This window comes from Hetaerina americana, unplaced genomic scaffold (genome assembly GCF_022747635.1).
Source record: "Hetaerina americana unplaced genomic scaffold, ioHetAmer1.1.p SCAF_23, whole genome shotgun sequence".
Classification (NCBI taxonomy): domain Eukaryota; kingdom Metazoa; phylum Arthropoda; class Insecta; order Odonata; family Calopterygidae; genus Hetaerina; species Hetaerina americana.
This window is the reverse complement of record NW_027286797.1, coordinates 4,234,525-4,306,613: the sequence shown is the minus strand read 5'-3', so window position 1 is coordinate 4,306,613 and position 72,089 is coordinate 4,234,525. Positions and strand designations below refer to the sequence as shown.

At 35.9% G+C, this 72,089-nt stretch overlaps 1 protein-coding gene across 1 annotated transcript; it reads left to right on the top strand.

The window, feature by feature from the left end:
• The first annotated feature begins 21,913 nt into the window (after nucleotides 1–21,913).
• LOC139689436 (serine-protein kinase ATM-like) lies at nucleotides 21,914–60,629 on the top strand. Its single transcript, XM_071586559.1, has 12 exons — nucleotides 21,914–22,421; nucleotides 22,508–22,626; nucleotides 23,549–23,687; nucleotides 25,333–25,446; nucleotides 29,291–29,397; nucleotides 29,496–29,612; nucleotides 30,879–31,034; nucleotides 34,376–34,521; nucleotides 37,792–37,898; nucleotides 42,998–43,112; nucleotides 54,208–54,545; nucleotides 60,454–60,629. Exons 1-12 carry the CDS (start codon nucleotides 21,914–21,916, stop codon nucleotides 60,627–60,629), a joined length of 2,142 nt encoding a protein of 713 aa, XP_071442660.1.
• The last annotated feature ends 11,460 nt before the right edge of the window (nucleotides 60,630–72,089 follow it).

Here is a 72,089-nt window from a genome sequence, read left to right as displayed (position 1 = left end):
CTTTTTAAAACGGACGTTACATTTCATAACAACTACATTGTGGTCTGAGTCCGCATCCGCTCCCGGGAAGCTGTGCAAATTTATCACACAGTTCCTAAACCTGAGTCGAACCAGAATATAATCTAGCTGATACCTTTCTGTGTCACTTGGCATTTTCCATGTATACCTGCGTCTTTTGTGGTGTCTAAACCAAGTGTTGGTGATGACTAAGCCCTGTCTCCTGCAGAACTCAACTGCTTTCTCCCCGTGGTCATTCGTCATGCCTAAACCGTAGACCCGACCTTGTCACCATCTCTTCCTTCGCCTACCGTCGCATTCCAATTCCCCATCACTATCAAATGTTTCCCTGCAGGAACACATGCGATTATGTCCTCTAACTGGTCATATATCCTATCGTTGCTCGTTCATTGCTCGTTCATCCTATCATTATGGTTGCTCGGTGGCATGTATACCTGAATAAAAACTAAGTTCGTCGGTTCTGCTTTCATCTCTACTTGTAGTATTCTATCCGTTACCTGCTTTACGTTGACTACGCTTCTTCCTACCTCTTCATTTAATACTATAGCAACCCTTCGTTGGCTCTCGTCCCCGCCGCTGTATATCATTCTACAGTATATTTATCCCTCCAGTAATCCCCGCCATCTTTCCATCTCACCTCGCATAGACCTAAAATATCTATATTTCCCCTTTCCATCTCTCGCCTAACATTCTCCAATTTCCCTGTCCTCATCCTTGTCCTAACATTACACGTTCCTATATTAATATTTAATATATATCTATATATATAAATATATATATATATATATATATATATATATATATATATATAAAACACATTTTGAAAGTTTCACGGACGTGAATAATAATGTATAACACTAATGCTAAGTGTTATACATTATATATATATATACCCTGATATGTGAATTTCACATGCCATCAGGCTTATTGCTGGGTGAACTCTACTCTATGTTTTTTTATGAGTATGTGTATATATATATATATATATATATATATATATATATATATATACACACACACATAAAAAAACCATACACCATGTGATGAACCTGAAGGTTGGTTTAGTAGGTGATGGTAGAGTTCACCCAGCACTAAGCCTGATGGCATGTGAAATTCACGTATCAGGGTAGGGAGGCCAGTTCCTTTCCCTGTGCTGGTTATGGTTTCACAGGAAGCCCTGGTACCCAAAAAATCACATATCCTGGAAGGAGCTGCAGGTGCCCAGAGTGCCTCGCCTGGGAATCAAACCTGGGACCATCCGGTCAGCAGTCCAACGCTCTATCTCCTCGACTACCGCGACTCATATATATATTGGGAAAAAATTAATGACAGCTAACTTAAAGTGGAAGCAAGTAATGTTATGCACAGATATGCTGATCATATATATCAATGATTTATGTTGAATTAATTTGGCCCGGAGGCTTTCATTGGTCATTTTTTTTGAACCCGTAAATGATGCAAAGACATATAAATAAGACAGTAATGTAATATATTTTAAATAGCATACAGCAAAGGCATGCCTCATAAATAGAAGGTAACAATTGCTTAAGAATATATAAAGATATTGCGTAAAAAAAGATGACCTCAGGAAATCTTCAAGGCAAAATCCTTGCATATTAACTGTTACTTTTTCAAAATCTTTAATTGCTTATATCGTAAGATAGCTACATATGAGTATCCCTTCCTTCTATTTCCTCCTGTATATATGTTAATTCTGCAGGGATATGATCTATTCCTACTCCATTGTATACTTAAATCCCCTTTTTTACAACTCTCTATCTCACTGTAGAATAAGTCTCAGTCCTGACCATGTTCATCTACTTTTCATTTTCTTCCTTTTTCTAAAATTGCCAGCGAAATGGTTATAACACAAAATTCCTCTACTTGTTCTTAACACTAGTCCTAAATTTCTTCTATATTCATAATAACTTTCTTGTATTTTCTTTAATGACTGAATAATTTTGACTATTTATAACCTAAATAATATCTTATTATGCGCTCGCAACTAGTGCTCTGACTTTGCTTGAACTTATTCCTCAAATCATCATGCTGACCTTACTGCTAAATATCCGTGTCCTGTTAGTTTCATTTTATTTTCCTTACCTTCTCTTCCTTATTTCCATATCGAGGCCATAACAGTTTAATATTTCTTCTTTCCTCTTTAATCAGTCTCTCTTAAATTTCATGGAATCGAATTTCCTTATTGTCTACCAATTTGCTTCTTTTCATTTATGCTTTTTCTATCCCATTTGGTAAGTCCACTCTCCCTCCTCCAAGCATTTTCTAATGCCTGTAATCATTTTAATACTTATTAAGTTTCTCTTGCTATCCCTTCCATGCTTTTCTAATTAAAGTTTTAATACTCCACATTTTTAATCTAAATTACATGCTTTAATGGGATAATATTTGTGATAAATGTGTTTTAAAATGTCCAAAATATTATTACTCTGTAATTTAATGCAACAATTTCAGAGTCTAAAAATCATTTGCCTTGACCTGGGTCCAAACCCGGATCCCTCAAGTTGGTCGAGTGATTTTGCCAGTTAAGCTATCAAGGTGAACTCTGAAATTTTGAAATCTGAATCTCTGAAATCCTGTTCAAGGCAATTAATTTGAACACTGATATTGTTGCGATGGAATATACATTAGTTGATGACTCCATTAAAAGTCACTGTTGTGCCATGTCCTGCAGTTTCTTTGGGACTCTCCAATTTATATTAACTATTTCATTTTTATTACTAATTTAAGGAAAATATCTAACTATATACATCAACACTCTTTCCACCCATCAAATTTTTTTCAACATCATGTAGATGTATCGATAAGGTTTACTTTTTAAATAAATGAAAGGACTAACTTTGTAGTTCCACACGAACGATTTATTCACTCGACCCGGGTTTCGAAGTAAAACTTCATCATCAGGTGAGCTCTCTACATTTGCAGCCGTTCTTATATATACAGCCAGGGCGGGGGTAGGGTGGAGATAATCAGGAAGGTTTGGGAGGGGTAAAGTCAGGATGGGTTTGCGTGCCGGAGGGGAGGGCAGTTTGGCGTCACCTCCGCAAGGTTGAAGGAAAGTGGAGCGGGAGGGGGAAGTCTACATTGTAGAGCTCTCGTGAGTCAGGGGATTAGAGAGGGATAGATGAAGGGGAGGGGTGTGTAATCGGCCACCGTGAGGATTGGGACTTTAAGGAGGGGAGATTGGGAGGCATACAGAAATTCGTTAACAACATTTTCATTTAAACAAACACTATTTAAAATTTCTAAATGTTCTAAGGCGTCTAATCTATAGCCTTTGCTTTTAACATGTAAAATTTCGAAATCAAAATCACTTTTATGGTTATTATCAATCAAATGCTTTGCGAATTGAGAGTTCATCTTTTTATTTCTTGCACATGCTTGATGCTCCTTCACTCGTTCTTGGAATTTCCTCCATGTCTGTCCGATATATATTGCTCCGCAATCGCACTTTAGCTTATATACTCCACTCTTTTCCTTATATGGGATTCTGTCCTTTGTGTGGGTGAGCAGGCTCCTGAGGCTTGATTTGTTGTAATGGGCTATCTTTATTCTACATTTTGGAAGTTTCTTACATACTTTTTGTGAAAAATCGTCTAAATAAAGGATTCTGCGCCACTTGGCTGCGGGGTCCTGTGGTGGTTCGGTACTGTAAATATCTTTCAATGCCATTTTATTCAGTTTTTTGCGGTATAATTTCTCTACTAGCTCCTCATCGTAGCCGTTGTTTCTTGCAATCAATTTAATCGTGGTAAGTTCTTTTTGACGTTGTTTTGCGACATTGGGACGTTCACCAACTGGTGTATCATTGAATTGAAGGAGAGTTTTTCCGAGAAGCAATGTCTTGACTTGAAATGGATAACTTGATCTGTGTATGAGTTTTTCCGAAAGATAGAGAAATCAAGCCGGTTGTTTAATTTTGAAATTTTTAAATCAAGAAAATTCAGTGTATTATTTTCTTCTACTTCACAGGTGAATTTTACGTTTTCGTTCAAAGAATTTAAATGTGTAAGAAATAGCTGAAGTTCCCTTTTGGAGCCTCTCCACACACAAAACACATAGTCCACATATCGATACCAACACAACACATTATTTGTTAGTTCGTTACACGAGGAGAACAAGTTCTTTTCGAAATGGTTCATATAAATGCCGGCCAGAATCGGTGACAGAGGGCAACCCATAGCTAGGCCATTGGGCTGTTTGAAATACTTTCCGTTAAATTTAAAATAATTTTGCGAAGCACATACCTGTAGCAGTTGGATTAGTTCACAGATAACTGGGTAAAGCACAGAATTTTGTAATGAATCGGTTCCATAAAGTTATGCCAGAAACCATCAAATGTTTACTTTTGTTTTAAGATGGTACCATAGCTTTTAGTTTTTGTACTTGATATAACTCAAGATACTTTTTAATTAATGATTTAACAGAAATGATATGCAAAGTAGTTGAAATAACAATCTCTATTTTTCACAATTGACAATGTCAATATCTGATTATTTCCTTATTATTGCAAGACTGTTTAAATTAGATATAAAATTATGACCTCTTCTAAATCATATGTTTTAGTCTAAGAAAATCTAAGGTTTTGAAGACTTTAATATGTGTATTGATGACTGAATAATATGATCCTAAATAAAATCTTTTGTATAATACTGACCAGCAAGTATCCAATAGTTGAAATTTATTGGAATGCTTCAATGGACGATGTAAAAATTGTAATATTATATTTTACAAGAGATTATCTGAAAAGCATTGAAACATAATACTTATCTCTAGTGATGTACATACCTGACATTTTTACACAATTGCTTTTGCAGTGGACAAAAACTTAATAGTTAATAAATAAGCAATTGTGATTTGATTTAAGATTAATAAATTACTTAGCAATGTGAATGATGACTCAGTGTAATTGATAAAAATGGCTTTAAGTATAAGGGACTAAAATAGCCAGAATTGTCACATCAAAATATATTCTGCAAATACTTTTTATGAAAAACTGCAGCAATGAAATGCCCTTTAAACAATTGGACTACAAGTAGCCTTGAAAGTTATTTTGGGGAATTAGAGACGAAAAAGAGTAAAAAATATAGCTACACAAAATTTACTGGCCACATCCTTGGAAGAAAATCAATCTAATATTTCATTGAAAAATCAAATATTAGATTGATTCAAATCCAAATATTTGTGCAAAACAATCCTTTCATTTAAATAAATGAATTTAAAATTCTTAGTTTTGATTTGAACTAACATTTTGTATAACTGTTCACATAACTTTATTAAGATTAACTGAGTATATTTTTATTCTTGTCTAATATTCATGGGGGGTAAAGATTGTGCAGTGGCTATTGTACTGGCTTTCCATCCAGATGGCCCAGGTTCAAATCCTGGCAACATTGAATATTTTTCAGGGTATCTTGATCCCTACTTCAGGTTCTTTGTGGAGGACACTTTCAGTGAGTTCCTTGGGTGGGAAATTAAGCTGCAAATGCCTTGATGTTTTCATAAAGTTTCTAATGCCAATGCCTGTTTCCCTTTCAACTTCATCCTTTCTTGTCCATCCCTAATGGCACAAATGGCCTCAACTGTCCATCCCCTCCCCTAAATACTACTACTACTACTCTAATATTCTTAAGAGACATAAAGGCATAGTTCAGTTGACTGCATGATATCATTATGTACTATTTTAATCATTTTATAAAGTTTTCTACTGCTTATTATATTTTTTATGTACTGAGGAAATATTGAGTAACATCTAGCAAAACATTCATGGCTACTAGCCTGTGTTTTATTGATGGTAACCAAATTTCTGAAGTTTTGGCTAACACATAACATTGCCGGGAACTAAATATGCAGCCTTTCACTTAATTACATGAAGAACACAATGCATTTTTCCTCTATTTTAATTTTGTTACATGAAATTTACAGTGTTCTTCATTTAATTAACATGTATTTATAAAAGGTTGATCCAGAAATCATCAGTCTTTCACTTTACTAGAATAAGAATTACTCCTTTGAATATTTTGGCCACTTGGAATGCATATGTACTTACAGAGGAAAAAGAGTTACAGAAATGTAAGGTACATATGATCTATCTTTGGAATGTTATCAAGTCTAAATGATGGTTAATTTCAATGCTGGCAGGCTGTAAATGATTTACAAGATTCTGGAAATGGTTTTTTCAAAGGTTTTTGAAAGTATTTGTTATAGATGTATATTTTAAGAATTTTTCAGCTCCCAATACATATTTTTAATCTAATTTAAATGTGCATATATTTTTTCCCATACAGGAGTGAACATCATAAAAAATAAGGCAATTGTAATAAATATGATCAATGCTATAAATTTTTTGAATCTTCAACATCATGGCATACGGATTTGCAGGTAATTAATAAAAATTTTTTAAATTAGATATTGGAATTTATTTGGATAAACTATTTCATCAAGGCTCCCTGTAGTATGAAAACATTTTTATTCTTAGCCTTACCTTCTTATTCTTGTTTTGTGCCTCCTCTTCTCAATATCCTCTTTTTTGTTAAAAAAGAAATTTAGTGCTCTTCAGGGGCTTGGTCTCAATTTTTTCCTTTCCTGGAGATCTGAATGTGGAAGTGCATTAACCCTCAGAATTTTGTACACAGAAATCCATGTTAGCAGTTTCCTATTACTTTCCATCTAAATAGGGAAAGACCCAAGTTAATTCAGTCATCATATCTGGTCAGATGCTTTTTAAAGCCACTTAGCTCCTTACTGGCAGGGATGGCCCTGCTAGGAGCTTTTTCTCCCACCATCATTGCTATCAGAATAATTTCAGCTAATAATCTACCTATCATGACAAGGTGGTAACCAATGAGGGGGTTAAAGTCAAAACCTACATTTATTCATTGCACAATATCCAAACCAGTTCAGAGACTATTATGTAGGATTGAGTTAAACCTTCAATTGCTGTATATCCATATTAATGAATTCCAATGAAGAAGTTAAATCCACTTTTCAATGTCTTCACTAATCTGATTTCACATGTTTAAAAATAGAGCATAATATGCTTACAGTTAATTGTCATGTATTTAATAAAAAGGCTTAATAGGCATTATTAAACAAGCTGAAAACATTTCTCGAAATTTTCCTGCAAATGAAATTAAAGAAAATTTTCAAATTTATAATATAAGTTCATATTAAACAATCATAAAACACTTTTATCAATGAGGCATGGAGTATGAAATAGATATAAATCAGTGTTGAACAAAAAATTGACAAGATTTGGATTTTTGGTTAATTATCATTGTGTAAAAGAATCCCTGGAGAGCATGATTCTTTGGATCTAAAAAGAGATAAGGATGAAATTCCATGAGGTGTATTTGTTCCTAAGCAATATGGTCTTCCCAGGGACCCTCACTGATAAGGGAGTAAATAGGATAAAATTAAGAATACAAAGTATCTTTCCACTGTCCTTTATTAGCGTACAACCGGTTTCAATGCTCAAGCTCATCATCAGATACCTTACCTTACCAAGTACCTTACCATACCTGATGATGACGCTTGAGCATTGAAACCAGTTGTATGCAAATAAAGGACAGTGGACAGATACTTTGTATTCTTAATTTTATTGAAATGAATTTCCACCAGTTGAGCCGGGAACAATTGAATAGTAAATAGGATGTTAGATTTTGCTGGGAAGCATTCATGGGAGGATGCAAGAGAGAGATTACACTTTGTTGAGACCCTATAATCTCCAAAAATAATGAAGCGCTTTGTTGTTTGTTGTTCTTAAAATATATTTATATTCTATAAACAGATTTTAAATCTGAGATCATTCCAAATGATGCACCATTATTTTTAAAAAATTATTGTTTGCATTTAAGCAAATTATGAGGTCACATTCACAAATTATTTGCAAGTACTCAGCTTAATATATTTAGCATTTATCTCTTACGAATACATTATCATAGTAAAAAATTGAAGTTATCTTTTCAATTACTTTTTAGAAGTTCTGTTTTTGGATTTCAGCAAATTTTGAAGTCAAATTTTAGAATTACATATATACCTAGTACTTCATTTAGCCAATTTTATTGATAAAGGCATAATGGTCTTTTGAAATACGTAGTGATATTTTGCTTAATAAATGCTTAAGAACATAAAATATTTTTAGCAAGGAAAAAATAAATAAGAGTTTTTTAGTATAAATAAAATGTTTAGCTTTATTTTAAAAGTTTAGGTCATTGGTTCATCATCATACTATGTTCAGTAAGTCCTTAATCCATGGTATTTTATCATAATATCCCTACCTTGCACAATAATTCAAGATATATTAATCATAACAAAATGAAAATTCTGGAACTGAAGAGTTTTATCAGTAAAATTGAATTTGTATTATAAATAGGAGAGATGACTGGAAGTATAATAGATGAGTCCCTTGGTTTGCTTGCTATAAATTGTTGATTAAAATAAAATTTTATTTCTTTCCATGATTAATTGAATTTTGGACATTCCAAATTACAATGAAGAGTGGAGAAGTATAGTGAGGAAAAATGTTGCACTAAAAGGTAAGTAGCTAGTTATCTCTAATAAGATGTGCTCAAAATCTCATTTAAAATTTAATCCTCCAATGCAATAGGTTAGACAGATTTTTTTGTTTTAACTTTCCGTCAATAATTTGTTAAGGGACTAATTTCTTATGAATTTAAAAATTAAGTTAAAATAAAATGACTTTATTTCTTTAATGCTTGACTAAAAGAATAAGATTTTCAATGTGTGCAAGATGTCAATTGGTTGTATAAATTTCAAGGAAGTTTCCATAACTCTGCTCTGACAAGAAAATCACCAAAAACTATGGCTGGCATATTTTGCAAGCCAGAAGAGAAAATTGGGTGTAAAGGAACGCTTGAGATTAGAATTTGAAATGGCAATGGTCCCAGGGTTGAAAATAGATATGATTCAATCCATCGTCTTGAAATTCTTTTGATAACTCTTAAAATGTGCTTTCATGGGCAAAATTTATGTTTCAGGGGTCTAATGGTAAGGTATTAATACCTCCCATAGAATTTTTCTTGGGAAATGAAAACCGAATACCCTCTTAAAACATCAGTGCACACACCAACATGGACATATTCCAACATTTTCATGTACTTGTGATTGGCCACTTGCAGTTCCCATACGGCAGCATAGGTATTATTGATATGTCCAGAGCTCTCTTGTGGTTTCATCGGACTGTTTGCTATGATGGGTATTCAATTTTCATTTAACTGCCCCTAGTATACATACCTACCCCATTATAAAAATAATGCGCATCATCTTATGGTAACTCGACTATCTATGTGGTAACACCAGTCGGGATATGTGGTGGAGGGTCTGTTCCACCACCGATTAATATCGCGATAAAATATCCACCAATTATAATATCGCGATCATTGTGTTGGGATAAAAATCGTTTGATTTACTTATCTAATTCTAGTATTGATTTGTCTTAATCGACTGGCGGTCTATAAAATGCTTACTCATACATTATTTTGGATTGAGGATGAATCCGTTGAAATATACTGTTATGGCATCTCCCGCAGTTTCTTTGGATTTGGATTAGGAATTTTAATTGAGTACGAAAAGCTTTCCAAAGCATTACCTGGAGTTACCTCAGTCTTGCTGATGAAAGAATGTTTAACTGCAATAGTAACATTGCCCACGATTCTATTTGTTCTGTCGTTTCTGTAAATGGAAAAGGAGTAAGAGAAAATCTACCGTCGACAATATCAATGGTTAACCAAAATATAAGTATTAAATTAAATTTATATACAATTATTTATAAAACCATGATTAATAATTCCATTTTTCCCAGATAAGTAAATCATGCGCATTTACCTCATAATTGCCTATGCACACACACGCACGCACGCGCATGCACGCGCGCTCACACACACACACACACACACACACACACATGATATCATGACTGCATTTGCATTGCACGTGCCTATCTCCTTCCTAAACCCAAACTAATTATCCCCTGCATAATCAATGGCCCTGATCTCTATCCTCTTACTTATGATCGTAAGAACCAATTTAGCTGCATGCGACATCAAACTTTTTGATTTGAGATGTGACCTCCACTTTTTTCAGGATAGGGATTAGTCCCTTTTTTTAGTTTCAACAATAATTTTACTCGATTCATCCCAAACTGTTAACTCAGATCTTCCCTTCTTATTCCTGATTGTATTTTCAACTCCTTCTATAGCGCACCTATTTCACCATTCCTCTGACAAACTGTCCATATTCTCTCACTCCGTCTTCCTTTATGCTACATTAAATTTTTTATGCTCATTTAAATATATTTTTCAATTATTTGTACGTCCTATGGCCTAACTCAGTGTTTACCTATTTCAGTTTCCTTCTGAAATCTATCTTTCCGATCTTGTAATCCATGATCCATGGTTTTCTTGCTCTTTTCTCTTTAATAGTTCCTTTATTTTCTTTAAAAGCTTTTGACATTTTTTTGATGTATTTAAAAATTTCCCAGATAATAATCAATTCTTATTTCTCACTCTTGACTATCTCTAAACCCTACTGTTACTCCTTCCTTGTCAATCCTGTTTATCGTTTTACATTCCATTTCCAAAATCAGTGTCCGTGCATCATCTTTTTGAAATGGCTGTTCCGCTTCATAAAAACTATATCGTGGTTAGAGTCCGTATCTGCTCTCAAAACATATAAGTACTTAAAGTGCATTTGACATAGGTGTGTGTATGTATCTATTACTATTATTAGGTAATCTACTGGTAAAGGTAGGTTTTTGGGTGGTTTGGATGGATTTTGGAAGATGGACACATCTCTGAGTACACTCTTTCTCCCTTCATCCCTTCTAACATCCCTATCCTGTCCTTCCCTTACCTCATTTACCTAAGATTCTCCCTTCAAATTACAGCCTTCTACATCCCATTGCCGGTCAATACCCCCTTCATCCACATTTCCTGCCTCCATAGGATTTCTCCCAACAAACCCCTCTCTTCGCCCACCATACCAAGGAATTCCTCATTTGTTTTCTTCTCTGTCTATTTCACCTTCTCCATTCTCCTCCACACCCACATTTCAAAAGACTCGAGTTTACATCTAACCTCCTGCTTCAATGACCAAGTTTCCACGCCGCACATAGCTATGCTCCATATCAAAGTTTTTTGAGTCTCTTCTTAATATCTTTACTCAACGTCCCTCTCATCAACTCCCTCCCTCATTGTAAACGCCTCTTTGCCTAGCGCAATTACTCTCCTTACGTCTATACTACTTTGATGGTGTTGATCGAAACACATCCAAGATACATAAACTGTTCTACCTGCTCTAGCTTTTGCACTTCTATTTTAATATTTAGCTTAGCCTTTTTCTTTTTAGGATATCACATAACTTTTGTTTTATAAATATTGATTCTCATCCAATACTTAGGCACTAAATTTCCAATTCACTAAGCAATGCTTGAAACCACATGGCTAATTGACAAAATAAAGCTTTGCCATCAGCGAACCTAAATGATTTCACCAATTCCCCACCCACTTTCATTCCTACACCTAGTTCTTCCCATGCCCCTTTAATCATTCCCTCTACATACAGGTTGAACAGTAACGGTGATAATGGGCAACCCTGCCTTACACCTCTTCCTAACACTGCCCATCCGGACTCCCCGTTCCCCACTCGCACCTAAGCAGTCTGAGACATGTACAGGTTGCGGATTAGCCTCCTTTCCCTCCAATCTATTACGATTTTCTGCAATATACTCATTAGTTTTCCCAATTCACTCTATTAAATGCTTTTTCGAAATTTACTAAATAGGCAAATACTTCCTGGTTGTATTTTATATTCCTCTTGATTAATAATCTCATTACTGCAATGGCATCACTCGTATCTCTTCCCTTCCTAAACCCAAACTGATCATCCCCTAAGTAATCATTTGACCTTCTCTATATCCTTTTGTTTATGATCCTGAAAACAACTTCAGTTGCGTGGGATATCAAACTTATTGCCCTGTAGTCCTCACATGATGTAGCCTTTACCTTTTTTGAAATAAGAACTAAAACTGATCTCGCTAAGTCTTCCGGCCAGATTCCTTTCTCATAGATACTATGAATCGACCCATAAAGCCTCTTCCTCGGACATTTGCCTAAAAATGTCAGTAGTTCCACAGGAATGTTATTAACCCCCACGGCCTTATTTAGATTCATCTCCCTTAATGCCCTTTCCATCTCATCCTCCAGTATGCCTGGACCTAAGCTATCTTCCTCTTTGTCATGTTCCTTTATTTTGCCTAACTTTGTTGGTCTTACCTCTTTACTATATATCTTTTATATATATTCCTTCCATCTCTGTTGGATCTTTCCTGCGTCAGCAATTATCTTACCCACCTTATCTCTAACTGCTATCATTGATCTGCTTTTCTTACTTCCTGATAAAGATTTAACTTTGCTATACAGTGCACCAATTTCACCTTTCCTCTGCAAACTTTCCGTATCCTCACACTGCGTCTTCAACCATGCTTCTTGTGCTTTATTTGTCGCCCGCCTCAATTTATTGTTTAACTTTTTGTACTTCATTTTGCCTAACTCTGTATTTACATTCTTCCATTTTCTCCGCTCATCCATCTTTGCAATCATCTCATCCGTGATTTATGGTTTCCTAGTCCTTTTAGCGTTAAAGGTTCCAACAGTTACTTTTGCGGCTTTAGACAACCCTTTCTTGATACATTCCCATTTTTCTTCGATAATACTCATATCATCCTCCATCCTCTACTGCCTGTTTGTACTCCTTCCTTTTCAAACCATTTAATGCTCCTATATTCCATTTTCTAACCCGCCGCCCCTGCCTTATCTTTTTGAAACGGACGCTACATTTCATAACAACTAAATTGTGGTCAGAGTCCGCATCCGCTCCCGGGAAGCTGTGGGTATTTATCACTGTCTTCCTAAACCTGAGTCTAACCAGAATATAATCTAGTTGATACCTTTCTGTATCACTTGGCATTTTTCATGCATACCTGCGTCTTTTGTGGTCTCTTAACCATGTATTGGTGATGACTAACCCCTATTTCCAAGAGAACTCAACTGCTTTCTACCCGCGGTCATTCCTCGTGCGTAAATCATTGTCCCCACTCTCATCACCATCACTTCTTTCACCTACCGTTGCATTCCAATCCCCCATCACTATCAAATGTTTCCCTGCATGAACATATGCGATTATGTCCTCTACCTGATCATATATCTTATCGACCTCTTCTTCCTTATGGTTGCTCGGTGGCATGTACAACTGATTAATAACCAAGTTTGTTGGTTCTACTTTTATCTCTACTAGTAATAATCTATCCATTACATGCTCTATGTTGACTACGCTTCTTCCTACCTCTTCATTTAATAGTATGGCAACCCCTCGTCGGCTCTCGTCCCCGCTGCTGTATATTATTCTATAATTATCACTCCAGTAATCCCCGCTATCCTTCCATCTCACCATATATAGACCTAAAATATCTATATTTCCCCTTTCCATCTCTCCCTGAACATTCTCCATTTTCCTTGTGTTCATCATTGTCCGAACATGCCACATTCCTATTCTAACTAATGTGGTCTTCTTCTGCTGCGTCTTCTGTCCTGCTGTTGCCGGTTTTCCCTTGCAAGGGTTTCATGGGATAACGACCATGGAAGCCTAGCCTACCCCGTTGCCGGGCACGACACACGGCCGATGAGGCTGAGCACCGTAGTTGCTAGGACTCAAAATCTCTGTATTGTCAATCATTTAAATCTTGGGAATAATAATTGAGGTGGTTTCCCATTGCCTTCTATAGTAGCGTTTTTAACATGACACCATCACTTACTGGCTGTCCCACTGGGGTCGGATGCCATTGCAGCCGCCTCACTGAGGAACAGACGCTGTGTGGACTACCTTTCATCTGGCTCCTAACCTTTGACCTATCTGGTATGGGTGACCCTACCAGGAGCAATTATTATTACTCCCGCCAGCACAGCTCTAGGGGTTCTAGTGGTCATTTGAACACACAAGCCCTTCCACCTTGCCAAGGTTGTAATCTGGGGAGGGAAAAAAAAAAAAAAAATATATATATATATATATATATATATATATATATATATATATATATATATATATACACATATATATATACATATATATATACATAAATATATATATATATATATATATATATATATATATATATATATACATATGTGTGTGTGTGTGGAAGAATGGATAATTGTTTTAAGTTTTGCACTGATATGCAGTATTAAAGGTAAATATATTTCAAAAAGAACATGTTTAAAACTTCATATATAAATAGCGGACTATTAATTAATAATTTCATTAAATGTAGGTCTATTAATATATTTTAATTGGCTTTTACTGAATTATTTTCTTAGAAAATTAGTAGGATTGATTGATTGAATCAAAAGTTCTTGGATCAAAACTATTAAAATTAAAATAACGACAGTTTTTACCTTGAACATTTACATATTTATGTAATTTATACCATAAATGAACTAATATTCTCATGCAAAAATATGAGAGAGATGTAAATTTGTAAAATTATTAAAACATTTAAACTTATTGAAGTTATCTGTCTGTAATTCTATGTCAAAAATGTGTATTACAGATTTTACTATTTTAATTTAGTGCCCCTGGGACCAATATTCTGAATTTGAAAAGCACTTAATCATATATTTTTACCCTGGAACAGTTGATCATGGACTTGCCTTTCTGTGTGTAGATATGTAATGTATTTTTTACCTGCTCTTATAGTGTTTCACGAGAAAAAGAAAGCATTGACTTATTGCACTGTGCACTAGCAGCTCAGCATTGCTCTGCATTCTGTTCAGCTATCCAATATTGCGCTCTGTGGCTTTCAAACGTTTCAAAGTAAGTACTAGATGAAATTGAAATTTTATTTCGCGCATTGGCAAATCATAGTGGTGTGGGCATCACATATAGGGTCGCACCCAAAAGTGGTAGGACTGATTTTTTTACAAGAATTTTATTGCCGATATACTTACATCGACTTAATAATCTTCAAAGTATGCTCCTTGAGCTGTTATACACTTAGTATAACGTTGCTCCCATTCCCCGTACGCCCGCTGGAAATTTTCTTTGGGGATGCTGTTGATGACCCTCGTCGAAGCCTCTTGAACGGCCTTTATCGAGTTAAAACGTCGTCCCTTGAGCTGTCTTTTCATCAGGGGGAAGAAGAAGAAGTCCGGTGGTGCCATATCGGGAGAATAGGGCGGGTGCGGCAACGTGGCAACGCCGTATTTGGCCAGGAGCTGTCTGACGACGAGCGCGCCATGGCAGAATTTTCGGCACCATCTTGGCGCACACCTTGCGCATGGCCAAATCCTGTAAAATAATGCGTTGGACGTTGGATGCCGACAGACCCAACTGGTCTGCAATTTCTTCACTGGTTAAGCGTCGGTCTGTGTTCAGCAGTGTCCTCACTCTGGTCACATTCGTGTCGGTTCTTGCCGTCGACGGCCGTCCGGAGCGATGGTCGTCTTCAGCGAGCTCCCTACCCTCTTTAACAATTTGTGCCACTCAGATACTGTGGAACGGTTAAAAGCAGTGTCCCCATAAGCCTGCTTGATCATATCGAGGGTCTCAGTTCCCGTCTTCCCGAGTTTCGCACAAAACTTCACGGAATAACGTTGCTCTAAATTCAGATTCATTTTGCTTTTCGAGGCGGACAAAAAAACTTGCTTCACTAAAAACGGTGTCGTCACTCAACGACAGCCCGCAGGCGACTGAGGTTGGCATCGGTCTGTCGCTAAGAGCCCCCTCCACCTTACCCTGCCAGGCAGACCCCCCTCCACCGCTCCGTTCGCGCCAGAGAAAATCAGTCCTACCACTTTTGGGTGCCAACTGTATGTGTTATTATATTTACATAACTCGTACAGTGGTTGAGAAGTCATAACTTCTGCCAAATGGAGACATCCAGTGATATTTTTAGGATAAATCAAATAACATAAATGGCAGTTAATTTTAAAACCATATCATTGTCATTTTAAATTTTAATGTATTCCAGATTATCCATGTTTTGAAGATATAATCCTAATCTCACCTAAGTGTTTTGCCATCTTTGATATAACAAGTATTTTATTGATTTTTAGAATTTGAATTGTCTTAATTTCATCGTGGGCCATCAGGTACTTGTTATATGTTTCTAATTTCATATAACAAATAACAATTCATACCTATGTGATATCATTCTTCCCAAATATCCATTCATCTGTCATCGAATCATTTTTATTCTGCAAATAAATGTTTCTATTTGAGACAGACAAAATGTATCCTGTTAATTCTAAATGACTTGGAACAATATTATATTAGTATAATTAGTTCTACGAAGAGAGAATTACATAATCGCCAAAAATCACCATCATACAGAAATAATGATGAATGCATTGTAGATCAAATTAATCTGTATATTAGCTTTTATTCATCTTTTCTTTTAAAATACCATTTTTTTCTTATTCATTTCTCAGGGGGAATGAGGCAAAGAGTATACAATTTCATATTAAAACTGGTACATCCCATATTGAACAAATTCTATCAATCCTGAAGGAGGTAAGTTAAATGATAAGACTCAAGATTTTTAATTATATATTTTCTACACAAAATGTTTTATTAGAAATGATTTGTTCAACTAATTTATATTTATAAATATAAAAAATTGTTAGAGTCCATTGTCATAATATTTAATAAAATGAGATGTGCATAATTCATCTGCGTCTTGTTTTTGAAAATTTTCCATTTGACTAACTTTAATGGACACTTATTCTCAAAAGTTTTGGTTAGATATAATTTTAAGGTAGGATAGTCTCTTAAGATTTGACAAAAAGGGTAGCAAAAGGTTAGTCATATTGATGGCAAAAAACATGGCAATATTATTGTTCAATCTTGCAGTTTAGGAAAAAATCTGCAATTAATCACCGTATAATAATAATTATTACCTAACCCAGAATTTAAGCTTAATTCCAAGATGGTCAATGATTGATCAATTGAATGGATTGACAGACATTATTCCTTTCTGAAATATAATCAGGATTAACTAAACCATTTTCGATTATTTTCCATTTTGAAAATTTTATTCATATTTCCAAAACTAATTATACATTTATAAAAGCATTAATGCAGCAATATGACCAAAAGAAAAAGAATTTTTGAGGCATAGTTCTTATAATTGTCATGATTGCCATTTGCTGATCATTTTTCTACAGTTACAAATAATTCCTTGAACAGATGATCTCAATCTTTTGACGATTTAGCTGTATTGAGAACTTTTCCTTCCTTTTAATTTTAGTAAACTCAATTTTTTTTAGTTTAAACCTTCTTTTTCAAAAAACCCATTAATTGCATACCAGTTATAAATACAAGAAACAATAAGTGTAATACCAACTATTCACTTGCTATCCCTAAAAATCTGATAGTCTTTTGTTGGTAAATTTCTCAAAAGTTTAATTTGTCATTGAATATTTATTTCAAAAATCTTTTTAGGGCAATTTCATTCTATGCTGGTATTTTTCCTTCACAGTCATATGTTGGCCTTGGCAATACAGATGGTGTGTACGGGTGTGGAACCTCTCATTTGTTAGAGCCACTAGGAAGATTAGAGCATTTTAAGCATCTGGAAAAGTGGCAAGAAGTGATGAGGTCATCTGAGCTGGAGGTCTCTTGTACTAGTGATAAAAGTGCTATTGAAGGTGAAGGAATTGTTATGCATGAAATTCAACTAATTTTTCAATTACATTTTCCTTTATTGTGTTCTAGAATATCCTCTTTTGGGTGAATAAATTTGCACTGGCACACTTTCGTGCATTTTGTCATTGGATATCTGGGGGATCGAGATGGTGAGGTGGCTACATACTGGCTTCCCATCCTGAGGGCCCAGGTTCAAATCCTGGCAGTGTTGAATATTTTTCAGAGGTATCTCAATCCTTACTTCAGGTGCTTTGTGGAGGGCACTTTGAGTGAGTACGCTGTCCGTCGGATGGGACATTTAAGCTGCGGACCCCTTGACACCCCTGGGCGTCTTTTGACAAGAGTAGGCTAATGCCGACGCTGGGTTTCTCTCCACCCTTCATCCTTTCCTGTCCATCCCCTATGGTGCAAATGACCTCAGCTGTCGGTCACCTCCCTTAAATACTACTACTACTACGATGCATCTGCTGATGTTGACAGTTGGTAATGACCGTGTTCCTGTCGAGGAATCAAGCGGATTTATTTCATTTCCTTGGAATTTTTGTAATTTCATTTCATTGAAAGATAAGATCATAAACAAAGCATTCCCGAATATCATTGATATCCACAAATATCACAAATGGTGTAGTAAGCAAGAAACTTTGGCAGGCAAGAACAAAGATGTAGATGACTAAAACTTCATACTTCAAAATCAAATCGTTGGTACTCTCCATTGATTAAAAATATTGGCTTTCACTTTGAAGCTACAAAGACAAAGTCACCAACTACCCATTCTGAATTTTTTAACCCCTTGAATGTGCCTGGCTTACCCCGCACAGAAAACAGATGAGGGCTCACTCGGTGACCATGACCCTTCAAAACATTAGCCAACCAAAATTATGCAATGGAACGTGTTTAGTGATAAAAAAACTAATGCTCAATGTGATTCATGTGACTATACTCAAAGGAAAATTCAAAGATGTGGAAGTTCTTATTCTGAGGATTCCCATGACATGCCTTTTGAGTTAAAACTAATTCAATTTCAAATTTGTGCAGCATTCGCGAAGACTATTAACTAATCACCTTGCTAATTGTTGAAGCCAATGTTTGTGATCACTCAAGAAAACCTATGTTTTTCTTATGTTCAATTATATGTCCATTTTCAGGTGATGGCAACCCATCGTGTGTGCGTGCATGCATGTGTGCATGTCTGTGTGTGTGTGTATGTATATATATATATATATATATATATATATATATATATATATATATATATATATACCTATCTATATATATATTATTTATATTTATATATATACATATATATATATATACATATATACACACACATATATATATGTGTGTGTGTTTATATATAGTTTTTGGAAAATAATTGAATAATTAATTCCAAAGGAATTACTGGATAATTCCTTAACCATACCTCTTTATACATAAGTTGTAAAGTTACCTTATAAATCTTTCTTAAGGTGCACAATTATAAGATTAATGTTACTGTATTTAATCATTTCTTTTATTGTCAGTAATGTGTGGTAAATATGAAGCATGGTTTTTTTAACTTATTAAAATTATCTCTGTCTTAATTACTTATTTTGAGTATTGTTAAAGCTAATTTAATCCTTGTGATTTAAGAAAGACTACCCTGGTACCATAATCCATATTTTTTATTATAAATTTATTCCTGAACTAAACTGTATTAAAGGATTGCTTGACACATAGCCCCATATTACTAAACTGTTATATTCTATTGTTAACAAGTATAAATTATAAGGAGAATGTAATACCTTGATACTTCCAGGACTACTGGTTTCGTTGAAAATGCTGGGTATGGAAGAGCTTTTGATGGGACTCCTGGATACCCAAGAAGAAATTGATTTGATGAAGTACCATTATGAATGCAGTTGGAGGCTTTCCTCCTGGGATCTACTCTCAGAGTTTTCGGACAGAAAAAAGATTCCTTCAGCAATTAGTTTCATTGAAAATTATCAAAATGTTGAGACTATTCATTTAAGTGATGAGCATACCACATCTTTAGAATTTAATAAAAATCTATTCTTTGCCATATTTTCAATCCGGAATGGTAAGTACACAGAATCCTTAAAAATACTGGATAGGGCAAGAATTAATGTGATTGACTCATTGTCAATTGCTAGTCTGGAAGGCTACAAAACTATGGAAAAACCTCTCAGTCAATTGCATATAATAAAAGAAGTTGAAGAATTTGCTAGAGCCTTTCAATTGCCGCAGGAAAGTGCTCTGACAAATATCTTAAATCAGTGGGAGAAATTTGATTTCATTGAATCAAAAAGCTTTAAGTATTTAGAGCCAGTCAAAGCTTTAAGGCTTGCCCTTCTCAAATGTTCCATCTTGGAGAGCAAAAGTTATGTAGATACCTTGAATATTAGTGAGGCATCAGCATTGGTATTGGCCAAAATCCAGATGCAGTTAGGACGTAGTGCAAGAGAGGCAGGAGCATATGAAATATCTGAAAAGTATCTACGAGAAGTTCGAGAGCTTCCTGGTCTAGATAAAAAGCCTTTACTCCTAAGCAAGCTGCAGCTTGAAGAGGCACAGTTGCAATGGGCAAAGGGAAATGCAGATATTGCTAAAATAATAATGGCGTCCTTATTAGAAGATGTTGATCCCACTCTGATGGATAAAAATTTAGCTCGGTGCCATGCTGAAGCTCGGACAGTGCTTGGACATTGGGTCATGAAGACACATTCTGAAAATGCCAAGGTAATCTGACATATATTTAATTTAAGACTAACAAGAATCAAGAGTAGATTTAAATATCAAATTATTTATTTTATGTATTTTTTTACATTTATATTTTTGCATGAACAACTCACTTAAATTTTAAGGCATCAATGTCTAATAAGAGCATATTGAACCAATGATTTGTTCCCAAAGTCATATCTAAACATTGTCTTATTAATGAACCACTGACTAAATTAAGCAGTAAAATATTGATATGCCAATATGATAGAAGAGAATATGATTACAAAGATATATAGTTATTATGTATTTTTCTTATCTTCAATTCAATGTTTTATTCATTTTAGGGAAATAAATAATATTTTTGTGTTTCATATGATTTATCCATCAGTCATTATTCAAGATGATAAAATTTTTCACAAAATTAATAATGTGTTCAGTCCATAACCTATTCATTGTTTCACAACACTACCAATGAATCACGTTTATTGGTATTTGCAATTACAATCAGTTTTAAGTTTAGATAAATTATGTTGCTAAATATATCAGGTTTATTATACAAAATTTATGGCAATTGAATTAACAAAATATCTCTAGTTATTTGAAAAATACCTAGCTGACTTAGAAGGGCTGTACATTGCCTATAGCCTAATAATTACCTTCTTTGGATGTTCAATTCTGTGACTACAAAATGGAACTCATAAATAAATCTGTCATGAAGAATTGCTCTTTTTTCAATTGCTCTTTTTAATTGCTCAAAATTGCTCTTTTTTGCAATCAGGTTCAATTCAATTAGCAACATATAGCAATATAATTTCCAATGGCTTCAACTGTTAGATATAAAAGAAACTTTAATTTGAATGATGGAGTGATTCATATGCAAATTTTATGGTGCAAAATTGAATTGCCAATCTTTAACTGATATAAAGATTTAGCTCTATCTTTATTTAACAGTTTCCACAGTTCCATATTCATTCCATTCAGTAATCAATTATGTGCTATCTCATTGTTTATAAAATGCAATACAAACTATTTATGATTACATGGTTTTATCATGGATGCCACCCTGAAATATCAAGTTTTAAATAGATTATAATGTTTAAATGTCAGAGAATGTTGGCCTATACATCCATTTTATTATAACATAAATGATAAATTTAATTTTATATTCTGAATATAATGCCAATTAATTTTAATGAGCCTTTTAAGAGAGTACATGCTAAATGAAGACCTAAATGATTGGTATAAATTCATGACTTTTGTAGCTTCTAAAAATCATAAGGAATGAAAGGAAATATAATAAATGGAAAGAAGATATGAGCATGTATCAATTATAGATTCAGTCAAGAAATTTTCTGTAAATAACTCATTAGCTCTTTATTTTTTATTTCAGGATGCTTTGTCAAAATATTTTATCCGTGCTGGAGACTTAATAAATGAGTATATGGTTGACAAAGCTTCTCTAGAGTACCTCAATTCTGTAAGAGCTATGGCAGAATATGCAAATGAGCAATATATTCTCACTTCTAAATATATTGACTCTAAGTCATTTTCTCAAAAAGAAAAAGGTATTTCTGATGCAAGGTATATAGCCTCAGACTATGAGGGTGCCATTAATATATCACTGGATGAAAAGACATCTATAGCAATGTTGTTAAGGCAGGCTAAAATAGATGAGGAGGAGTTAAAGCAATGTGAAGCAGATAAGACATCATATATGGAGATAGCAATAGATTACTATATAAGGTACCTTAAATTCAGCCCTGAAATCGACATTCCTTGTGCATTTAGATTTGTGTCATTATTCTTAGAGATTAATTCAGCGGATGAACTTGTATCAGAAGAAGTGGAAAGTATTCCATCATATAAATTGATCTATGTGATACCGCAGTTATTGCCTAGAATAGTACAGTCAAAAGGAAATTGTTCCAGAATCTTGAAAAGTATAGTGGGTGAGTTATCATTTTTTTATCAAACTTTTTTACTGTTACTTAATAGATATTGCAAACTTCATACCATTGATACTTCTATGTTACAGAAAAATGTGCCATTAGTCATCCACACCATGTAATACCAAATATACTGGCTCTTGCATACTCATTAAAAGACCTGGATAAGGCGGATGACAGTGATGCCTTTATGACAGAAACACAGAAGGTAGTCCAGCATGCTTTCTCCTATTTCTTACCTAGCATAATTTATTTTATGAGTACATAATATGCAGTATGTAAGCATTGATGTTACAGGATGGATCAATGTTAACACATTGGTATATTTTCTCAATTTAATCCATTTTTGATCATATTTTGATCAATCCTAAGCCCTTATGTTCTCTTTAGCTTATATTGGATTAATATGATCAGATAATGAGAGGACCATACTAGAAAATAAATGAAAATGCTCATCTTTGAGGCACATTTTTATCTTGTATGATTTCTTATCTGCTTATCTATTAAGAAGATTAAAGATATCTGAGAAGTTGCTCTTTCAGAAAGAAATGTTTTGAGTGGTTTCAAGCAACTTTCTATGAAATAGAAAAAATTTAGAAAATTTTAATCCATTAAGAAGGTGACCTGGCAATTTTAAAGTTTTTTGAAATATTAACTAGGCATTTAAAAGTTATGGAGAATCATTTGGAAGAGAGGATAGAAGTGATTTTGTTGCCGGAGTAGACTTCTTTAAGAATAAACTTTAGGGACCAGGTCCAATATAATAGATTGTGAACATAGCAAATTCCAATTTTCCTGAAATGGCATTTTTTGGGATATGTGCATGTTATTGATATTTAGTCATGGGAGAGAGTTCAGAGAAATATAAAGTCAAACACGGCAGTCAAAAAATCATGAGATACATTTATTTATGGAATCAGGTTCATTTAAAAAAATCTATTTTTAAAACATAAAAATCATTAAAAAGGAAACAGTTCAATAATATCTTACCAAATGTATACATCTTTGCAATTATTTTCATTCCAATTAGAAAAATATGAGGTAATTTTGGTCCAAAAAGTATTTGCTTCAGTTAAAATAGCATATATATGCTATAAATTATAACTGTTAATTCTGATTAACCATTTTAGGAAAACCAGCTGGCTGCCCAGAAAATGATTTCAAAGTTGAAGAAAATACCAAGCTTAATTGAGAATGTGAAAGAACAATCTGAACTATGGGAAGCCTTAATAAGTCTCTCATATTTAAAAGTAAATTCAAATCTACGTGGTAAGTTTAAAATGTTTTATTTAGTGCACTGGACTGCCTACTTTTATTATAGAACAAATATTGTGTTATTTTATCATTGAAATTATTTCATATGTATTAAGATTACTATAGAGATAACATAAATATTTCACCAATCATGTTTTAATCTACATGTATCATGCCAAGTGATATGAGAAATGATCATCAGTTCATTACATGCTGATTCAGCCTAGAAAATATTCCACATTCATTAAGACCAAACAGCAATATATACCTATAAAAATTGTCATCAAATAAATAAATAATTTGTTTTAGACCCATGGTAAATTAAACTCTAAGCATAATATTAAGCCAATAATCTAAAATATTTTAATTATTTTATCTAAGTTTTTATATTATTTAATAAGTAAACTATTCTTGATCATAGCATTCATGTGCATATGGGAATGTGTATATTTTTGCCTAATACTTGTTTTTTACTACAAGGATATGCATAAAGAAGTTACTACTCTTCTTTTGATCTTTCAGTTTTTTTTCTATCAATATTTTTTGGCATATTGTTGTTTTTAAACATTACTGCTTAACAATTTTGTTAAAGAGGTTAGGTGCACCCAGAGAATCTAATAAAAAGCCCAGTTTTCAAACAATCAAAACATTTTGGCACTCTTTTTCATGCTAACTCTATTGCAAAGAGCATATCTCAATTTTAATATTAGGTGTAATATGTAATTGATGGCTTTTGATTACAAATTTAGGTGGAATAAGACTCCAATTAGGTACGGAAAGCCCTATAATATTTCTTCTATTTTTACAAATTTGATATGGTCCCATTTTTATGTAATCCTTCTATGGTTTTTAAAAAACTATATATTAATATTTACATATTGTTTTTTCTCTGCCATCATGTGCCATAGATTCATAGATTATACTTATTCTGATGATGGTAGGATATTTGCACAATATCTCCACATTCTTTATGGTGATGAGTATCTACTGTGCAGTGTGTGTGGGCCGAAAGAATTCTCACAGATGAGGGGCTAGAGAGATGAGTTCATATACTGCCTCATCTTTCACATGACGCAGAATGATGATCCCTTATCATCACAGATGATCTACTTCATTGAAAACATATTTCATCAATTTCAAGAAACAGCTCAATTATTACCCTCAGATAATCTGATAATCTTTTGAGTAGTATATGGCTCTTTTTGGTTTTTTGTTGTCATCATGACATTAGCATCACCTAAGCTATGGCCGCCAAATTTGAGTGTTTGCTATATGCTAGGGAACTGATAGCATATTATAAACGCTCATTGCTAGTATATTTTGTATTATGTCATACATTCCTAAATGGATAGTTTTATTAATACTTCTTTCCTCAGCATTTATATCATTCAACTCTTTAGAGATCTTCTGATATTTGGAAGAGCTAATAATAAATGCAAAACAATTAGTTTTTCAGTGATGGTAAGGTGTATTATTCCTGTTATGGTGAATAATATTCCTGGTAAATGGAGAACAGATGATATTTTAGGGCAGATTGTACTCTTTTCAAGTGAAATACTCTTTGGGATTACATTTCAATAAATACTTAGAAAAACAATTATGAGTATAATAAATTTTATCATGCTAAGGAAATGAAGGCTATTATTTTGTTTTTGAACAGAATATGCTATGGATGAGAATATACAGCTGACCAGGTTGAAGGACCTCACTCATGTACAAGTTTCTACAGTAGAGCTGGCTATATCACCAACTGGAATGTATGATAACATCATAAGTAAGTTTTATGTATTCTCTAAACCGAATTAAAACTCATTGGTGATAATTATTCTCTATATTTAATAATGGCACAATTTCAGATCATATTTTGACATAATATTTAATATTATCTTGAATTGATAGAAATGGGCTTGATCATCAACCTTAATCAAGTAGTAGTACTTCAGCAATCACTCAATCTCTCATTAATAATAATTATCTAATGATATTGATAATTAAACAATAAGACTACTAAACCATTTTGTAATATTCTAGAAGAGATAGAGACAGATGAATGGCTAATTAATGCCTCTTTGATTTGAAACCTTCATAGCACTGGTTTAAGTGATCAAAAAAATCAATCAAAAAATCAATCAAATGAATTGAACTCAGTAAAATTCATGAACAAATTCCGAAGTGTCACTATTCAACTGATTAACACAGGATAATCCATAAATTATCATGCCATAAGATTACCTTACTTTGATTGATATCAATTATAATATTGTATTAATGCATGGAAATTTTTGGCCATTGATCTTGATGATTACAGCATTTTAATGGTAAACTAATGACCAAAACAAGCATTTATCCTTTTACTCCATAACCTAGCTTGTATTAAGCACTTTATTACTGCTATCATATATTATTCTTTATGGGTCGCGGTAGTCCAATGGGTAGAGCGTTGGACTGCTGACTGGGTTCGATTCCCGGGCAAGGCACTCTGGGCACCTGCAGCTCCATCCAAGCTGAAGTGATTTTTTGGGTACCAGGTCTTCCTGGGAAACCATAACCGGCACAGGGAAAGGAACTGGCCCCTCTACCCTGATGTGTGAATTTCACATGCCGTATAGGGCTTAGTACTGAGTGATCTCTACCATCACCTACTAAACCAACCTTCAGGTTGATTACTATGTTTATGGTTATATTATTCTTTAATTTGAAAAAAATAGCCTACTTAAAACAATAATGCATTAATCCCTTATTTTTGTTCTGATGGGTAAGGTTGGACTTTATGATACTTCAACAGTTTTTATGGACTAAGGTTTTTGAATCATTATCTAGAAATTTAATGGAGTGTATGGCTTGGAAATATGGTCCTTTATGGGTAGGTTGTTTTAACAGATTTTGAAATTGAGTCCATAGTTTAGTATAATTAATTGATACTTTGAGAAATTAGAGGTGAACATGTTGATGACATACTGAAAAGAGTTGTTATTATCCAGAAAGGAAATGCAGTCATTTATAGAGAAATTGTATAGATTTTAAGGCAAAGAAGATGTCCAGGAATGACACAGTCTTTTGGCTGCCATAAAAGGATGCTTGTTGACTTCCACTGATTTCCTCTCATTTTTTTTCCTCTTTTTTTTCCTCTCAACCTATCATGCAAAAACTTCACCACCCAAGCTTTATCCCACCTTTCAGTAAATTAAAATTTTCCCCTGTCCATGCTTGGTTCTCGTAGTTATTGTTATACTGTTATTGTCTTTTGTCCTCTTTTATGTTTGTTATATTTTTCACTGTAAATTGGCGCCACTGCTGTATGTGAACAATGTTTTAAAATAAATAAATAAAATAAATAAATAAATAAATTTTTGGTAAACCACTCATAATACAAAGTATATTTTATAGCATCTTCAACATAAGCCTTGATTATCAACTCAAAAGTTTTTATGAAGGACCTACAGTTTCATGCAGAATTTTACAAAAAAAAACCTGCTCTTTCAAAAATTTCATTGCTGTCGATTCAATTTGTCATCATATTCAACAAACATCCCTTCATATAATGGCCATAACCATCCACCGAAACAAGATATCAACAAATTAAATTAAGGTGATAAATTGATATGTTTTTGGGGATACAAGGCTTTCATGCAGATTACAAAATAACCAACTAGAGGTAGTCTGTTTAATAGGTTAGGAAATATTTTGAGCAGACTTTTTATTGAATGCATAATATGATATCCTTCTATGTTCTGAGTGTATACAGGTATTTAGAATCCTACTATTTTATGTCACTGACCATACTTTGGATCCTCACAAAACAATGCTCCATGGTCAAATTTTCACTAATCTAGTTAGAAAATCCATATTCACCATCCCCTACATCAATTCCCTCCTCTTTATGAATGTATCTTTCTCTAATGCAAATCATGATCTTATGTCTTTGTTACTTTGACCATTTTTGCCCAAAACAATTCTGAGATAGGTAAACTGTTCCATCTCCTCTAAAGTGTACATCAATATTTTAATATTTTTAGCCTTTAATTTTCCTTTTACACAGTAAAATCTTTTTTTAGAATCAATTATTTTCTACACTTCATATTGACTTCGAATGCTTTCATTAATTCTTGCAAATTTGTAATAGACTGATTATTTGATGTTGCTTATTGGATTTTATGATCACCACATTAACTTAAATTCTCATCTCTAGTTCATTACGTGTCTCTTTTAATATTCTAAGCGTATGCTGAAAAAATGATGATAATTGTTGCACCATATATGACCTATCCTCTTAAAAATGCCCATACCTACTTTTCATCCCTAATTTTACCTGAGAAGTCCTACTCAAATACAAGTACTGAAAAAATACCCTCTATCTACTAGGTATTCCTCTAGCTTCTGTAAAGAATTATCAATGGTACTTAATTTACTCAATGAAATTCTTCAAAATCTATAAAAGAGGAAAATACATGCTGAAAAGTCGCATGGTTTATCTAAATTTGTGAATTCATCACTGCTATGGAATTAAAATTAAGTCTCCTCTTCATGAGCTCAAATTAATAATTCCTAAAGTAATCATTATTTTCTTCTCGTCATTCTGTTCTTAATGCTACAAAGTACCACCAAGCTACAAATATAACTTACTTTATAAGGCCCTATCATAGAATTTCATATGTCATTTTAAGTTTGAAATTAATGCTGGTCTATTAAAATCTTCAATGGATTTATTACTTCATAATTAATGTCAATTAAATCTTCCATTCACTTTTCCCAATCTCATAAGTCATTCTTTTAGAATATTATTGATCTCACCAACTAGGTAATTAAATTTCAATCTTTATAAATTTCTTTCTGTCTCCCAATCAATTATGCCTACACCTAGTTTATCTCATGATTTAACATATTATCTTTTAATTTCTGTTGTTGCTAAATTTATATTTTTTTCACATGTATCTAGTATATATTCTCAATCTTTTTGAAACTTTTCTACTTTAATTAATACCTGCCCCGGTGTATCTTTAATCATGTAAATAGGTTTTCCTTCTTATTTTTTGATAGTGCCCCTAACCTTCTCTGCAGTGAACCAACTTCATATTTTCTTTGCAGGATTATCAAGTCCATGCACTTATCTGCTTATCATGCTTATATGGCTTAACAAAATTTCTTCCTCATTTCTTCTTATACACCTAGCATTTTCATTGATCAATATTTGTATGTATATACCACCAATTCCTATTCTAATTCATCTTCCTAATTAATTCTACAATATTTTTACATGGAAGACTATGGGAATAAAATCTACATCAATAACACTTAAATGGATGTTGGGCCCGCTTTCATATACTTTTTTGTGCTTTCCAGGTAAACTACTAAAACTAATTCAGAATTTCAATGAATTAACCAAGAAATGTAAAATTAATTGAGGTAAACCATCATGGTACATAAAATTCAATGGTTCTAAATTTGGTAAAAAAGTTAACTTTGGTCAAAACCCAAAGCAGTCTACAAAACCTGGGCACATTAGAAAATAGAATTTAGTAAAATGGTTTCCTTAAGAGATATATCTCAGAAGGCACAAGTTAGTTCCTTGCTAAGAGTTATATTATTAATCCTTAAGAAATTTTGTGTATCTCTTTCAGGCATACATAAATATATGCCCAAATTTACTCTTGTTGGCGGCATAAATATGCCTAAGCGAATCACCTGTATAGGAACTGATGGGAAAAACTACAGACAACTATTAAAGGTAAACTGAGACTTTTTTATTTCATGACAGATAATGTAAAAATTGGTTTTTATTATATTTTTGGACATTTAACTCCCACAAACTTCCTTTTTATACAGAGCCAGGATGATCTAAGGCAAGATGCAGTCATGCAGCAGGTGTTTCAGCTCATAAACTTCTTTTTAAAGAAGGATGAAAATGCTCAGAAGAGAAGACTGCATATTCGGACCTACAAAGTATTTTTATTTATGCTTAACAGTGCAGGATAAGTGCAAATACTATACATTGCTGTTGAAATATTCATTTAACTGATTTGAGTAAAACTTATTTATTTTTTCTCATGATAGATTTTTATGAATTATTTTGGTTTATATTTTTTGGATGGATATTCATCTATAAAAATCTTTGCAACTACTGACTTTTGTTCAAAGATCTGGAAAAAATGGGAATTTTGAGATAAATATAGGATAACTTTGTGCATATTTAGAATATTGCTGGATTTTTTTGCATTTGAGTAACAGAGTGAACTTTGTGAATACTATCATGGTGAAATATTATTGGACAAAAAAGGAAACTACAATATATAATTTTTCACCTATTCCTTGGTAAATGTCAAAATGGCAATTTACAAATGGCCACAGTCTCTGATAATCCTAGCCAAATACATACTATAGACAACAACAGTAAGGTGATTACCAATAAGGCAATATAGCCACACAGCATAATGATTTTACTTTGATTCCACAACCCATTAATCCTGTCCCTTCAGCATAGGCATGTGGCTATGAGCATTCAAGTCCTTATTGATTCTATGAATACTGCTTATAGCAGTCAATATTCAGCCTTTAATAATGAACGTGAGCTTTTATTTCCCTCATCTTGTGTTACCTTGAAACTTACTTAGGAATAAAATGGTCAGAGGTGTGCACTTCTCCTTAAACAATGGATATTTTGATAAAAGGAAAGTAATTTACAAGAGGGAGGTTGTTGAAAAGAAAGTAAGTAACGGGTGAAAGAGGAAATAAAATCCTTATAGTAATCCATCTCAAGTAGCTAAGGGAGGAAAATGTCAATTATTTATACAACTTCAGGGAATTCCATGGTTTTGACAGCAGAAAAGATATTTTCTTTCTCATTTTCTTATTACCTTTGTTTTTATTGATATTAAATGCAAATCAATATGGAGAAAAATCACTGGTGACTGAATCACCATGCTGTGACATCCTCTGTTGTTTTGAGTGCTTGTTGCAACTAATAATTTTCCTTTCATTTGAAAGATATTTTAATTAACATATTTGGATTCCTTTTATTGATTCAATTAAACTTTCATTCTACATATTGCTTTGAGTCGATAGCTTTCCTGGACATATTTTTCTCTCTCACTCAGTGTTTTTGCTATTTCATTTGGAATGGTCCTAAGTCATATCACAAGCATCTAACTAGCATACAAATTAGTGAATAAGATATATCCAAACATCTTTCAACAATATATTTAATTCCAGGTTGTACCACTTTCACATAGAAGTGGTATCATTGAATGGTGCACCAATTGCACAGCAATTGGTACTTATCTTCAAGGCACTAAAAAAGTAGTTGGTGCACATGCCAAATTCAACCCTTCTGATTATTCAGTAAACAATTGCAAAGATATTTTAAAGGTAAGTAAGCCCATTTTTGAAGCTTTAACAATTGAAGGAAACAGAATTATGAAATTAATTGCAGGAATTAATGGTTATTCATCCCTGTAACAAAATGCTACCAGAAGGATTGAATTCTAGCTATAAACAAGAATTCAATTCTTTTGGTTGCATTCATCTGTGATGTAAAATTAAAAAAATAATTGCTTGCATTTGTGAGCTGATCACAAGGTATAACAGGAGAATGTATGTTCATTCCGGAAGGTTGTGTAAAACCAAGTGGATGGTTCTCTGACCACAATTTAGTTGTTATGACATGTAGAGTCTGTTGCAAAAAGATAATGCAGGGGCGGCAAGTTAGAAAATGGAATGTAGAAGCATTAAATGGTTTGAGAAGCAAGGAGTACCAACAGGCGGTAGGGGAAATCATGGAGGATGGTAAGGAGCTCAGTGCTATCGAAGAGAAATGGGAAAGTATCAAGAAAGGGTTATCGAAAGCTTCAAAAGACACCATTGGAACCGTCAACGCTAAAAGGACCAGGAAACCATGGATCACGGATGAGATGATTACAAAGATGGATGAGCGGAGAAAATGGAAGAATGTAAATACAGAGTTAGGCAAAATGAAGTACAAAGAATGAAAAAGTAATTGAGGGGGGCCACAAATAAAGCAAAAGAAGCATGGTGGAAGGCGCAGTGCGAGGATATGGAAAGTCTGCAGAGGAAGGGTGAAATCAGTGCGCTTTACAGCAAAGTTAAATCTTTATCGGGGAGTAAGAAAGGGAGATCAACGATAGCAGTTAGAGACAGCGGGTGAGGCTATAGTTGACACAGGAAAGATCCAAGAGAGATGGAAGGAATATATAGAAGAACTGTATAGTAAAGAACTCAGACTAACAAAGTTAGACATTGAAAAAGAAAATGACGTAGAGGAGGAAAGCTTAGGTACAGGCATACTAGACAATGAGATAGAAAGGGCATAAAGGGAGACAAAACTAAATAAGGCCGTGGGGATGGATAATATTCCCGTGGAACTTTTAAAATGCTTAGGAAAGTGTGGGAGGGAGAGGCTATATGGGCTGATCCGTAGTATTTATGAGGAGGGAATCTGGCCGGAAGACTTTGTGAGATCAGTTTTAGTTCCTATTCCGAAAACCGTAAAGGCCACGTCATGTGAGGACTATAGGACAATAAGTTTGATGTCTCACGCAGCTAAAGTTGTTGTTAGGATCATAAACAAAAGGATAGAGAGTAGGGCAAATGATTACTTAGGGGATGATCAGTTTGGGTTTAGGAAGGGGAGAGGTACGCGTGATGCCATTGCAGTAATGAGATTATTAACCAAGAAGAATATAGAACACAACCAGGAGGCAATTGCCTATTTCGTAGATGTCAAAATCGTGTTCGATAGAGTGAATTGGGAAAAACTAATGAGTATTTTGCAGAAAATAGGAATAGATTGGAGGGAAAAGAGGCTAATCCGCAACCTGTACATGTCTCAGACTTCTCAGGTGCGAGTGGGGAATGGGGAGTCCGGTTGGGCAGTGTTAGGAAGAGGAGTAAGGCAAGGTTGCCCATTATCACCGTTGCTGTTCAACCTGTATGCAGAGGAAATGATTAAAGAGGCATGGGAAGAACTGGAGGTAGGAATGAAGGTGGGCGGGGAATTCGTAAAATCAGTTAGGTTTGCTGATGACCAAGCTTTAGTTTGTCAGTCAGCCAAGGGGCTGCAAGCATTGCTTAGTGAATTGGAAATTCAGTGCAGGATGCATTACATGTATACGATGAGAATCGATATTAATAAAACAAAGGTTATGCAATTTTCTAGAAAGAAAAAGGCTAAGCTTAACATTAAAGTTGGAGGGCAAAAACTAGATCAGGTAGAACAGTTCACGTATCTCGGTAGTGTTTTGGACCAACACGGTCAAAGTAGTAGGGAAGTAAGGAGAAGAATTGCGCTAGGCAAAGAGGCTTTCACAAGGAGGAGGGAGTTGATGACGGGGACTTTGGGTAAGGATGTTAAGAAAAGATTCGTAAAAACTTTGACATGGAGCGTAGCTATGTACGGTGCGGAAACGTGGTCATTGAAGCAGGAGGATAGACGTAGACTGGAGGCTTTTGAAATGTGGGTGTGGAGAAGAATGGAGAAGGTGAAATGGACAGAGAAGAAAACAAATGAGGAAGTACTTGGTATGGTGGGCGAAGAGAGGGGTTTGTTGGGAGAAATCCTATGGAGGCAGAATAAGTGGATGAAGGGGGTGTTGACCGGCAGTGGGATGTTGAAGACTGTGATAGAGGGGATAATGTTGGGCTAAAGAGGAAAGGGAAGGAACAGGATAGAGATGTTGGACGGGATGAAGGGAGGAAGAATGTACTCAGAGATGAAGAGGGACCTGATATAGAGTAAGATGATGGATTTTTTGTTTTGTTAGGAATAATAAAATGTTTGTTTGTTAGTTGTGTCCATCCAAAAACCTACCTTTACCGGTAGATTACCTTAAAAAAATCATTTATTAAAATCTGTGATGCCTGGAATTAAATTAAACTATTTTTAATTTTATAACCTCTGCATAACCTTGCTAGGATTTTCACATCACTTGAATTCCCATGAAATTGTATACAGTTACTTCTAAAGAGTTAAAAACTATCCCCAATTTAATCCCATAGAGATCTAATTCAATGAATAAACTAATCAATTTGAAGAATTATTTCATATTAAAGGGCATACTTCTGTTTTTACAGAGATATTATTGATAAAGAACAGGGTTAAGTTTATCAAAATATCATTAGCTGTATATGAATAACTTTATAATTCTCATTTATCATGTAAAATGATGGTTTAAAGCTCTGGATGCCTAGACCTTCTCTCTCTGTTCCTGTCCTAATGCTCTTGCCTTGTTTAATATGTCTCCTGCTTGATCACCTTTTCTGTACCCATCCTGATCTTTCTTATCTCCTTATCCTACTTCATATATTTTTCTGGCATGAGAGGCGATTGTTCCTCTGCTCTATTTGGTAGATAATAATCCATGACATCACAATAAGAAAACAAGTACTTTCAGTGAAGACATAACTGAAATTAAATGAGACATTCTAATGCATTTGCTACAAAATCAGGCATGTACACCTGAAGTTTAAATTTATTTTAATTGCAAGCATAATTATTTTCAATTGATCAATTTTTTTCAGTCTTAATGATTTTTAATGCTTGCTATGTTCAAGAAAAATTTAGGACATCCATAGTGCAAGGTTGAGGCTGATAATTATTTTCCATTTGACTAATATTTTACTTTTCTTAGCTTTTAAATATTGATGCTTGATGAACAGAAATATTTGTATGAAATTCTTTTTTCCTCTTACAGAATGTGCAAAAAGAGCCAAAGCATATCAAATTGCAGGTTTTTCTAGAAATATGTGACAACTTGCAGCCGGTATTCAGGCATTATTTTTTTGGCAAATTCCCCAATCCTGCAGTTTGGTATGAAAAAATTCAGTCGTATACCAGAAGGTATGTTTTTTATTGTATTTATTTCCTAGAATATGCCTTAAAAGTGCATTTCTCTTTTAAGATCCCCTCAAGTAATGAAGCAAATCATGCAAAAGAGCACATTATATTTTAAGTGAGTCTTTAAAGTGCTACTAAAGAATATTTAAAAGTATTTTATTGTCCTTGCTGTCCATATATATATGGCATTACATTTTTGTTACTAACATTTCATTATAATAAAGAAAATCAAACAAATAAAATTGAAAAATTTTTGTGTGAATAAATATTCCTTTTGAAAATTTGGGAGAAGACCTGTAAAAGATTAAGGAAGGCATTTCATAGTATTATGCTATTATTCAATCAGAGATCCACCAGAATTAAAAGGGTATACCACCAAACTAATTACTGGCTGGTTGGCAAGAGTTCATATACGTGACATTTGGGAATTTCATGCATGAACTACATTTTCCTGGTCCAATATTTTTAATAAGGCTTTGAAGTCTCATCTTTAAGGGTGAGCATCAGTAAAAAAGGGCCTTCACTTATTATTTCCCGGTATAATCATCAAAAAAAGTTATTTTAAAGCTTTTTATCAAAGAATGTGATATAAAGTGCATGTAATCTTCTATTCCTCTACATACTCTTATAATCATCCATCTCAAATATTGGTCAATGCTCAAATTAATTCGAAAAAATGCCTCATTATCCTTTCATATATGTTTTGTTGTTTAAATAGGAGTTATAAACAATCTTTCATAATTAATAAACCCAATAGAATATATTCTAAAAAAATTATTAAAATTCCATTGGGAATTAAATTGCATTGCTGAAGTGACTAAAATCATATGAGTAAAGAATGCTGTCATTGTATTGCCTTAACATTATAATATAATGTGCTGAGCATTGAAGGAATGTTGTCCTTCATGTAAATAGGTGTCTAAGGTTATGTATATATTCTACAACATTAGCATCATTCAATATTTATCCATGATTAAATTTTAAAGTCCAAACTTATTTTAGCTCTTGTAGGATAATTATTTAAATGCAACAAAACATTTTAAAAAGTAACATTAGGAATATTGCTCTATTTTGATGGAATAAAGAAGTAATTCTTGATGGCACTTTTTTTGGTTTTTGAAATTATTTCCCAAAAAATATTTTGATGCATAAATTTCACAGTGTACAATCTATTAATTCCTTAAAATTCTAACTTTGGTATATGTCAAATATAGTTTTAGGGTCTTTATACTAGTATGTTACAGTGTGCATTCTGAAAGTAGTGCAATTGAAATTCCCACGCTACTCCTATTAGTCAGTGTTACTGAACCCATTGCAGAACATTGGTGGGGCAATAGGCTTTGCCACCAAACCAATCTTAATGCTCTTCAAGGTGTGAAGGTGGCATAATGTCCATTATTATAGACCTCTGTGTGCCACCCGTGTCATGAAAAAAGTTAAAATTGACGATTGAGCAATGATACACGATTATTACATTTTGTGCTAAACTGAAAAAAAAACTCCTGAGGAGACAAAGAAAATGATTTATAAGGCATACTGGGACCCCGCTCTGTCCTATTCATAAGTTTTGAGGTGGTTAAAGACCTTTAAGTAGGGCTGGAAAGAAGTTCACGATGGACAAGATTTGAACAGCCATCAACCTGCAAAGCTGACAACAATATGGCTCATGTTTGATAATTGTTGGTCTTTAATCGTTAACTGAGTATCAAGATGGTTACCAATGAACTAGTCTAATATTGTGTTTTGTATTGTTGCTGAAGATTTACTGATGAGGAAAGTGTACACTAAGCTTGTGCCCAAGATGTTTGCCATAGTATGCTACTAGTCTGAAAAATACTGGCCAAGCCCCAGGTTTCAATGCTGCCTCACATCCCTTACAGCCCTGATGTTGCCTCAACAGACTTCTTTTTGCTCCCTTGGATTAAGTAAACCCTGAAAGGAACCCATTTTCCAATGGAAGAGATCCAATCAGCCATGACAAAGACCTTGTGAGAAGTCCCCAAAGACTCCCTCCCGGATGCATATCAGTCTAGGCAGAGTCATTACAAAAAATTAATAGAAGCCCAAAGACAGTACTTTGAAGACTTTTGACAGTTTGTGCAAATCTGCTCCATAAATTACTTAAAAATAGTTGAATTACTTTCAGAATGAAACCTGTAGCATCCAGAATTGGCGCGGGTACCTTTTACCGAATTTATTTTGATGCTATTTCACATAGGTAATGCCATAATGGCATCTATATGCAAATAGCCTGGGGCACCATCGTTAGAGAATAACCCCCTGGTTGCCATAAATATTAATAAGTTAAAATTAAAACAAGTAAATAATAGATTGAAATTATGTCAAGTCGACTATTTTCATGCATATATTGAACAACAATTGGAATCTGCAAATTGTACATTACTTCATAAGAAGTGTAACGTTTAGAAATGAATCACGCTAATGCAGTTTCTGAAGTATGTAAGTCCATATTTCATTTTTTTGTTTCATATTTCATTTTCATAAAGTACATTAGTAATTAGAGATGTCTTTTTAGGGTTAATCAAAGTTTGTCAAATTAAATTCCAATTGCCTTGCATGCAACAAATACTTTATTTGGACTGCCATTTTCTGTTTTAATGCTGTTGCAGAGCAGATAAGGTAAAGATTACCATATTACATAACATGCAGCTAAATATCAGTATTTTAATGCTACTTATTGCATTCCATGACAGACCAATATTTTTGCTGGGAAAATTGAAAAAAAGCTTTTATGTTGACATTTTTTTATCATATGTGTGATCTGAGACAAATTATTTTCATTAGATGATATTATTTGTTTGATAGCTTTTTTTTATATCTTATATATTTAATTTTCCTAACCTTTATTTATGTCCCATTTTAAGATCTGGTAACTTCAACATTAAATGAGTAACACTTATGCAAATATATATGTACATTCATGTTCAGAAACAATATGAATCTAAATATTCTTGCAGTTAGGACCATTTCTTGCAGGCACCTAAAATTTCACTGTAAAAATATCAAAAAGTAGCAGCCATCTCATTTATTGGCAGTAAAAGTGCAATATATTGGAAGTCTAAAAATAAACATTAGATTATTTTAAAATATAATACAAATTTAATTTGAACTGATAAACTAAGAGCAATTGTAATAGAGAGTATCAGTATATTCTTTAAGAATAATGAAAATAATTTTACGACTTCTTAATCTATATTTATTAGGCCATAAAAATATGTTTAGCTATTGTATGTACTCTGTATTACCTTCAAGTGTTGCTACATCATCCATGATTGGATATGTTTTGGGGCTGGGTGACAGACATTTGCAGAACATCCTAATTGATGCAATCACAGCTGAAGTCATCCATGTTGATTTAGGTGAGTTTGATAGAAAACAAGCATGCAAATAGCATATCATTTTCTTATTTTATTTACCTTTCCTTTTCAAGCATCAAACAAGTATTTTCCTCCATAGTGCCCATTACATCAGAAACACCAAAATGGAATGTATAGACTCAATTAAATTCATAGGCATTACCCTAACTTACGACCTCTGCTGGATGAAATACCAACATGGTATAATAATAATAATAATACTTTATTCATTTTAAAAATGGTACAACCATATTAAATGTCGTCAATCATAATATTACTTAATATATAAACATAAGTTCTTAAATGTGATGAAGATTGTCACAAAAGAATTCATCCAATGAGTAAAGTGGGTGAGCAAGTAACCAGGTATATACCCTATTCTTGAAACTCTGGATACCATCTGATTTCAACTGAGTAGGCAGATAGTTATACAGTCGTATGTTCATATTGTGAAATGTGTTGTAAGTAGATGACAATCTACAATAAGTAGTATTTAGATTCGATTTACCTCTTGTGGAATAGTTATGGAGGTTGGATCTTAATTGGTAAGTTTCTAGATTAACTTTCACATGAATCAGAGCCTTAAAGATATACAAACAAAATACAGTCATGATTCTATACCTAATAAAAAAAGGTTTGCAGGAATCACGTGGTGGTATATTAGCAAGAGAGCGAATAGCTCTCTTTTGCAGTAGCAAAATTTGTTTAACATGAGGGGAATGACCCCATAACTCAACACCATAATTCAAATGACATTGAAAGAAGGCATGGTAAAGTGTTAAATGATACTCATTTGAAATGATAAAGTTGAGCTTTCTTAACATATAAACAGCTTTACTAAGTTTATTACAGGTCTGACTGATGTGAGTCTCCCAATTAAGTTTTGTATCAATATAAATTCCTAGTATTTTAGCAGTTTCAATATTAGTTGTTTTTGATTTAAGACTGCACACAATATGCTGAGTTTTGTTAGTATTTAATTGTAAATGATTAACATCAAACCATTCCTTAGCCTGTTTTTGGGTAGGGCTAGATAGTAACTTTGCATCTTCTGGATGTTGACACTTTTGTACAAAAGTAGTGTCATCAGCATATAAAACAGATCTAGGTTTCATATTACAGGGCAAATCATTAATCATGATAATGAAAAGTACTGGGCCAAGCACAGAGCCCTGTGGTAAACCACATTTTACTTTAAGAGCTGCAGACCGACAGCCATCAAGTTCAACCAATTGGTGGCGATCATCCAAATATGACTTCATTAGTTTCAGTGCAACTCCCTTAATACCATAATATTCTAGCTTTGTTAGTAATATTGAATGATTAACACAGTCGAAGGCCTTACTAAGATCACATAGTGTCACTGAGACTGTTTCCTTTTCTTCAAATGCATTAATGACATAATTAACTATGGACTCTACTGCCAAAATTGTAGATTTCCCAGATCGAAAGCCGTACTGGGATTTGGAAAAGAGATTATTTAACTCAAAAAAATTACATATTTGATCTTTCATAATAGCTTCAAATATTTTACCAAAAACGGGGACTATGGAAATGGGGCGGTAGTTAGCTAAATCATCTTTATCACCTTTCTTATAGACAGGTACTGTTTTGGAATATTTTAGAGCTGTTGGAAAATCTCCTGTCTCAAAACATAAATTGACTAACATTGCTAATGGTTCCACAATGAGCACAATAATGTCCTTTATTAGGGAGTTAGAAAGACCATAAATATCCTTACTGTTGGATTTTTTAAATTTTTTAACAGTCGATATAATATCAAGTGGAGTAACAAAATTCCATTTAAAATTTAAATTATTCGGAGGAAGATTTTGCAGCATATTACCAATATTGGCAGCATCAACTTTTCGAGAGAACAAATTGTCTTCAACAGCTTTTAAGAAAAAATTATTTACAGCATCTGGGGTGAAAGGAAGATTTTCTTTTCCATTACCATGACCAACTTCTTGATTGATTACACTCCATGCTGCCTTTTGTTTATTTTTTGCATTCAATATAAAATCCTTGTAAGCATTATTTTTTGCACACCTAACTAAATTATAATAATCTCTTTTGTATTTCAAGTAGGCCTCTTTGTCATGCCGGCTTCCACTGGTTTTGTAAGAGTGATAGTAACTAAGTAAATCATTTCTAAGAGCTAATAACTCCCCAGTATACCAGAGATTTTTTTTATTTTTAGTGGGGATAGAGTTTAGAATTTTTTTAGGAAAGCATTGCTCAAAAATGCCTAGGAAATTACCTAAAAAACTTGAGAAACATGTTTGTTCTACAGAGTCTGTGCAAAAACCATGCCAATCAATACAAGATAGAAGCAGTTGGAAACTCTCTAAACCTTCTATTGTTATAGGCCTCACAATTATGGTTTTACCTCTATTTGGATATATCTTTTGAGTTATTTGAGTATTAAAAGTGAAGCTTATACCTTGATGGTCAGATAGGAGATAGTCAATAACACTTATACTGTACAGTTCAGGACCATAATTGGTAATTACATTATCTAGGCAGGCAGAAAGTCGAGTAGGCTGTTTGTTTGCCCAGTATAAATTATAAGAAAGCAAAAGATTTTCAAGAACCTGACAATCACTAGTTTTTAGTGTTATGTCAATGTTGAGATCTCCACAAATTATGATATTGGCTTTCAGAGTCAAGAATAGGGATAGTACTAGTTCCAGTTGATTGCAGAAGTGTTCAAAAACACCATTAGGGGAGCGATACACAGAAGCAATGATCAAATTCAGGTCCTTCAATATGATCGCAGATATTTCAAAGTGCAATTCCAGACAGAATTTGTCCAAGTCAATTACCTTGAAGGGCATACCTTTCAAGACATAAATACAGGTACCACCGTTTTTTGCTACAGATCGGCAGTAGAAAGATGCTAAGCCAAAATCACTAATTTTATACACATCAAATTCATTTTTCGTGATCCAGTGCTCATTGAAACATAGCACATTGTAGCCACCATGTTTGACTATTGCCTCTATCTCCGTTATCTTATTACGTAAACATCGCACATTTTGGCAAAATAAATTAATGCTATCTAGTCAAAAGGACTTGGGTTTTGATATTCCCGTTTGGAGGCGGGTAACACGTTTCTCTAAGGAACACTTTTCCATAGTGTTATCGGTGTGGCCCCTTGTTATTGAGGTGGATACCGGCGCATCACTAGTTTTCAACTCGGAGTTCGGATTTACCACCGCAGCTGACCCTTCAGGAATGTTCTCTGTCTCTTCATGAGTAGGGGTCAGTTTCCGCGGTTTTGGGGGGTAAAATTTCCCAACTTTCACTTCTACTGGCCAAATATCTTCTTTAAGAAGTTGATCCTTAAGGCTAATTGGCGCACAGAGTTTAAAGGAACTATAAATTTCACCCACTCTCAAACTTTCACATTTGAAGTCATTTCCAGGAAATATTCCGGACAGATGCTTCACGATGTCATCAGGCGTTGCATTGGACTGGACACGACCAACGTAGAAGAGAGTCTTGCGAGGCACTCCCACAAAATTGCACGTAACAGCAGGCTGCTTAGAACTCCCAAAAACCGTATTACGTTTGCGTTTATTTTTCTTGTAACTCGCCTTTTGAAAACCTTCCTCGTCAGTAACGATGGATTTGAAACACATGGTGTTAAATTTTGCGTTCACATTTTTGGGGCACAAATCGGAGTTGTCACTAGTGAGGCCTAATTGCTTGTTGACTTCAGGTTTCAATTCCGTAGACAACGTTACAGCTTCCTTTGCAATTGGCTGCAAGGTAGTACTTTCCGTGGATCCGGTAGATTGGAGAGCTTGTAACTCCATTTTCAATTTTTCAATGTCGGCCGCCATATTGTAAATATTGGGCTTATTTACACGGCATAAAAAACACTTCCAGTAAATGTCATGGCAGTCCGAGAGAGCTTTTAATATTATATCACCTAAGCCGGAGCATTTATGGTGATATACACACGAGCAAATATCGCAACTAACGACCATATCCCGTACTTCGAGTCGTGTTTTACAAGAGCCACATCGTTGTACGGCCAAAGTATATAATGTAGATAAGCTATCAAAACCTTTCCTGGATGAAAAATATAGGAGATATATTTGAACCAGCTAACAATATTAGAATTTGTGGGAAGAGTACTTGAAAAATATGGTGAAAAGTTTGAAAAGAAATGTTTTATTTGACTCTTTAAGACTGATTATGAATGTACTGCTAGTATATGGTATCCTAATAAAGTTAGTTTGATTTTTGATTTTGATCACATGCAGGGTAAAGGTTTTTTTATGAAATGTTGCAACAATAAACTAAGATGGTATCAAATCATCAGAGGAGCTAGGTTGAGGATCACTGATAGGATGAAGGTTTAAATACAGAAACATTGTCTTTTAGAAATTAGAAAAATTTATCTGAGCAAAGATGATTAAAATAAATTATGGTCCACATCATACTAAGATAGGTAGGATCTTGTTAGTAAAATTACAGAGAATAAGTATAAAATAGGTAGCCATATTAAATTACTATAATTTTTACTTTAAAGTACAAATTCATTTAATATGGACATCAATTAATTCCAAGAAATAAAGCTTAAAGTATAAAGTATATAGAACAGATAGATTTAGTTGCCCTTTTTTCCACAAGCAATAAAGGATAAGAAAAATGTTTTTATGACTGTGGTATGGATAATAATATTTGGTCAAAATTAGTCTGGTATGTATTCATCCCTACCATAAACACTAGTAGTTGCTTATAGGGTGCCTAAAAATAATTTTAAAAATATGTGCTACAAATTTAATGCTTTCATATGTAGGTTTTACTACAGCCACAATATTCGATGCATGGGGGTACCCAGTAACCAGGTGCCATCATTCTGCATTTAATTTGATCCATTTTTCAGTGTTTATTAATTAATTTTTGTGGCAAATATTTCATTTTCATGATAATGAAATCAATATATTTAGATTAACCATTTTTTCATGCTTGAAGACATGTTTAGCCTAATTGAAAATTGATGCCTAATGGTTTAAATATATTTTTTATTGAAGAATATTGTTTTAACTTTACATGATAGGCATTCTATGATATCCTTTGTATTTTAGGAATTGCCTTCGAGCAAGGAAGGACAATAAGCTCACCTGAAACAGTGCCATTTAGACTGACTCGTGACATTGTAGATGGAATGGGGGTTTCAGGAGTTGAAGGAGTATTCCGAAAGTAAGTAACAGACTCGTTTTGCTTCAGAAATTTCCTAAATAAGCCTAGTATTTTAAAGTGTAAAATTCAAAAGGAAATGATACTTAAAGAGGAAGTTTGGAATTCAAAATAAGTCTCCGAATTGATTTTGTCAAACTGATGTTTCAAGTTTTGTCTTACAAAGAGATTATTTTCTCAAAATATTTATCTTTCAGTTCTCCAATAAAATACTTTCATGCATATATCACCAATTGATGAACATCAAGTTTTTCCTTCGATATTTTATACTTAAAAGTTTTTCAATGGGGAATGCAATGAACCACTTCAGAAATTTATCTGAAGAAGCAATGTCTTTAGAAGCATTGTTCAATTTTTAAACCAAATTTAAGCAATACAGATTGGACATAACTTTTTATTTATAGTTTTTGTGGAGTATATTTTCACTGTTTGTCCCTCTGCATGGGCAAAGACAGACTTGGCAAGTAAAACCAAGAGATTTTTAACCTTAAAAAGTTTTGATCCCTGTTTTTTTATAAAATGTGCACATATCACTATGAATAGTCCTTAAAAGTTGCAATATCTTATCATCATTGATAGAGAATAGGTTGTTGTGTTTTTCTCACTTAATGTCATCTTTTATCTTACTATGGTATTTTTCTCATCTAAACTGTCATTTTATTCATTGAGGATACCATTGAAATTTGTCTCATTATAATTAATTGTTCTTTAGACCACATAATCCATATCAATATCTATATTAAAAATTTTTTTAAATCTCTATGCATGCGACTGAACAAATGTGTATTTGTTCTTTCTTACAAAGGTATTCTTGGTTCTAATCTCGTTATGAAACTAATTGCCCATCCCACTCACAAGCAATTATATTCAAAATATTTTTTCTTACTGTCACATTCTATTCAAGAACTTTTTTATCACTCATTTGGGGTCTACTGTCTGACTCATCACATACTTGAATGTAAGAATCTTTGAAGCTAACTAATTAGGTTCTATGGTGGATAAAAATTTTTATTGGCCCAAATTCTTCAGATTCTTATATTATTTGACTTTTGGTGGGTTCTTGGATTCAGTATTGTTAACTCAAAGCATACAGCAGAAAGCTTCATTGTTCAACCTTTTTTAACCTTGATAATACATAGAGTATAAATGAAAACATTCTTGTGTAGTGCAAAAATGCTAAATCCATATGATTATTAATCAATTTATAAATTTACATCAAATCTTGTGAAGATTGATCTTCCCCTTAGGTGGAGAGAATAATTGTCTCAAACATGTCTTAGCAGCAAATAAAATTAAATCAAGATTGATTGATTTAGGTACTCCACACCATAGCCTTCAGGATTAATTGATATTCATTCAGATATTTTAGTCTCAATAATCATTTCAGTTTGTATGCCATCTTGTTTATGTAAATACCTGTCTACATTACTCTGGCATACTTAAATATCATTCCATCGAGAGAGTTATATTAACTTCATTAAGACATGCTGATAATTGAAATATATTTGGAAAAAATTGAGAAGTTTCATATTCTATGATAAAAAGTTTTTAAAATAATGCAAAGTATTGTAAAACAGCTTTTGTAGGCTACAAGGTTCCTGAAGTACAGAAACAATTATTAAAGGGTTCATTGTTCTGGTTATGTAAAATTTTGTCCAAATAATCAGCAGATCTTTAATCAGAACTAATTGGTCTACCTATTTTATACAAAATATGCTGGAATATATATTTTTTCACTAGATGTCATAGTAAACTGGTGTAGTGGAACTGGTCAATTCTACAGGAAATCATAATATAACTGCCAATCTTAGTGATTAGCTGTGCCTTTAATAATGAAATTCACTTCACCATAGTTTCTACTGAAAGTTTACTTTTATAAACTTTATATTATAAAAACAAAGAATTTGATTAATTTTTATTATAGAGGCAAGTCTTCATAGAAAATGAAAATGTAAGATCATGATCTAGACTGTTTTAAATTGTCAAAAATCATCATCCAAAATACACAGGCTGCCGTTCTTATGATTTCCAATCCAACATCTAAAAAGAAGCTTACAAAATATTTGACTATCCCAAATATTAAATTCATTTTTCCTTTTGGTACTACAGGAAAAAGTTTGTTAAACCTTGAACAGATATTCTTTAAATATACTAATGTCTTTAGTCTGGTATTTATTTTTCAGCAGATAATGGTCACAACATTGAAATGATTTCTCATATTCTATTATCTTCTTGTATTTCTCAACAAGATAAAAAGATCAATAAAAGTTGTTCAACCTGCAAATTTCCATATTACTTTCAGCAGTTACTCGATCCCATAAACTTCCATGTCAAAATTTGAACTTTCTTAAAGAGTACATATAAATTATGAACTGCTAAATGCATCTATTATAAATTTAGCTGTGTCGAGTTTTGTGTGAAAGGCTTGAATGTAAATTCTGGAAATAAATAGGTTTTCACCTTTTGGTGGGTTTTCATGTTTAAATATGCATTGACTAACATGGTTCATTTCCTTCTTCAGACTATGCATGCCACAAAATACACTTTTCCTATCCTTAATGGCATTTTATGATTGGTTTCACTATAATCCTTATCTCTTGTGTCCGCATTCATTTCTATGTTGGTGTGTAAAAAACTTCCCAACAACATCAAAGATTTGGGACTAGTGATGGCATAAACCCACAATAGATTTCAGGGCAAATTCTATTTCCTTGACTGCTCAATGATTAGAGCACAAGCACAATTTAAGATTCATGTTTTGAGTCCCAGTCAAGGAAAGTTTTTTGTTTGCATGAGCTTCCTGGTTCAACCATCATTAGCATACCCGTCTTAATCTTTCCCTTTCCTTATCCATTTTTCTTATTTCTGTATTCATGTGAAAGGACATTCACCATATGGTAGTTTTTCTCATTTCAATATATGTACAAGTCTATATATATACACACAATTATATCATATGCAAATATATAATTCTGATTTGTAAATCTCATAAATGATTTTCTTGTAACACCATTACGTATGGCCGTGCAGTGAAACCGGTTGGGAAATAAGGTAAATGGTCTTTTCAATGCAGCAGGTTATTAGTTTGCACCAAATAGTCTGATTGGAAAGACCTAGCTCTGCATAAAGTGCGTTTTTCAAATTTCTACCACGGCATGATGAGGAGTTTGATTGAGCAGCAATACTCCATCAAGTTTTACGCACAGAGTGGAAAGAATGCAACCGAAATGTTCTGGTTAATTTAATAAGCCTTCAAGGACAACTGAATTTCAAGGTCCAGTCAGAGTCTGGGAGGACACATAAGGTGTTCAAGGAAGGCCGGGAGGTCACCGGTATACCCCGTTTTGAATGCCTAACAATAGCCAGAACCGGCAAAAACGTGAATCGTGTATGCAAAGTTTTTAGCTCCAAGCATCGACTGAGCATCTAGCATTGCTGACACCCTATACATCTCCACATTTGCAGTACATGAGAAAGTGACCCAGGATCTTGAAATGCACAAGGTCTGCACTAAGCTTGGGCTGAAATGATTGATGGAAGTACTTTGAGTTTTGCCTTGTCATAAACCGTTGAATTTTATTGAAATGAGCCAGACTTTGTTAACTCTGTCTTAACCCAAGACAAATACTGGGTTGAATTTGTTTGAGTACGACCCAGAATTGAACAGGCAGAACAGCAAGTAGGACCTAAAATTATCCCCACCCCAAGAAAGCGTGAATGAGCAATTATACCTTCAAATTGCTACTCATTGTCTGTTCTGTGATGTTTGAGGTTAAGTGGCGCAGTAGGCTCCCTCTGTCTACCAGCAGACAATGGATTTTCAACACTGCAGGCCCTTTCAGCAAATCTTATTGCCATTTTACATGTTATCTATTTTATGTTCTTGTTCTATTGCGCCAAAGTTATGTTTCTCTCATGAATATATATATATATATATATATATATATATATATATATATATATATATATATATATATATATATATACTACCTTGATCAAAAATTTCCCGGAATAACCACCGTGTGGCGCTCCCATCGTTCCGATTTGAGTTCTGTTTTTTTGTTAAATTGGTACATCTGTTGTTGATATTCCCTTTAAATCTTAGTGTCATAACTTGACATTTGCAAAAGTTACGTAGCCAAGAGTACATCTATCTCTGTGTGTGTTGACGATTTTTTACAATTTCAGAAATGGATTTAAATTTGCAACAACGAACTTGTATTAAATTTTGCGTAAAAAAACGGATTTAGTGGCGCACGGACGTTGGAAATGTTGGAAAAGTGTTTCGGCAACGATTCTCTAAAAAAACGGTCGTTTACCAGTGGCACGAGCGGTTCAGAAGTGGTCGTGAGTCAATCGAAGATGATGAACGCAGTGGCAGACCATCGACATCGAAAGTCGGTGAAAAAATTGATAAAGTAAAAGAAATGTTGGTCAATAACCGCAAATTAACCATCAGAGAAATAGCGGAGGGCTTGAACATTGCCTATGGATCCGCCCAAGACATTGTGGTTAATGATTTGGGTTTCCGTCGTGTAGCAGCAAAGTTGGTGCCGAAAGACCTCAATTTCATGCAAAAAAGAGACCGTGTTGACGTCGCAAAAGACATGATTTGCGAGGCTGAATCCGATCCCACATTCATCAAAAGGATCATTACTGGAGACGAGACGTGGGTTTATGAGTACGACACGCAATCCAGACATCAGGCAAGTGAATGGCATTCACCAAATGAGCCGAGACCAAAAAAACCACGTCGTTTTCAGTCAAAAAAGAAGGCAATGCTGACGGTTTTCATGGATTACAACGGTGTAGTGCATCATGAATTTTTGCCAGAAGGCCAGACAGTAAACAAAGAGTATTATTTGGGGGTTATGAGACGTTTGCGTGAAGCAATTCGCCGAAAGAGACCAGAAATGTGGGCAGAAAACTCGTGGATTTTGCACCATGATAACGCACCGTCGCACAGTGCTATCATTATTCGTAATTTTTTGACGAAAAATGCAACAAATACCATCCAACAGCCACCGAATTCACCTGATTTGGCTCCCTGTGACTTCTTTCTGTTCAATCGAGTTAAAAAACCATTACGGGGAACGCGTTTTAGCAGCCGAGAGGAAGTAATGGAAAAATCGCAGGAAGCACTGATGGACATACCGAAAACCGAATATAAAAAATGTTTCGAGGATTGGATCAAGCGCTGGCATAAGTGTGTTGCAGTCGATGGGGATTACTTTGAAGGGGACAATATAGATTTAGATGAATAAACTTGTATTTTTAATTTTCTGAATAAATTCCGGGAAATTTTTGATCAAGGTAGCATTTCGAGTGTCCTTTCTGTGTGTCTCTATGGTCTAAAAATCTACATCTGTGTTTCTATATGTTTGTGCATTGCTGAAGAGCATTCCATTTCAAAGATAGATATATATAAACACAGTAATCAACCCGAGGGTCGGTTTGGTAGGTGATGGCAGAGTTCACCCAGTACTAAGCCCGACGGCGTGTGAAATTAACTCATCAGGGTATGGGGGCCAGTTCCTTTCCCTGTGCTGGTTATGGTTTCCCAGGAAGACCTGGTGCCCAAAAAATCACATAGCTTGGGTGGAGCTGCAGGTGCCCAGAGTGCCTTGCCCAGGAATTGAACCCAGGACCCTCCGGTCAGTAATCCAATACTCTACCCTGGCTGCCGATCAGTACCCTTTTTATCTACTTTTCCTGCCTCCATAGGATTTCTCCCAACTAACCCCTCTCTTTGCCCAACATTCCAAGTGCTTCCTCATTTGTTTTCTTCTCTGTCCATTTCACCTTCTCCATTCTTCTCCACATCCAGAGGCATTTATTGTTTCATGAATATTAAAATATGGCTCCTCACTTTGAGACTTTAAAATAAAAATTCAAATGTTGAAGTATATTCTTTTCTATGTGATATCTTCTTGGATGTTGCATGGGAAACCATTCAATTATTATACTTAGGTAAGTCATTAGAATGGAAATGGATCTTTTGGCTGATTTTGTTTAAATTTGACTGACTACCACTTAGCATTTCCCTCACATCGTTGTAATCTCCTTACAAGTACGCATCTAAATTGAATTTTACCTCTTCCTGACATTATAAATGACTATAGCCCCAGAAGCTAATCCAATAATTATAATGCTCATAGCAATTACCTAGGTAAAAACTATTAATCTGAATATACTTCTTTATGGCTTGGAAACATGATCACAGTTTCAAGACAATATGTTGTTGCAAGGGGCGTTTCTTATGGTGCTACACAAAGGGCATCGGGGAAAGTCAGAATAATTACACCGAGTCTTACCCAAACAATCGTTTATTATACAACATACAGTTATAATGCACAATTTACAAAGGTATACACAATTTATGGATGGCTAGACCCTCAGTAACCCAACGCGCGTCGGTCGGGAAGGAAGGGAGTATGGCACCGCGGACGCGGTCACGACACGCATGACCTGGGCAGAGCCCTCGTCCAAAGTTGAGTCAGAAATAGGACACGCTGTCGCGACAAGCGCAACATAGCCGAAGCATCGTGCTCTACCGGTCACCGCCAGATAACCAACTGACCTCTTTTCGCCCCGCGATCAGGGCTTTTATACCCAATTTAGGAGCCGGGAGAGGAATACTCTTGAAACATTGTCTTTGATCACGTGGGATTTTTGGAGGAGCCAGGGAAGGAATACCATGCTGCATACTTGCAACATTGTGATTTTGATCGCTTGGCGTATTCGGAGGAGCCAGGAAAGGAGTACCATGTCGCAAACTTGCAACAATGCATATTTGAGGATATTTAATTGAGGTAGTGGAAATGAGTTCATAAACTAATATGGATGGAAAGAAAATCAGCGCTCATACAATAATAACACAGAGGGTAGAGAGATGGTTGTAGGGTGGAATTAGAAGATGGTTGGACCAGCGGATGCAGACAATATTGAGAAGCAATGGAATGTTAAAAATGGTTATAGAAAAGAGGAGAAAATTCTTAAAAGCAAGGTAGAGAGGGTAAATACATTTTAATTTATAGGTAGTAAATAATTATTATTATTAGGTAATCTACTGGTTAAGGTAGGTTTTTGTTGGACAAAGCTCCTAAATAAAATTTTGTGACTGCTAGCAAAACTCAACATTCTACTCTACATCAGGTCCCTCTTCAGATCTGAGTACCTTCTTCCTCCCTTCATTCCGTCCAACATCCCTATCCTGTTCCTTCCCTTTCCTCGTTTGCCTAACATTCTCCCCTCTATCACAGTCTTCAACATCCCGCTGGCAGTCAATACCCCCTTCATCCACTTTTCTTGCCTCCATAGGATTTCTCCCAACAAACCCCTCTCTTCACCCACCATATGAAGTACTTCCCCATTTGTTTTCTTCTCTGTCCATTTCACCTTCTTCATTCTTCTCCACACCAACATTTCAAAAGCCTCCAGTCTACGTCTATCCTCCTGCTTCAATGACCACGTTTCCGCACCGTACATAGCTACGCTCCATATCAAAGAGGTTTTTCTTAACATCCTTAATCAACGTCCATGTCATCAACTCCCTCCTCCTTATGAAAGCCTCTTTACCTAGCGCAATTCTTCTCCTAAGGTCCTTACTACTTTGATTGTGTTGGTCCAAAACACTACCAAGATACGCAAACTGTTCTACCTGCTCTAGTCTTTGCTCTCCTATTTTAATGTTTAGCTTAGCCTTTTTCTTTCTAGAAGATTGCATAACCTTTGTTTTATTAATATCGATTCTCATCGTATACCTGTAATGCATCCTGCACTGAATTTCCAATTCACTCAGCAATGCTTGCAGCCCCTTGGCTGACTGACAAACTAAAGCTTGGTCATCAGCAAACCTAACTGATTTTACGAATTCCCCGCCCACCTTCATTCCTACCTCCAGTTCTTCCCATGCCTCTTTAATCATTTCCTCTGCATACAGGCTGAACAGCAATGGTGATAATGGGCAACCCTGCCTTACACCTCTTCCTAACACTGCCCAACCGGATTCCCGGTTCCTGACTCGCACCTAAGCAGTCTGAGACATGTACAGGTTGTGGATTAGCCTCCTTTCCCTCCAATCTATTCCTAATTTCTGCAATATACTCATTAGCTTTTCCCAATTCACTCTATCGAACGCTTTTTTGAAATCTACGAAAAAGGCAAATACCCCCTGGTTGTGTTCTATATTCCTCTCGATTAATAATCTCATCACTGCAATGGCATCACGCGTACCTTTCCCCTTCCTAAACCCAAACTGATCATCCCCTAAGTAATAATTTGCCCTACTCTCTATCCTTTTGTGTATGATCCTGAGAACAGCTTTAGCGGCATGGGATCCTGTAGTTCTCACAGGACGTGGCCTTTACCTTTTTCGGAATAGGAACTAAAGCTGTTCTCACAAAGTCTTCCGGCCAGATTCCCTCCTCATAAAAACTACGGATCAGCCCATATAGCCTCTTCCTCCAACATTTTCCTAAGCATTTTAAAAGTTCCACGGGAATGTTATCCACCCCCACGGCCTTATTTAGTTTTGTCTCCCTTAATGCCCTTTCTATCTCATTGTTTAATATGCCTGGACCTAAGCTATCTTCCTCTACATCATGTTCCTTTCCAATGTCTAACTTTGTTGGTCTAAGCTCTTTACTGTACAGTTCTTCTTTATATTCCTTCCATCACTCTTGGATCTTTCCTGTGTCAGCTATTACCTTACCCGCCTTATCTCTAACTGTTAGCATAGATCTCCCTTTCTTACTTCCCGATAAAGATTTAACTTTGCGGTACAGCGCACCGATTTCACCCTTCCTCTGCAGACTTTCCATATCCTCACACTGCGTCTTCCACCATGCTTCTTTTACTTTATTCGTTTCCCACCTCAATTTATTGTTTACTTCTTTGTACTTCATTTTGCCTATATCTGTATTTACATTCTCCCATTTTCTCAGCTCATCCATCTTTGTAATCATCTCATCCGTGATCCATGGTTTCCTATTCCTTTTAACGTTAATGGTTCCAATAGTTTCTTTTGTGGCTTTAGAAAACCCTTTCTTGATGCTTTCCAATTTATCTTCGATAAAACTCAGATCTTCACCATCCTCCATCATTTTCTCTACTGCCTGTGTGTACTCCTTCCTTTTTATACCATTTAATGCTCCTATATTCCATTTTCTTACTCGCTGCCCCTGCCTTATCTTTTTGTAATGGACGCTACATTTCATAATAATACAATAACAAATAAATTGTGGTCAGAGTCTGCATCTGCTTCCAGGAAGGTGTGTGAATTTATCACACTGTTCCTAAACCTGTGTCTAACCAGGATATAATCCAGCTGATAACTTTCTGAGTCAGCTTGCATTTTCCATGTATACCTGCGTCTTTTGTGGTGTCTAAACCAAGCATTGGTGATGACTAACCTCCGTCTCCAGCAGAACTCAACTGCTTTCTCCCCGTGGTCATTCCTAAACTGTAGTCCCCAACCTTATCACCATCTCTTCCTTCACCTACCGTTGCATTCTGATCTCCCATCACTATCAAATCTTTCCCTGCAGCAACACATGCGATTATTCCTCTAACTGATCATATATCCTATCAATCTTCTTCCTTATGGTTGCTCGGTGGCATGTACACCTGAATAATAACCAAGTTCGTTGGTTCTGCTTTCATCTCTACTAGTAATAATATATCCGTTACCTGTTCCATGTTGACTATGCTTCTTCATACCTCCTCATTTAATACTAGGGCAATCCCTCATCGGCTCTTGTCCCCACTGCTGTATATTATTCTATAATTATCACTCCAGTAATACCCGCTATTCTTCCATCTCACCTCGCATAGACCTAAGATATCTATATTTCTCCTTTACATCTCTTGCTTAACATTCTCCAATTTCCCTATCCTCTTCATTGTCCTAACATTCCATATTCCTATTCTCACTACTGTGGCCTTCTTCTTCTGCATCTTCTGTTCTGCAGCTGCTGGTTTTCCCTTGCAAGGGTTTTGTGGGATTACGACCATGGAAGCCTTGCCTCCCTGGCTGCTGGGCACGACACACAGCCAATTAGGCCAAGCTTTATAGTTGCCAGGACTCATTTTTTCTGTATTATTCAGCATTTAAACCTTGGGAATGAAAATTGAGGTGGTTTCCTTTGGAGGTTGGCTTTGAGGTGGTTGGCCTTCCTCAATAGTGTATTTAACGTGACACCATCACTTACTGGCCGCCCCACTGGGGTCAGGTGCCACTGCAGCCACCTCACTGAAGAACAGATGCTGCGTGGACTACCATTTATCTGGCTCCTAACCTTTGACCTATCTGGTATGAGTGACCTTACCAGGAGCAATTATTATTACTCCCACCAGCATATCTCTAGGGGTTCTAGTGGTCATTTCAACACACAAGCTCTTCCACCTTGCCAAGGTTGTAATCTGGGGAGGGAAATATGTATATAGTATATATATATATATATATATATATATATATATATATATATATATATATATATATATATATATATATATAGTATATATATATATATATATATATATATATGTATATATATACTCATTCACATTGAATAGATGATAGATAGAGGTGGGGAAGATGAAATCAGGAAAATCACAAGTGTAAAAATATTTCTTAAACTGGGACTAAAATTCCGGATCTTTTCACTTTCTGGGCAGATGATCTTAACCACTTGAGCTATCCAGGAAACGTAATTCAAAATGAGACCTGTGATGCTTTATGCAACCAAGTATCCTGATTCTTTGGCTAAGAGATAGCATTCAGGAGCTGTTACACCTACCAATTGAGAAATAGACAACACACAAGAGGAAAGGATAATAGTTTAGCAATGATATAACATCATGAAGGATTAGAACATTGCGTGTCATGTGTGTATATGTGTGTGGGTGTATTCATATTATTAATTTTTTAATGATTTTTAAATTAACCTTATCAATGTGATAATACATAATTTACATTAAATGAATAGGAACGCACTATTTGAATGTGAATTGTTTTTCAATTATTTGAGAAAATATTTTTAATTTGTTAGCAGTTTTAACATGAATGGGCATATAATCTATATATATTTTTCCACAGATCATGTGAGGTCACCATGACTCTAATGAGAAAGCATCGTGAAATTATTCTAGCAGTCCTAGAGGTTCTTATATATGATCCACTATATGCATGGACTATTAAGCCTAGGTATAAAATTATGGAGGTAGATCTTGAGAGCAGTAATGTATTGATCACATTACCACCAGACAATGCAGATTTAGTTACTGCTTTACCTGAAGAGAATTCCTCATTGCCTATAGCATTGGATTCTCCAGTGCTTCCAGCTGATGTCAGCACATCCAAGATTAGTGCTGCAGACCCCAAGTCTACATGTGATAAAACCAGCAATATATCAACAGAGGCTAGTACCCGAAAAGGTGAGGACTTTTGATCTAGGCCACTCTCCTCTTTATATTATGTTTATTATGCCTCATGAGCTTTAAATTTAGTCTTTGGACTTCAATATAATTCTATTTCCAGACATACCATGATCATTCAAGAGATATTTTCCATGGTATGTTTAGTATTGCATTAATATATTATCATTGTTGTTGTTGTTGTTATTATTATTATTATTATCATTATTATTATTATTATTATTATAATTATTATTGTTATTGTTATTATTATTATTATTATTATTATTATTATTATTATCATTATTATTATTATAATTATTATTATCATTATTATCATTATCATCATTATCATTATCATTATCATTATTATCATTATCATTATTATCATTATCATTATTATTATTATTATTTATTTATTATTCTCCCACATTTTGCTATATATATCAGTAGTTCTGCAGGAATGTTATCCATCCTCACGGCCTTTTTTAGTTTCATCTCCCTTAATGCCCTTTCTATCTCATCATCTAGTATACCTGGACCGAAGCTATCTTACTATACGTCATGTTCCTTTTCAATGTCTAACTTTGTTGGTCTAAGCTCTATACTATACAGTTCTTCTATATATTCCTTTCATCACTCTTGGATCTTTCATGCATCATTTATTATCTTACCCAACTTATCTCTAACTGTTAGAATAGATCTTGCTTTCTTACTTCCCGATAAAGATTTAACTTTGCTATACAGTGTACCAATTTAACCCTTCCTCTGCAAACTTTCAATACCCTTGCACTGCATCTTCTACCATGCTTCTTTTGCTTTATTTGTTGCCCGCCTCAATTTATTATTCAATTCTTTGTACTTCATTTTTCTTATCTCTGTATTTACATTCTCCCATTTTCTCAGCTCATCCATCTTTGTAATCATCTCATCCGTGATCCATGGTTTCCTAGTCCTTTTAGCATTAAAGGTTCCATTAGTTTCTTTTGCGGCTTTAGACAACCCTTTCTTGATACTTTCCAATTTTTCTTCAATAGTACTCAGATCTTCACCATCCTCCATGATTTCCTCTACTGCCTGTTTGTGTTCCTTCCTTTTCAAATCATTTAATGCTTCTACAATCCATTTTCTAAATCGCTGCCCCTGCCTTATATTTTCGCAACGGACGCTACATTTCATAACAACTAAATTGTGGTCAGAGTCTGCATCTGCTGCCAGGAAGCTGTGTGAATTTATCACACTGTTCCTAAACCTGTGTCTAACCGATATAATCCAGCTGATAACTTTCTGAGTCACCTGGCAATTTCCATGTATACCTGCATCTTTTGTGGTGTCTAAACCAAGCAGTGGTGTTGACTAACCTCCGTCTCTAGCAGAACTCAACTGCATTTTCCCCGCGGTCATTCCTCGTGCCTAAACTGTAGTCCCCGACCTTATCACCGTCTCTTCCTTTACCTACCGTTGCATTCCAATCTCCCATCACTATCAAATGTTTCCCTGCAGCAACACATGCGATTATTCCTCTAACTGATCATATATCCTATCGATCTTCTTCCTTATGGTTGCTTGGTGGCATGTACACCTGAATAATAACCAAGTTTGTTGGTTCTGCTTTTATCTCAACTAGTAATGTTCTATGTTGACTATGCTTCTTCCTACCTCTTCATTTAATACTATGGTAATCTCTCGTTGGCTCTTGTCCCCTAAGCTGTATATTATTCTATAATTATCACTCCAGTAATACCTGCTATCCTTCCATCTCACCTCGCATAGACCTAAAATATCTATATATCGCCTTTACATCTCTCGCTTAACATTCTCCAATTTCTCTATCCTCTTCATTGTCCTAACATTCCACGTTCCTATTATCACTACTGTGGCCTTCTTCTTCTGCATCTTTTGTCCTGCTACTGCAGGTTTTCCCTTGCAAGGGTTTCATTGGATAACGACCATGGAAGCCTTGACTTCCCGGCTGCCGGGCAGTTGGGCCAAGCCCTGTAGTTACCAGGACTCAAAATCTCTGTATTGTCCATCATTTAAATCTTGAGAATGTTAATTGAGGTGGTATCCCGTTGCCTTCCACAATAGTGTTTTTAATGTTACAGCATCACTTACTGGCTGCCCCACTGGAGTCAGACACCATTTCAGCCTCCTCAGGGAGGAACAGACGCTGTGTGGGCTACCTTTCATCTGGCTCCTAACCTTTGACCTATCTGGTATGGGTGACCACACCAGGAGCAATTATTTTTACCTCCGTGAGCACAGCTCTAGGGGTCATTGGAATGCACAAGCCCTTTCACCAAATCAAGGTTATAGTCAGGAGAGGTTATTTAACATATTTTTTTTTTAAGGTAATCTACCGGTTAAGGTAGGTTTTCGGATGGACACAACTTCCAAACAAATATTTTATTACTCATAACAAAACACAAAATCCATCATCCTACTCTATATCAGGTCCCTCTTCATCTCTGAGTACTTTCTTCCTCCCTTCATCCCGTCCAACATCCCTATCCTGTTCCTTCCCTTTCCTCTTTTGCCCAACATTCTACCCTCTATCACAGTCTTCAACATCCCACTGTCGGTCAACACCCCCTTCATCCACTTTTCCTGCCTCCATAGGATTGCTCCCAACAAACCCCTCTCTTCGTCCACCATACACAGTACTTCCTCATTTGTTTTCTTCTCTGTCCATTTCACCTTCTCCATTCTTCTCCACACCCACATTTCAAAAGCCTCCAGTCTACGTCTATCCTCCTGCTTCAATGACCACGTTTCCGCGCCGTACATAGCTACGCTCCATATCAAAGTTTTTACGAGTCTTTTCTTAACATCCTTACTCAAAGTTCCCGTCATCAACTCCCTCCTCCTTGTGAAAGCCTCTTTGCCTAGGGCAATTCTTCTCCTTACGTCCCTACTACTTTGACCGTGTTGGTCCAAAACACTACCGAGATACGTAAACTGTTCTACCTGCTGTAGTTTTGGCCCTCCTATTTTAATGTTAATCTTGGCCTTTTTCTTTCTAGAAAATCGCATAACCTTTGTTTTATTAATATTGATTCTCATCCCATACCTGTCGCACTGAATTTCCAATTCACTCAGCAATGCTTGCAGCCCCTTGGCTGACTGACAAACTAAGGCTTTGTCATCAGCAAACCTAACTGATTTTACGAATTCCCCGCCCACTTTCATTCCTACCTCGAGTTCTTCCCATGCCTCTTTGATCATTTCCTCTGCATACAGGTTGAACAGCAACGGTGATAATGGGCAACCCTGCCTTACACCCCTTCCTAACACTGCCCATCCTGACTCCCCGTTTCCCACCCGCACCTGAGCAGTCTGAGACATGTACAGGTTGCGGATTAGCCTCCTTTCCCTCCAATCTATTCCTATTTTCTGCAATATACTCATTAGTTTTTCCCATTTTCACCCTATCGAACGCTTTTTCGAAATCTACGAAACAGGCAAATACCTCCTGGTTGTGTTCTATATTCATCTCGATTAATAATCTCATTACTGCAATGGCATCACGCGTACCTCTCCCCTTCCTAAACCCAAACTGATCATCCCCTAAGTAATCATTTGCCCTACTCTCTATCCTTTTGTTTATGATCCTGAGAACAACTTTAGCTGCGTGGGATATCAAACTAATTGTCCTATAGTCCTCACATGACGTGGCCTTTACCTTTTTCGGAATAGGAACTAAAACTGATCTCACAAAGTCTTCCGGCCAGATTCCCTCCTCATAAATACTACGGATCAGCCCATATAGCCTCTTCCTCCCACATTTTCCTAAGCATTTTAAAAGTTCCACGGGAATGTTATCTACCCCCACGGCCTTATTTAGTTTCATTTCCCTTAATGCCCTTTCTATCTCATTGTCTAGTATGCCTGGACCTAAGCTGTCCTCCTCTACGTCATTTTCTTTTTCAATGTCTAACTTTGTTGGTCTAAGTTCTTTACCATACAGTTCTTCTATATACTCCTTCCATCTCTTTTGGATCTTTCCTGCGTCAACTATTACCTTACCCGGCTTATCTCTAACTGTTAGCATAGCTCTTCCTTTCTTACTTCCCGATAACGATTTAACTTTGCTGTACAGCGCACCGATTTCACCCTTCCTCTGCAGACTTTCCATTTCCTCGCACTGCGTCTTCCACCATGCTTCTTTTGCTTTATTTGTTGCCCGCCTCAATTTATTGTTCAATTCTTTGTACTTCATTTTGCCTAATTCTGTATTCATATTCTTCCATTTTCTCCGCTCATCCAACTTTGTAATCATCTCATCCGTGATCCATGGTTTCCTAGTCCTTTTAACGTTAACGGTTCCAATAGTGTCTTTTGCGGCTTTAGACAACCCCTTCTTGATCATTTCCCATTTTTCTTCGATAGTACTAAGCCCTTTACCATCCTCCATGATTTTCTCTACCGCCTGTTTGTATTCCTTCCTTTTCAACCCATTTAACGCTTCTACATTCCATTTTCTAACTCGCCGCCCCTGCCTTATCTTTTTGAAACGTACGCTACATTTCATAACAACTAAATGGTGGTCTGAGTCCGCATCCGCTCCCGGGAAGCTGTGGGAATTTATCGCACTGTTCCTAAACCTGTGTCTAACCAGGATATAATCTAGCTGATATCTTCCTGAGTCACCTGGCATTTTCCATGTATACCTGCGTCTTTTGTGGTGTCTAAACCAAGTGTTGGTGATGACTAACCCCTGTCTCCTGCAGAACTCAACTGCTTTCTCCCCGCGGTCATTCCTCGTGCCTAAACCGTAGTCCCCCACCTCATCACCATCTCTTCCTTCGCCTACCGTCGCATTCCAATACCCCATCACTATCAAATGTTTCCCTGCATGAACACACGCGATCATGTCCTCTAACTGATCGTATATCCTATCGACCTCTTCTTCTTTATGGTTGCTCGGTGGCATGTATACCTGAATAATAACTAAGTTCGTCGGTTCTGCTTTTATCTCCACTAGTAGTATTCTATCCGTTACCTGCTCTATGTTGACTACGCTTCTTCCTACCTCTTCATTTAATACTATGGCAACCCCTCGTTGGCTCTCGTCCCCGCCGCTGTATATTATTCTATACTCATCACTCCAGTAATCCCCGCTATCTTTCCATCTCACCTCGCATAGACCTAAAATATCTATATTTCCCCTTTACATCTCTTGCTTAACATTCTCCAATTTCCCTGTCCTCATCATTGTCCTAACATTCCACGTTCCTATTCTAACTAATTTGGTTTTCTTCTCCTGCGTCTTCTGTCCTGCTGCTGCTGGTTTTCCCTTGCAAGGGTTTCGTGGGATGACGACCGCGGAAGCCTTGCCTCCCCCGCTGCCGGGTACGACACACGGCCGATTGGGCCGAGCCCCGTGGTTGCCAGGACTCAAATTATCTCTATTGTCCATCATATTTTTCTAGGGAATGATAATTGAGGTGGTTTCCCGTTGCCTTCCTCAATAGTGTTTTTAACGTGACACCATCACTTACTGGTCGCCCCACTATTTAGCTGAAATTCCTCTGTTATGCATCTTATAGTTTTGCTTTCGAAGATCGTTTTGAATGAACATTTATGTTTCTGGTAATTATTCCATGTTACCATTTTGGACATTAGTAAAAGGCTTTTAAGCTTGAAAATTGATGACAAATGTTATCTTTTGAATCACTAAATCCTCAAGAATCTGTTTACATTCGGAAAATATTTGTTATGTTATGCACTTCATGAAGTTTCACTTTATAAATTTTTGCATGATTAATGAGGATTTGTATAAAATAGCGAATGATAAATAATTCCATATATCTTACTAAACTTAATGCAGATACATAATTTTAACAGGCAGTATGATGTTTTAAAATTTATATTTTTTGCTCAAAAAATGAGATTTCTGAGTTCATAATTATTTTCATGCCTTTGTCAGCTGAACAGAATGCTACAGCCATAAGAGCGCTGGAGAGGCTGGAGCAGAAATTACTGGGCACTGAAGATGGGACTCCAGCATCATCCATAGAGGCACAAGTTGAGAAGCTCATTCAAGAGGCACAGGATCCAAAGAACTTGTGTCTCCTCTATCCTGGATGGCAGCCCTACTTGTAATAGGCTAATATGTTGCTGCAGATATAGTCCATCATTAGATTATATCAGTTCTTTGTCGTATATTTGTTTTATTTGTTTACGGTAATGCTTTTGATTATAAAGCTGGGACATGGTTACATCATATCTGCCCATGAGATAGCAGTTTTTGTGGCTAAAACTGAAATTATCACTAACTCTTGTTTAATGACTAGTTTTTGTTTACATTTATTGCAAAAAAGCCTGAGCATATGAGTCAATATGCCTTTAATGCTCTCGACAATATATTATATTGTTTTTTTGTGATCAAGATGCTACATCAAGAGTGTAGCTGATTTTTGTAAGTAGACTGAGCAGTTATAATAGTTCAAGCACACTGCATCCATAATTAAAATCATCTAAACAGATGGAGGTATGCTATAATCCAGTAAAAAAGCACTTTAATTGCCTTTTTTAATTTGTTGGTCAAGAATTAATCTTCATTCTGTTGTTCTGATGTTTATAAACTGTATTCAGCCTGGTATTGTATTTTAGAGTACTACTTTCAGCAATTCTTATAAACCAAACTTTGGCTTTACTTGTGTAGTTTCAATAAATCCAATTGGGTTCTCTATGAGAAATACTGCAATTAGAGTATATCTTCTATCAGATGCCCTAATTTGAATGAATATGGTAGACTTGTCAGCATTGTTTACAAGAATCAAAAGGTGATAAAATCATAGAATTTATGATAGAATGTAACATTCCAATGATTGCCCATGTGCATTTTTAAACATTTATTTTTTATGAAATTTTTGATCTGAAAATTTATTATTGACCTATTTATATTTATGTAAAATATTTGATAACAAAATTCAAATTAGCGTATTAATGCTGAAAATTATTTCCATCATGAAAAAATGTCACTCACTGGAGGGAACAATTGTAATGTGGTAAGAATTTGAAATGATACAAGTCTAATTTTGAGGGTAATACTTTCATTAGACGAAAACCATAATGACTTAGTTAAATTTAAAATTCAATAAGATTTTTATTTGCCAGTTATATAAATGTGAATTCTTTTTCATATTTATTTGGCAAACATTTCTGGATTAAAATGATACGTTTTTGTTTATATTTAGCTTCCTTAGGTCCTAGAAAGGTGGTAAAACATTTAAAAAAATACTTGCTATGGTTCCTGATTAAATCAATATGATATTTTTAGTACTTACTGAGAAACCATTTATATTATACACATTAAAAGATAAGTTATTACAGGAAAATCATGTGAGATCCCACTCCTCAACTCTGGATGCTGATATTGTCAAGTAATTTTGACCCTATATAGACCAAATGGTTTTGATAGGTATGAAATCCCTTTAAGGTCACCAGTGAGTTGACACAACCGGAGGCTTGTGCTACTTAATTGATAAATCCTAGTTAAAAGAGCTGGTTTCTTTTGTCATTTGATTTTTTAATGTTTTTTTGTGTATCGGTCAACAGTGGAGGACTCTTTGGGAACAAATAGGTTATACCACTGCATATGGCAACGGCAACTTAGGGTATTATGTTTTCGCTGGTCTCTACAACGGTCGCCGTTCCGGGCACCTCAAGCTTGGAGTCTTTCTTTTGCCAGAGAATGTGTGCGTGGTGTTCCCAGGACGCCAATGTTCTCTGTGAATTTGAAGCGCGCGAAATCAATTGTAATCACCGGTTTTAATATTTTTCAACCCCAAAAGACCAAAAAAGTAACAAAATCCTCAGTGTCATCCATTGGCGTGTCAAAATCTCTTCGTGGTGATCTCCACACGGTTAATTTAAAATGTTTTTTGCCGCGTTATTTATGGCCTCGTTTGGTAGCAAATCTCTCCCTACTTATCGCCCCTTCTTGTGCCCCCATATCGCCACCTTCCCTCCACGCCCCACACGTAACTGCGGGGGAACCGGAACCGCAAATCCTTCCCCCGAACCCAAGACATTGGGGGTGGTTCCCCCCGCCCAATTGCACGGTATGCTTGTCACACTTTGGACCGGTGAAAACTTTCGATGACTCCATTTAACCCTCCAACTCCCCCATCTCTACCGGTCTTGATAATTTTCCCTCCTCCCCTACCCACCAAGAGCGATATTCTCCACTTTCCTTTGGCATCTGCCCCCTCCAACTTCTCACGCTCCTTTTCACCCATAACCGACTCTGCATCTCCATAGTGTTTAAATAGACGACACGTACCCAAGAAAACCCATTAGCGTTACATTTCCGCTCTCATTTCCCGCACATTTTCCACCCGCCGCCTCACCCGTGATCATTGGAAATAGAAGAGATCGTAATTTTAGCCCGTGGCGGAGGCAACCATTTGTACCAAGGACGGATACTAATTTATCCTGTGGGAACATCGCTTAGGAGGCGCCTGGTGCTCTACGAGCAAAAATCCCCGAAGTCGCAGACAACCCCACCAACTAATGATCCACTTCCGTCCAAATCATCGAACCGTACGCACAGCGGCAGCCAGATAGCTTTTACCTGCATCCAGATCTTTAAATGGAGATGGTTGTGCGGCTGACGGGGCTCGTTCATAACATCATCAATAATAAAGGGGCAGAAGATCACCCCCGCTTTACTAGGTTCCACCTCAAAATTGTCAGGCTTTTGACGTAGTCCTTCAAGAAAGCTGTACCGCGTATGTATTACTAAATCGCAAAACAACCTGTTCAAGGAGAATTCACTCATACATCAGCGAAGTCTGCTAACTCCTTTTGGTTCCTAACAGAAGGGGAACACCTGGATTTTTAATGAATATTTTTCATACGAGCAGTGAATAAGAATATGGCAACTCCGCCGCAAGGCTATCTATTACGGCCTTGTGAAACCCATGGGGAACAAGTGATGGATGGGATCATAGGAAGGCTAGTGCGGCCGGCATCCCTGAGGTGCCGATTAGAGGGGATCCTCGTAAATCACCGTGTCACGGTCCGAAGGAGACTAATCCTCTAGCAGACCGTCCTACGTCCGCTCCTTTCTTACGCAGCGCTGGGATGGTGGGGAATCACGAGCATCACCGCGGGAAAATTCCAGATCGTGGTGAACAGAAAGAACCTCAGAGTGACGATATGGATGACGGGAAATGCAGCATCAGGGCAGATCTCCGGGATCCCGCCACTGGAAGAGGCGCTGCATGCCAAGACTTCCGTCACCATTCTGGGAACTTATCCCACGGAGAAATCCGGGGAATCCCGGACTTCGCGATTAGCCCGTGGGGCAAGAACTCACAACCTTAAGCTGTCCCTGGTATCGAGGCAGAATAGCCTCCCTCCAAGCGTAGGAGACTCCCACGCCGGTTGGAAACTCTCCTAAATGGTACGACTCCGATGGTGGCTTCGCAACAACGCTGGTGCCGATCTCCCTTAGTATGTTATCCACCGATGGTTCTGTCGGTAAATGGATCGTTCTTCCGTTAGAGACTGAAATTCTCCACCTTGGTATTAAATACTACGGTGAGTCTCCTCCCCGTAGATCAATAGTTTATTCCAGTAGCAACATACATAGTTATACAACACTGCTATATGTTGATTGAGGGGGTACCTGCTCACGCTTAAATTCCCCTTTTGTCTTCAATCACCAAAGTTACCCGATATGAGATTTTTAAACAGTTATTTACATAAACTCTCAAGTATCCAAAACATACATAATAATACATTTGAAATTACACACTTAACCATTCACAGAATACACAGAACATTAGAATTTAGGCACTTCAAGTACAATTAGTACATATTTTCACAATAATCAGCATAAGTACAGAAACATACAACATAATATATACAGATAAAAATAATTTGTATCGTGAATGTATGATATATTTTGATTTTTCGCCTAGTTGTAGAGCACGTTAAATAGGAAAATTTACACTGACAGTAAAATGTGTTAGATGTGCCTCCTTACATTGCTTAATTACCACTCACGTGACGAAATCAAATAGGAGTTTACAAATGGTGTTTAAGCAGAATAATACTATTTCGCACAATTTAATTTTCTTCGCCGCCATGTTATGCCATATTTCTAGTCTTATTTTTTCATAACGGATACATTCTTCAATTCTGTGTTTGGCGGTGTCCTCTGTTAAGCAGATATCACATAGGTTAGTTCTCGATTTCCCAATTTTGTGAAGGTAATTTGAAAAATTTCCAAGGCCTGATAGCATTTGGGTACATTTGTGTGAAAGGTTGATTTTTAGTTTTAATCTATCGCAAATAACAGGGAAAATGTCCTTTGTGTACGAGCCTTTGTCACTGTTATCCCAGTCAGATTGCCACTGAATGATGGATTCTTCCCTCAGTCTCTTTTTAGGACGTTTTTCCTTATACATTGATTTTCATCAAGTTCAAGATTGAAGTGTTTAGCCCTTTGTCCAGATTGTAATTTGATTATAGCATTTCTTTCCAGGATCTCTTATTTTAAGGGTGGTAGCCCACAAATTATACACAACGCATCAGTGCTGACCGTAGAGTAGCCCCTACATATTGATAACAGGCAGGGCCTTTGAGCTTCTTTTATTTTACGGTCGATTCTACTTAGGTTGATCTTATGAACCCAAATATCGCAGCCATAGGTGGTGATTGGAATTTTTAATCCTTTGTAGATGGTTATTAAGGAGTCAGTGCCGAACTTAAACCTGCACCATCTCCGAGCTGCCTGGAAAATTTTCTTTATTTTATTGGTGGTGTAGTTAATATGGGCTTGGAAGGATAATTTCTCGTCTAACATAATTCCGAGGTATTTAAACACGTACGCCCTATTTATGTTTTTATTATAAATTTTCACAGTAGGGTTCCTAGCCATCTTGCTTCCGAAGATCATGTATTGGGTTTTAGCAGTCTATATCGTTAAATTGTTTTCAGTGGCCCATTTTTCAATTATATGCATACATTCCGCAATCATGGGTTCCATTTTGTCTCTGATGCTTGCTTTTATAGTCAGGGCCATGTCGTCTGCGAAGGCAATGAGCTGAGTACCTTCTGGGTACTTCAGCGCTGAGTAGTCTTCTGAGTACCTGGTTGGTTATAAGATTCCAGAATAACGGACCAAGAACCGACTTCGTTAGGGTGGTAGAGCGGTGGAGACCCCTGTGGACAGCCTCTTGTTAAAATCTTGCTTGTTTTTGTTGTTTGCGTTGAGTATCTGACCTCTCTATTATTAAAATAGCTGATCAGAAGCTTTATTAGATTAGCTGGGATCCTTAGGGTCTTGAGCTCCTGTATAACTGAAGGCCACCAAACGGAATCGAATGCACCTTTGATGTCGATAAAGTTGACGATGGTATATTTGCTTTGATTGTCGATTAACCGTAAAAGATGGTGAATGGCATCAGATGTGCTTCTCCCTCTCCTAAATCCATATTCGTTAGGGTGGTAGAGCGTGTTGCTGAAAATAGCTTCAATTCTGCCCTTGATAGATAGATTTCAAATGTTTCTCCCAGATCCGGAAGCAGTGTGATTGGCCTGAATGAGGAAGGTTCAGATGGATCCTTTTCCTTAGATTTTAAGATGATATGCAAGGTTCCGATTTTCCATGAGTCTGGGGAATAGGAAAACATGAGACAGTCGTTAAAGATGTTTGTAATGAATTTGGCCAGGTTTCCGGCTAGTGTTTTTAATATGATCCCATGTATCTGGTCATGTCCAGGTGCCTTCTTGGGTTTGATTTGTTGGACCGCTAATAATATTTCGTCCTCGTTGAACGGTTCCATGTCTGGGGTGTCCGGCATGATTAGTGACTCCTCCCTAATAATCGATTGTTCGTAATTGTCAGCAGTATCGTCGGGCAATAAGGTGTTTAATGATATTTTAATTTCTTCCTCCGTAAGAGGGATGCTACCGTCCTCAAGGATAGAAGTTCCAAGTATCGCGGGTAGTTTAACTTTTTCAGCAAATAGTTTGTAGACGAATCCCCAAGCATTGTTGCTAAGATGTCTTGAGCTAAATATTTCTCAAGATTTACGTTTGGATTCTCTGATCTTGAGCTTGTATTCCTTTAACTTGGTTTTATATCTGCAATGAAAGATATTTTTAACCTGAGACTTACACTTTTGGTAGTCTTTGCGAAGTTTTTTTACGACTTTTTTCATGCGTTCTAGTTTAGCGGTCCACCAAGGGGTTGGGTTGGATTATCGAGCTTGGATTATCGCAGGTATTATCGAGCTTGATGTAAATCGGAATGTTTTCCATCATCGTGTCGTTAATGGCAGAGGTTAAGTTAGAAATACGCTCATTGATGTGTTTTGAGTTGGGAATCCGAAGTAAATGTCTATCAATATGAACTAGTTTTTTAGAAGCTATCATTGAATTTTCCCCAATGCACGCTACCAAAGTTGAATCTTCTTTGTGGTGTCGATATCTTCTTGCCATCCTTAATTTTTATCAATAGTAGCCGATGATCACTTGTTATTACATCAGGCCTGACTTTCCACTCATTAATCTTTCTAAGAAGTGGGGCACTTATTAAAGTTAGATCGATATTACATGAGCCGTTTAGACTTTAAGAAGTTTCAGGTTCGCAAGGTTGGTTTAATATAAACAGGTTGGTCGAAGAGATTAGTTCTTCTAGGAGGTTACCCCTAGTGTCAGATGCTGAATTAAACCAAGTTTCACTCTTGGCGTTAGAATCCATAGATATTATCAATTGTTTGGTCTTAAAATGATCTATTATTGAGCGAGTTTGCGAAAGAAAAGGAATAATGTCACGGCTTGGCGGGAAGTAAGCACTGACTTTGTTAAAAGATTCTAAGAGAGATCTCACTTCTGCAACAACGATATACTGATTCGTAAAGTTTGTAATTTCCAGAATATCAAGGTCTTCATTGAACACAATAATAGCCGCATATCCTCTATTTATTGACCTGGTGGGCACAATTCTCGTTTTAAGGCCCTGTCCTGGAATAATCCAATTACTGTTAGGTGTTTTGAACATATATGGTTCTTGAGCAGGGCAAATGTCTAAATGAAGCTGCTCCTTTACTACTCTTAGTTCGTCTGTTGGCGTCTTTGCACCTTGTAGATTGACTTGTGCTAATAAAGGCTATTGCTAGATGCCTCCATAGTCTGTTGTCTCTGTTAAGTTCCGCAGCCTTCTTTGATACACACCGCATTTAATATCTGACGCCTTATGGCTGCAGTCTTCGAGCTTGGCTAATTTACAATTTGCACAGAAGGGTGTTCCTTCATTCTTCTTGCATTCCTTAGTAGTGTACTCCTCAGAGCAATGGGCACACACAGAGTTTGCTGCATTGCAGTTCTTCGAAATGTGACCGAACTTTTGGCATTTAAAGCACTGAGTGATTTTGATGTAATCACTTACTTTATGTCAGTCATAACCGATATAGACCCTTTTTAAGTCGTTCAAGGTTTTCCTAGTTTCACAGTCTACTTCAATCACGCAATTTACTCTTGTACTTTCCCGTTTCCCAAACTTGAAGATTAGCTTAAGGTGGCACGTATCCAATAGGTCGTTTTGTTTCCTGATACACTTCAGTATGTCGTCTTCAGATAGGTTCGAGTTAACGCCAGTAATACATATTCTTGGTTTGTTTTTAACCTCTCTGCGTATCTTTAGGATGTTCTGGTTAACACATTGATATTCTTTCAGTTTCAATTCCAAATCATGGTTTTCTGACTCCAGTCTAACTCCCTTGGCCTTGATTTTCGTTAGTTTGGTGACTTTTATGCCGGTTTTACTCGGGTCTATTAATTTCATAATTCCTTTCTTCGTATCTTCACTAGTTTCGATGCCCTTGTTGTCATCATAGGGGTAAATCATCACTGCCGTCCAACGTTCTGTGGTGATTTTCTAACCACCTGGGAGCAGGACTTTGTTCGTGTTGTCCTTCCTCTGAATGGCAGCAATATCAGCAAACGACGGAGTGATGCATGGTTTGCTGCAGCTTGTCAACTCTTCCCGGGCAATTTCCCTTATCATCTTGGCATTGCAACTTTGCCCTACGTTAGCTTCTAGTTTCCCGGTCGTTCTTTGGTATCTGGACATTAAATTACGGAATAAGTCGTCAAGTTTTTTAAGTTCGTCAAAGATTTCGCCCTTTCTGGACGAGGAAATCCTCTAATTAATAATAATTCGTCGCGCGGGGTCGCTGGCGGCACTGAATTGGATATCAAGTGACGGAAGTTCTGTTTCCCCAAGTTTAGGTTGGACGAGTGAAAATGGAATGTTTTCCGAAACCATATTGGATGTTTAATGAATATTAAGATTTCATGCGTTGTTTATTGCCTGGGTTCGCATAGAAAGCTGAGGTCACTTTTGAATTAGAGAGGCACTTAAATGAACCCTTCACTCGCTAAAGCACACGCAAAACATCGCACTGGAAAATAATACCTAAACCATCGCACGCAAAAAGGTCGGCACTTACAAAATTTAAGACAAAGCAAACAGTAAGTTCAAGAAATATTGAGCAATTTTTTTATCTGGTTGATGCAGGCGTTGATAATGTGTGGACACTTAGAGACTCACTCTGATGGATGTGGTGTGCGGATGGACCACCAACTCCGCTGCAATCCTCAGTGCGAGTGTGTCAGTAGGGCGCTAAACCGGCTTGGGCCGATTCTTCATTCGCCGGTTCGGAGTATGGACACAAAGAGAAGACTGTGCCAAGCGTGAGAGCTGCCAGTAATTCCTTAGGCATTGCCATACGTCTAGAGGGCCAAAGACGAATACTACTCGATTCGAGGCAGTGCAGAATGTCGCACTGTGGTTCACATTGGTACACAGTCGTCACTACCTCGTTTCACATGCACCGTGACGGGAACTTCGAAACGCTGAAATTCTCCCGAAGACAGATATTAATGAATAAAAAAATTTTCAAAATTCCATAACAAAGTCCAATATCCCCCTAATTTTTGCATCCAGGAGAAAAAATTAGGTGTATCGAATGAATGAAATCGTATTTATTTGAAAAAATAGTAAAAAAATGTCAATTTTTTTAAATCTCGTTCAATACCCCTTCTGGTTTAAGACGAAAAATATATAGTAGGCACATGTAATAGATCCAACTTAAAGCTATTTTATCGAAAAATTGTCAAAATTCTGAATATATAAAAGTCCCAAATCCCCCTTGTACATCCATACGAAAAAGTTTGGTGATGTTAATGGATTAGATTCATATCCAATTGGTCGCAAAAATGTGGAAATTCCATTTGAATGCTCAATACCCTAATTTATTTATCCAGGCAAATAATTAAGGTACATTGAAAGGATTAAAGGCATGGTCAAATGATAGAAAATTTGTCAAAATTCCATATAGAATATACCTTCCATGTGAGTCCAAGCGAAAAGTTAAGATGCATAATATAGATAAAAGTCATTTGAAGATTACAGAAAAATAGTAAATATCTATGAAAGCCCTCCTCCTTATACTTCCAGGAGAAAAATAGATGAATGAGATGGAATTAAGTTATATGCAAATGATATAAAATTGGCCAAATTTCCATTAAACGTCCAATATACATCTGTTAATCATCCAAGCCAAAATATTAAGTGCAAAAAATGGATTAAGGTCATATCAAATCAAAGAAAAATTGTCAAAATTCCTTAAAATAGGACTACACCCCTAATTATTCAACCAAACGAAAAGCAGGTGTATAAAATTGATGAACACATTTAGCAAATCATGGAAAATCAACCAAAACTGAATCAAAACATCCAATCCCCTTAATACATTCCGGTGAAAAATATTGCATTTAATGAAATCAAATCATTAACAAATGATAAAAACTTGTCACAAACACATCAAAGCGTCTGGAATGGTATGCAATGAGATAGTGTATGAAATGCGTTGTTTATTATCATTTCAACATTATCAAAAAATCACCAAAATTTTATAAAAACGTCCAAAACCCCCTTACCACACACAGGATACAAACTTAGGTGTAAGCAATGAATTAAGGTCACATAAAAATGACCAAAGATTGCCAAGAAACATGTAAACCACCAATGAGGGTAGAACAGCATACAGTCTCGCCAGGCTGCTCCCATTCTCCTATTCCCTTCCTCAGTTTGATAAAATGGAATGGGAGAATAATCCCAAAATGCCCCATCTATCATCCCCTTCACCCCAGGAAAGGAAAGTAGGAGAAAATCTAACAGTTTTTCCTAACCTATTTCCGCTTCCCCAGAAAAGAAATCAGTAGAATCTCCCGGACTGCTCCTATATTCTTCCTCTCATCTCCTCAGCTGGAGTGAGAAGAAAACAGCAAAGGAATGGGAAGGTCTTCCAAGACCTCCCGCTTTTGTCTCCTCTTCCTATCCAGGAGGGTAGAGCTGGTCATCGTTTAACCAGACTGCGCATTTATTCTCCTCCCCTTTCCTTCGGTCGTGAGAGACGAAGACAACCCATCTCTTCCTCCACTCTTCCCTCCAGGAGAATGGAGAAGAGAACAATCTCCCCGGACTGCCCGTCTCTCCCTCTTCATTTAATACTATGGCATTCCCTCGTTGGCTCTCGTCCCCACCGCTGCATATTATTCTATACTTATCACTCCAGTAATCCCCGCTATCCTTGCATCTCACCTCGCATAGACCTAAAATGTCTATATTTACCCTTCCAATCTCTCTCTTAATATTCTCCAATTTCCCTGTCCTCATCATTGCCCTAACATTCCACGTTCCTATTCTAACTAATGTGGTCTTCTTTTCCTGCGTCTTCTGTCCTGCTGCTGCTGGTTTTCCCTTGCAAGGGTTTCGTGGGATGACGACCGCGGAAGCCTTGCCTCCCCCGCTGCCGGGCACGGCACACGGCCGATTGGGCCGAGCCCCGTAGTTACCAGGACTCAAAATCACTGTATAGTCCATCGTGTTAATCTAGGGAATGATAATTGAGGTGGTTTCCCGTTGCCTTCCTCAATAGTGTTTTTAACGTGACACCATCACTTACTGGCCGCCCCACTGGGGTCAGACGCCATTGCAGCCGCTTCACTGAGGAACAGACGCTGCGTAGACTACCTTTCGTCAGGCCCTTAACCTTCGACCTATCTGGCATGGGTGACCCTACCAGGAGCAATAATTATAACTCCCGCCAGCACAGCTCTAGGGGCCATAGGAACGCTCAAGCCCTTCCGCCACGTCAAGGTTTCAGTCCGGGGTGGGTCACAATTTATTATTATCTTTAAAATAAAATCATAAACATACATCAATATGATAAGATTTTTTGACAAATTTGTACATGTTCAGAAATAAAACTTAATACATGTGTATAGGTTTCACAATTCACACATCAATATGTTAAGATTATTGACAAGTCTGTGCATGTTCCGAAAAATAGTGAATGCATGCCTGTATATATAGGTTTCACAATTTATCATCTCTAAAAGCATCAAATACATTTAGGTTGTTCTGTTAAGATGAGATAGGAAAAGTTGTTCCTGAAACACGCCATTTTGCATTTTCTAGAGAGTTACTTATCGTTCAAGTGACCATCTTCACTTAATGTTATCAAAAATCATTAT

Coding starts and splice junctions, on each gene's coding strand:
- LOC139689436 (XM_071586559.1), top strand. CDS start 21,914: ATGGTTGACAAAGCTTCTCTAGAGTACCTCAATTCTGTAAGAGCTATG. Junction 37,899..42,997: donor AGTCATCCATGTTGATTTAG/GTGAGTTTGATA, acceptor TTTGTATTTTAG/GAATTGCCTTCGAGCAAGGA. Junction 54,546..60,453: donor AGAGGCTAGTACCCGAAAAG/GTGAGGACTTTT, acceptor TGCCTTTGTCAG/CTGAACAGAATGCTACAGCC.